This window comes from Poecile atricapillus, chromosome 3, assembly GCF_030490865.1.
Source record: "Poecile atricapillus isolate bPoeAtr1 chromosome 3, bPoeAtr1.hap1, whole genome shotgun sequence".
Classification (NCBI taxonomy): domain Eukaryota; kingdom Metazoa; phylum Chordata; class Aves; order Passeriformes; family Paridae; genus Poecile; species Poecile atricapillus.
Window position 1 is genome coordinate 32,836,347 of NC_081251.1, and position 64,483 is coordinate 32,900,829.

The 64,483-nt window shown below is 38.5% G+C and overlaps 1 protein-coding gene and 1 pseudogene across 2 annotated transcripts; both read left to right on the plus strand.

Moving 5' to 3' along the window:
• The first annotated feature begins 24,327 nt into the window (after positions 1-24,327).
• On the plus strand, positions 24,328-25,220 carry LOC131577652 (nucleoporin NUP42-like; annotated as a pseudogene).
• Positions 25,221-43,366: 18,146 nt separating this feature from the next.
• IRAK1BP1 (interleukin 1 receptor associated kinase 1 binding protein 1) lies at positions 43,367-55,427 on the plus strand. 2 transcript variants are annotated; one of them, XM_058836819.1, is made up of 4 exons: positions 43,367-43,663; positions 49,953-50,018; positions 53,855-53,985; positions 54,981-55,427. In XM_058836819.1, exons 1-4 carry the CDS (start codon positions 43,397-43,399, stop codon positions 55,249-55,251), a joined length of 735 nt encoding a protein of 244 aa, XP_058692802.1. In that variant the 5' UTR covers positions 43,367-43,396; the 3' UTR covers positions 55,252-55,427. The 2 variants fall into 2 exon arrangements, with proteins under 2 accessions (XP_058692802.1, XP_058692803.1); XM_058836820.1 differs by having other exon boundaries at positions 54,940-55,206.
• The last annotated feature ends 9,056 nt before the right edge of the window (positions 55,428-64,483 follow it).

Genomic DNA, 64,483 nt, shown 5'->3' on the forward strand with positions numbered 1-64,483 from the left:
GTCTGGGCCACCCACAGCCTTAGCAAGAGACAACAGGCCCTCACAGGCAGATAGGAACCCAGCAGACAGAATCAATCAGTGAGACAGACAACAGCATCCACATGCCAGTGGCACATCATCATCAAGTCTTTGCAGGAATTAGAGACACAGAAGGATATTTTAAGGCAAGATCCAAGTGGGGGGAACGATAAAGCTGTTTTGCACATATTTACATAAGTTACTTTGCAGTGCATTGGGCAGCATGAGCTTTTTTGGTGAACTCCTGAAAAGAGATGAGCAAGTAATATTGATTTTCAGGTACCAGGGGCAGCAACCAACACCTTAAGAATGGATGAGGGCTGCCAAGCTGGTTCATATGACTGATTAACTGTTTGCACTTTTTAGCCACTGTGGGTACCTTGTTTTATGCCTTAACACATCATTTCACCTTAAAGGTTGTACGAAGGTGGGTTTTTCAGGATAGATGTAGTATTATTGTCCTTTGTCCATATTACTTCTATCTGGAGCTTGTAGTACAAATTTTTTTTCTGTGCAGCAGTGAAAAACTTTCTACTGTAAATTGGGGATAATAATTCCTTTTTTTGTGTCTTACTTATTCAAAGGCAAGTTCTGGGAGACAGGGGCTGCCTTTTAATTTCCATTTGTGCAATTCCGGTACAATAGATCTGGACAAGGGCCCCTAGAAACTCCTTCAGTACAAGTAGCAAAAACAGTAACAAGGTAATCTTAACCTCTCAAAATATCTTCAAAGAGTCAACACAAACTTTAATGTTTTAAGTCATGTCAGGAAGAGCCTAATGGCAGTTTACCCACAAGAACCTGATGTTCCTCACTATTGGCAGCCAGAGGCATCTAATGGCATGTTAGAGGCAGCACAACAAGAAAAGATCAATGTGACACAAAAAGAAAAAAAACACCAGCCCAGTGGTGTGTGGAGAAAGCATTGTGAGGCTCAGGGGAAGCAGCTGCTTTGTCATCTGTAAGGCTCTATAAAATACCACAATCTGAATAGAATAGAAGAATTTTAAAAATAGTACTCCATTTTCCCTACTTTAAAAATTTGTCACCCCCATCATCTTCTCTTCTGCAAAGTTCTGCTCTCTCTCAAAGCCTTTTAACTTCAGTATTAAAGTGACATATCACTTTTTTCCTCTTTCCTTTTATTGGGGGGGGGGGGGAGGATTTGAATGTTTTCCTTTGTTGGATTTATTTTTTCCAGTCTAAAGCTGGTTTTGAAATTCTAAGCAGGGTTGGAAGCTTTGGTAGAAATTCAACAACCTTCTGTTTATTAAAAAAAAATAAAATCTGTGATTTAAATCTCTGTCACACTGAAAGGGCATCTTTTCCACTGTTTCATTGAAAGTCTTTCAGCAGGTAAAGCAGGACTAGGCACAAGAGAAACATCACCTTCAAAGGTGTTGGGTCTGGTTGTCTCTCAGATACATTCCCCCCAGCACAGACTGCCAACCTCAGTTCGGTAGAAGGATACAAAGTCTTTCTCCTTCCAGCTGTCACTTCGAGTTTGGGTGAGTCTGGAAGTCAACACTAACCATTACCTCTTAAACAGGTACTGGATAAACACTGTGGTTGATATGAGCCATGTCTTAACCATTCTACCAGGGGTGGAAATGGTAATAGGTGGGTTCACATCTGAAGTAAATCACTGCTAGAGCAGCAAGAGTCCTCACCCAGAAACCAGGAAGAATTCTCCTGATGCAATCAGCAGAGGAAAGGACTCGGGGAGCAAACTGTCCCCACTGGCAAACAGCAAACAAATGGCCTACCAAGGAATACTTTTATTAGAGGCAGAGAAACAAAATGTCTTTACCAGGCAGAGAAACAGGGCAACAATAAGTCATTCTCAAAGCACAACTGGAATTTATAGGTTTTTTTTCCAGAAAGAGAGCAGCCATGGCAGCTGGATGCCTTTCTCTTTTTCTGCCAGCGTTCACCGACCATGCAAGATTTTACAGCCTTTCAAGGCCTGTCTCAGCTGAGCAGGTCGGCGGTGGGTGGTCCTGGGCTCTGCTCCATCACCCACCACCTCCCATCACCCCTCCTCCACAGCCATGCCCTTGTGTTACCCACACAGCACAGGGACAGCTCCAACCTTCCTGCAGTCAGTTCTGCCTGCTGCTTTCTGACCAGCCCATAAAAGAAAGCAGATGTCACCCACCTCTGAGACCAAAGACAGATTGCAAGTTGCCCAGGAAGCATGGGGACATGCTGATAGCTTTCCCATTCCTCAAGAAAAGTCACTTCTGGGTGTGGGTAAGGAGGAAACAGGCAGGGATGAGGGGAGGAAGGGTGTGTGGGAGCATGTTGGTCCCCTGACAGAAGTGCAAAGAGGTCCAGCTGCTTAAGCACAGTCACGATGCTGAAACTTGAAAGGAAACAAGAAAACGGAATTAGTGCAATGCAGTTTTTTTTCTGCAGGTCTGGGTGCTCTCAGGGAGTAAAAATGTAGTCCACACAAAGCCTAAAAACCATTGTGCTCTATCAAGGGCAGAACAAAAAAAATAATTTAAGGCTTCCTTGTTTGCAATGGGAAAATCATTCCTCTCTTGTATTGCAAGTACATCTTGAAAAAAGTGATGCCACTGAAAAAGCTCATGCAAAATTTTGGGGGAATGATTCCCAAGATCCTTAAATATTTACTTTATAGGACTCAGTTAACATCTTTGATGCAGAGATACACAAGGTTGATGGAGAGAAGACCAGCAAGTTCTGAACCAGCCCTTGTAAAAGTAGAATTCTCTAGAGCGAACAGCGTAATTATCCATAAAAATGACATTTCATTTATTGTAAGTTTTGTAAGAATGCCTACTCTGTTCACAGAAATCTGCTGTTGGTTAGAAAAGCCACTTTTCAAAGGAGTGACAGAAATTACCTGCCCTTCTCGGTGTCTAGCATTTACTTTTCTACCTTCATTTAGCTGCCTTGATAGCAACACTAATTTAACTAAATTACTGCAGTCTGCTCAGGCAGAGACAGTTACATCAATAAAGAAGTGTTAATATATACATATATATATATATGTGTGGTATCAGCTAATACATCAACATGGTGATTATACGGATTTAATGTATTTTTTTTTCTCCTCCAATAACTGAGTAAAGTCTTCAGAATAGCTATAGTAAGCACATACAGTAGTTGGTAAACTTTCATATCAGTTTGATATGATTGATAAAATTGAAATTAAAAAATTTCCTCTGGCCTACTGACAGCCAGAAAAGTTTTTAAGGTATAAGATGTTATTTTACTGGTGGATTTATTTCAGCTCTAAAGTTAGACAGATTTCAGACAGTGCACACTGACAAAATGACACATTCAGTGGTTCCACTTTGACTGTGACCATTACAATATTGCTTGATCCTGTCACTCTTACTCCAGAGATAATTCCTTTTACTTTTTCCAGAGAGAACAAAAGAAAAGTGTGAGCCTGCCTTTTTATTCCACCTTCAGGCAGCACTAGGACAGGGCAAGTTGGCTCATGATGATGTGAAATAACCATTAAGTAGATGGATACATGGCAGCAGAACTGGCAATTATCAGTTGACAATGGAACTGTCAAGGGGTATGTAAGAAGGAAACATGTCTGGCTATGCAGAGTCCTTAGTAATCCATAACTTTTTATTGCCTCATCTCCAAATAGTTTAACTAGTGCTCAGTATCATATAAAACTAAGTTCACAATAGAGAAGCCATGAGTCAAAGCATTATTCAAAAATTTGGTATTGAAATTTTTATAATATCTTGATAAATGATGCAGTTAATTTGGTTGTTTTTTCTTAAAAGTGACAGCACTGGCTGTTTGAAGTTCTGAGCATGCAGTAGCCATTCTCACAAAGAGGATAGGAGGAGCAGAGAGCACAACTCCTCCATTTCAGAGAATGCTGTTCACAGATGCAATCAAAGCCATCTAAGACTCCTTTGTGGAGCAGGAGAGAAATTTTTCAATTAACGATTCCCATGTTAACTTACTAAAAATTGTTGTTAGGTTTTATTTGAGGAAAAAAGTTAAAATACCTGTGTTCAAAGTATTTTGTTTTCAAATTTAAGCTAAACCATTGTACGCTTTTATCTGAGCTTGTGCTCTAAAGATTTTTAATCCAAATAATTTTTGAGATATTAATTTTGCATTGTGACCAAAAGAAACATTTTTAAGACTTGAATATACTCCCACTTACGGCTCATGGCTTTTTTTTTTTTCCTCTGACAGCTGAGTTTTGAATAGTTTGGTCTAATGGACATAGGAGTCACAGGGGGAGACAGCTTGCAGTGTGATATTTTGACATAGCGCCCTCTTTCTGCAAAATAAATAAAATTCAAAAATTCAGGGAAAAACCTCCAGCTATTTTTTTCTTACCAGCTTCCACCAGTGTTATTCATCCTTCCTTCCACTAACATATGCCCTGTTTCCTACCTCTATTTTGATCTCTTGAAGTTTGCTAAAAAAGGTTATCTACAAAAATACTTCATGAGAGAAGACAAACATCTGAGTAAAAGATAAACTCAGCTCATTAGTAAGTTGTGCAGAAGAAGCCACCCTTCTCTTGCTGAATCACTGCCATGTGCTACAAACTTACAGTGAATACCTTGAGACAGAAGAAAATAATTACTGTAGCATTTTAAAGCCTCAATACTTTATGAAAATTTTAGGTATTAGATGTTATTAGTCCTACCAAGTCTGACACCATGGAAAATGAAAGTTTGTCCATTGAGAACCAAAGAAATATGTCCCCATAACTCTGATACAGTAAAGCTTTACTGCCACCTTTTTCCAAAGCACAAGTTAGGGACCCTATTAAAGTAAGCATGTAAATTCATAGCTATCTTCACTTAGGCTTTAACACATCCTTCCATTTGGAAGGCACTGGCAGACAGTAGATTTTAATCTGAGTTTTCCAGAAAGATGATATCTACTCGATCTCTTTTGTTAGAGCTCTCAGTGGAAATAGACATTATGTCAACAAAATCACTTATTTTTATCTTCGAATGATGTTTTGAAAAAGATGTGATGTTAAAGGTTTATTTCTTAGCTGAGAGAAAACGTAAGAAGGAATGGGACTATTATTCCATAGCCAATTTGAGTCTATATAATTTTACCTTCCTCTCTGGGTTATGAATTTCATTTCTGCTGCCAATAAATTTCAGGTTTATTGTGGTTGGTGTTGGGTACCTCAGCCCTGTTGTGGCTGGTTATCTCATTCTCACAATCCATTTGATACAACCTAATCCATTAGTAGTCATTTTCCCTCTTAAGAGCACAGCCATTATTTCCTCTCTGATACTTGAACAGACATAAAAATAGCAGGGAAAAATCAGGTGACAGACTCCACATTGTAGATGCCATAGTCAGAAGTTTTCTATGCAATAAGCAGCATCAACAAAACCTAAATTAATCATAACTGACAGTTCAATAAATATATAAATAAGTGAACAATTAAATAAATAAAATACTCAAATGCACCAATGACACACTGGGAGTAAAGAAGAACAGTTCAAAGTTTCTCGCAGGAAAGACAAATCCCTTGCTATGTAAGCAGCAGAGATGATGAAACATGTCTCTGCTCTGTCTCTGAACTATCTGATGTCTAAGTAACGTGATTTCTCATCAGCTTCCCCCATGATGGGGGATGAACCCTCTGTCTCCTCTACCAGCTATTTTCATATAGAGGTTTATTATTTTCATTGTGGGTTTATTGTTTTTTTTTCTTTACATTTCTGGCAAACTTTGATGAAATCAACTCATGTGTCAAAATGTTTGGGGCCAGTGTTGGCAGGACTACGGACAACTGATCACCAGCATGTTTTCATATTTGCTCAGAAAAAAAAAAAAAGCTCACATCCCATGGAAGTGGCAAGTGTAAGAAAAAGCCCCCACTTTAACTGCATGATTGCTGCGGTGACAAAAAAGGTACTCATAAATCCTTCCTTCAGCAGAATGAGCAGACATAGGTTAAGGTATAAAAGGCTAGATGTGGGTCCAAGTGGATCTCCTGTCTTTGTCCACAGAAAGGAAGGAACATGTTACTTGTAATTCATGTCCTCAGTGACAGGTAGGCACCTGCCTTATACCATCCTCAGAAAGTTATGTAGATATTTACCTGTAAAACTCTGATCCCTAAATCTGTACAGATGAGATCCTGCATATGAGATTAAAAAAACAAACCCTATTTAAAAGAAACAAACCAATTTTAAAAGAAATTCCTACCTGTCCCATCCATCTCTAACTAAAATTTATTAACTTGACATAAAAGTCAAATTTTTATCAGGGATTTGAAGACTGAACTAAATCAACTTTTCTTCTTGAGACACAATCCTATAAGAACAGTGCCACTGGGTTCTGTGCAGCATACATGTAATCTGAAAAGGTTTTTACAGACCTAAGAATTCAGGCTTAGCAGAATGGTGTTTTCCTTCCTGAAGTACTTAAAAGCTTTGCCATGGATCCAGGCTTGCTGATTTGCTGCAGGACTCGCACCACTTCAGCCCTCTGCTTGTCAGGGCTGGCAGCACCAACCTCCTCAGGTCACTCCCATGACTGCAGCCTGCCTCATGTTATCCTGAAAAACATTCCAAGAACATGCTGAGCAGGGGAATTATACTGCATGGCCATGACTCATCTATGCACAACAGTTCTCCAGAAAACATGAGGCAACTATTGGAAGAGTGAGCCCTTATGGGGTTGTGTACATGGCAAATCTCTCAAGCTTTACTTTCATCCCACTCTCAGTGCTGTGGGTCTCTGAACTTCATCAGAAAAAAAAAATGCTTATTAATGATTCAGCTCTGGGAACTCCAACAGATGTAAAGGAGAAAATGTACCCTTTGAAAAAGATCTGAAAGAAATCTTCTCTTTCAAATCTCTCCTCAAGACCTATCTCTGCTGTGCCATCTATCAGCCAGGTAATGATCCTCACATGTTAACAGCAGTCAGGGACAACCCACACCTCTTATTAAAGGTGTTTTGCAATGACTCATAAACACCGTGCTGAGCCTACAGATAATTTATATCATCTTGTGGTTTCATTCCCACTTTCTTTCCTCCCTTATTTTCTCCTTCCTCTTTAAACTTATTTGTTATATTCTTTACAAGGCCCTGTTCTATATGTATGTGTGTTTATTTATGTATGTATAGTATATATATATGTATATGTGTGTGTATGTATATACATACTTGCCTTGCACTTCCACACATAACCTCTCCATTCTCAGAAAAATTACCTGGACCTTTGTCAAAGGGTGACTTTACTTTTAAGATGGTTTTGGGAGCTAAGGAAGTTGAAGCTGCTGGTGGCTGATGGGAGTCTTTTCTCCTGACCAATTATCGGTCATTTCTAAGAATTGACAGCAGTTTTGACCATTAAGAAGTGAAATCAACTTGTGAACACCACCTTAAGATGTAAAGCCAGAGTTTTCTTGCTCTCTTTGTGTTTCCCGCTTCTGAAAAGGTAACCAGGCTCTGTCTCGGCCTCCTCTCCCCCCTCCAGGCCGGACAAGGCCCCAGAGGGCGGGGGAGGGGGGAGAAATGGAGCCGGCCGGCCTGGCTTGGTTTGTAGTTTCTGCTGCTGGACTGAAACCTGACACCATGAACACTTGCAGCTTTTCCAAGACTTTAATTCTTTTACTACCTGGATAAAACGTACAGATTACTCCTTTTTCCCAGAGAAACAGAGAGAGAGAGACAATCAACATGAAGAAGACAGTGAAGAAAAGAGTTAAGTTTTAGATGGGGAAGAGAGAATAAGGAGATGCTTTATAAGCTGAAATATTTTTCTGTTAAAGCTATGGAGATGGACAATAGTGTTCTGAAAAAACTCCTTTAATTCATGACAGAGTATATTGGGAGGAATGGAGTGCTCAAAGTGTGGATTTTGAGCAAAAAGTAGAGTAATTGTGATACAGTGAGGTGCTGGAACAGAGTGAAGCAAAGATTTGAGGCCTTGAGGGCAATGAGAAAACTGTTTCCAGGGAGACAAACGAAGAGAACTTTTGCCTTTGAATAACTCATCCTTAAAAAATGACATCCCTAGACTCATTGACCCATACACATCTCAGAGTGATGTGAAATGGGAGGAGTGAACTGATGACAGATTTCTGGGCAGCTGGCATCAGAGAAATAGAAAACTATAACAGAAATAGTTTTCTCGTGAGAAACTCCATAGATTAGCAGAAGAAGACTTCTGTTTGTCTACAAAGGCTGATGAAAAGACTCTAGTGGGAATTAGGACTGTTTTAAACACCAAAGTTCCAAAGTTTTTTGTCTCTATGTTGTCATGTGAACAAGGGAATGGTGGGTAGTGAGGGATAAAAAGGTTTTCTGGAGGTTTATTCTGGTGTTCTTATTCTTGTAGTTTTATTAATAAACTTTCTTTATTCCTTTTAAGTTTTAAGCGTGTTTTGCTCTTGTTCTAATCCATATCTCACAGCAAGAAATAAGTAAGTTTTCTAGTAATCTTCTAGTTACTGCTTTAAAACCACGACAACCTTCCTACAACAGAGCTTCCATGCACAACGATTCACACTTTACATTTTTAAGCCTTAGAAATCAAAAGTAAACAAGGAAAAATAACCTTAAGACATTTTTTAGTATCTGATGAGGGGAATATTTTGGTTTTAAGTAATTTTAATTAGTTCCCTTAAATATATAGAATTACATTATTTGAAAAATGAAATAGGAGGATCAAATAAGATCTTACATCTGTCAGAGAAACTCTCTTTAAGGAAAATGTTCAAACACAAAATTCTTAATGATTTTTCCCCCCCTTGGAAGTCACACAAAATAAAATTTAGAATAATATGTCATCATTCTAAGTGAATTTCAGCAGAATCACTGCTAGTTTTGCTACCTCTATATATATTGTAGAATGGCTTACAATATGAAAGATGTTTTATAATAAAGTGGTAGGTAAAGCATGACAAGATAATTGTTGTAGTCTATTAGTGCTAGGGATGGGGATAGTTTGTTGCTATGGATGAAAATTTCTTCTTTGAAGTCAGATGGAATTTTGCCACCATGACTTTGTCCAGGCCACTGTTCTGGGACACAGACCAGGGTCTCAGGCCTCAGTTTCATTATCTGGCTTGATGACTTCAATCAGTAACGCTGGTGCGTGGAAAAATTAAACATAAACAATAATGAAATACCAGCTGATTATCACATTTGGGACAGAAAACTTTCACACAAGTGGCCCCATGTGTACATAGGACTCCAGCAAAGTCACCAGTATGTTTGAGAGCAGTTCTATTGGTGACACAGCAAGCTTCTAGTTCACTCACAAGTGCACTGCACTATTGCACAGGCTACTCCCTACACGGAGCCTACTGCAGTCAAGACTACAAGCTTCTTCTTTTGGATGTCCAGCTTCCCATGCTTCCTTAGAAGGCTGTCAGTGGCTTTTCTCTAGTGCATGAACACATCACCTTTAGGACAGAGCACCATGGCCTCAGCCCCATGAAGACTTTAGGCTTGATAGACCCCTGATGGCAGTTTTGAACACAGTACTGCTTTCCTTCCCCACGTGAAAGTTTTTTAAAAGTGCCACATCCAGCTGAATGATACATCACTGGCAGTTTTTTAACAAAAGCAGCCAAGTGAAGCTGAGATGTGTACAGTCTAGGGGTTACAGTAGAGATTTAGAAAGCCTCTGGAACAGCCTTCTCCTGCCCCCATACATGTCAGAAAAGCCTCCCTGCTCACCCCTTCCAAAGCCACCCTGGTATCCATGGACTTAACCCACAAACAAGCAACCAGGAGGCAGGTAAAACAGATGCCATGCTTTCATTCTATTCAGAAGTTCCCTGAAGAGGCCTGAATTCCATCATGTCTCAAAAAAAAAAAAAAAAAAAAAAAAAAACAAACCCAAGTGAGTTTAACACTCTCCATACAGCTGGAAGCTGTCTCTAGAGGAGACACCTCTGGTCACTACTTCCCTGAGATTCCCAAATAGCATTTCCCTTATCAGATACAAGGAGTACTCTTGAAGTTCACCATTATCACAGTCCAGATGGGAGAGTATCAAGGCCAGAGACAGACAAGTTGTAAAGTTAAGGTATGCTAAAGAGAACACCATACTGTATGTTAGATTATGCTAAAACCTTTGCTGCTGGAAGGCCTCTCAACATCTTACTGTCTCAGAAGTGATCTGAAGGTGACGATTACTTGTCACATTTTGTAAACCAGGCAAATTAATCAGGTGTACACAATAAAATGGCTTTTTTATCAGAAGCCCTCAGCTGTCACTAAGACTGAGCAGCTGCTCAGAGGACATTAGTAGCTGCTGTGGCTGAGACATTGTCACTCTCAGCTCCTGTTTCAAGCTATTTGTGGTATTCTGGAAACCATAATCAAAACTGTGTGGCAGAAATCATTGCAATATACTCAAAGAAAAATTAAAAAAGGAAAGCTGCAACAAGTTGGTGATCTAAAATATATAAAAACTATAGAGATCAGGTTATTCTACTTGTTTACTTGCTTCTTGAATCATATGGTGTATTTGCAGCCAAATCTCCTGGCTAAGTTGTGGATTTTCTTTAAAATGTGTCTCATCTTCCTGACTAAAATCTGAGCTAGTACCTTGGACACCTAAGCCATAAGCCACCCAAAAGCCCCTTTCTGTCTCTAGTGACACACAGAATTTAAACCAGTAAACTATTTACTAAGTTTTCACACACACACACTAAATATTTTGCATAATAGAAGAGTTCAAATACTCTGTTATAGTATGGGAGAAAAACTCCTGACCAGAATTTAAACAAGCTCATTAAACCGCACTTGATATGCCTCCAAAACAAATCAAACCGAGAAATATTTCAAAATATGTCCTTAAAATCACTACAAACAGAAATTACTTCAAAATAACATTATCTGTACATAAAGCTATCCATCCAGACTGAATTAGGTCCCCATTAAATATAATGGCATAGACTCACCATCTTCATCCTTTCTTTGCTGGTTCCTAGAGTCTAGGGGTTTTTTTAATAATCCACAGAAAGAGACAGACATTAGTGTCCTTCTAACTAGCAGGCTTTCCATAAATCCTTATGCCCATAATTCACCTTTAGCACATCTTAAGTCTTGCTTTCATTGCCAAAAAAAACCCCAAACCAATAAACTGCCTCTGCCCTATGAACAAATTTACCTGAGTGTGTCAGCTTCCACCTTTTTATACTATCAGGAGGAGGAAGGCCATCAGACCACTTCAGAGGTGGTGAATGGCAAGCCAGGGCTGAGTTCCCCAAAGCCCCCCAAGGAAATCCCAGTCACTAATCTGGCTATCTTTTGTGCAGCTTATTTCACAAGGTATTTATTTGAGAGGGGAAAAAACATCTGTTAGTTTGCAAAAACTGAATAAAGCAATCTAAAGGAAACTGAAGCAGCCACCTAGACTACCTAAAAGAAAAAAAAAAAAAAGCAATAAACACCTACTATTTGGTGCAATGCAGTGTGTTCCGAGGGCAAGAACTTTTGTTCTTCAGAATTATTTTTATAATGTCACCTCTGCCAGGGATGATTTAAGAGCTTCTAGATAAGGAAATGAATTTCATCAGTGGCAGAAACATCACCTCAAGTCTCCCTTTAGCTTCTTGATGAATAAAACACTCTCCCCAGCCCTTTCTAGCACCTCACTGCTACATCCAGAAGCAGGACTTCAAAGCAAAAGGAAATTATTAGTGTAAAAGCCGTCTTTTAGAAATTAAGAGAGCAAACACAAGTGCAATGAGTAGAGGTGAGTTGACTGAGCTTTAAGGAGCTTTAAGACTACCTTAAACCAGGTGTATCCAATCTCTCCTTCGCATAGCTACCACTACATAGCAATGCTGTGCCTCCTGCAAGTGAGAAAAAATAGTACCTCACATTTGCAGAAAGTGAAGGCTGATGTAGCATTTCAGGTGTCTTACATGTAGGAATTGCTACTAGTCATTGCCAATCCTAATTGCCATTGTTACTTGCATGTAGGAATCCTCTCTCTTTAATTTATACCACTTCCAACAATAGATACAGCAGGGTATCATGTAAAAATATAAATAAAACTTCAATACAAATTTCCGTCTCTGCACAGGGAAGATTTCTGTTAAATCTCACCCACCGAGCCCTTCTTTTTCTTTATCTACCAGTTCTCCATAGTGAATGCCAATGACCAGGCAAAGGAATACAGGAGCTGGGAAATGATTTGCAATTCTCTCCTTCTGCCAACAAAAGTAGCTGCTGGAAGATGATGTCAGTCTTTCCCCCTTGTAATCTTTCTTCACAGCTAGAGCAAGGAAAAAGCATACTACACATTCCCAGTCATGAGTCACCCAAAACAGCACTGTGCTGGGTGGTCACAGTCTGGGCTTGCATAAGTCCCTTGGACAGGAACAAGGATGAACCTGAATTGTCCCACATAAGTTCCTTCAGTTTATCTCTGGATATTCTACCTGTCATTTATTTTGAATATTGAGGTATTCTTTCCTATTCTACCAGGAGATTTTTACTCGGAGATGCTTGATCTGGAAAGATATTTTGTACAAGTCTCCATAATCTCCACAGGATTCATAGTCATCGTGCTTCTTATGTACAGACAGTGGAGGAGCAGCATTGTTGGGTTAAGTTCTGATAAGGAAGGCCCCAGCTCACACAATATAGACATTTCCTAACAGCTAATGTTAAAGAAAGAAGCTCAGACATGTTCAGAGAATAGTATTTAGAACACTGGCAAAATGCGGATTCATCTTATAAAGGGACACTATTACAAAATTACTTATTCAGCTCAAAAAAAGAGCAAAGGTGCCACATCCAGATAGAAGGTGCAACTGTGAAGGTGCTACAAATGCTTCAAGGAGAAAACACAAGAGAAGACCTTTCCAAATTCATGTACAGTGTTGACATATGAAGAAGATGGTTACTAAGAAATGAGATTTCCAGCCATCTGGAGACTGAAGTTCTGGAACAGATTTCCAGAAAAAATGTACTAGGAACAAAACAAAAACCGCCAATCAAGGCAATTCAATCTTTTCAAGATGGGGCTGGATGTGTTTGCAGAAGAGAGTTATTTGGAATGGTTTCTCACACAAAAATCCACCTCAGCACTCTGCCTGCTGTTTCCAAGCTAGGAATAACTTACAGACATTTCTAGGGAACACAAAGGCTGTTCTAGCAAACCTTTGGTAACATCACCTTTCTATGAGGTAGAATAAAGCAGTATATGCAAGCAGTGCAACAAATGTAGTAAAAAATATATCTGAAATCTTTAGGCATGAAGAAGCAGAAAAAAATTAAAGCTTTAGATGCTCATTTAGGGAAAAGAGCTATCTACAATGCACAGCATATTGAAGGGCGAGGAATGCAATTAGTGCTTGCTGCTGTATTTCAGGAGTGCTTGATCATTTTTTCTTAGCATGTAATTTACATATTAATATTGGAATATGTCATTTGTTTGTTCCTTGCATTATCACTCTTTGATAAGCACATGTCATTATTGCACACAAATAAGAAGCTTCCACCTGTCTGACAGAAAACACAGCCAGAAGTTATTTACAAAGGAGCCCTAGTCAGTCTGTTTCATGCCAAAATGAATCACCTGTCTCATTAATGGGCAACTTTCCTTCCTCCACAGCAAGCAGGCAGAGAAAGATCCTGACAGCAGAGCTGCTCACTGCATGCCAGGAAGTAACACAAGGTATTTTGCTATGAGACCAACACACAGATGTGCTGGAATCATGCTCATGTGCCTCCTCAAGTTGCACCATGTACTTGTATTCCTTACAAAGATCAAAACTTAAAACCCCTCTTTGAAGAAAATCAAGGCTTGGGAGGGAAAAAAGAAATTCCAGGAGAGTGACAGAGCAGAAGTGCTGGGGAAGCCTGAAAGCAGGGCTCAGCTCAGCAGAGCCACAACCTCCTGCTAGTAGAAGGTTTTGAGTCACAGCAGCCACCTGAGTCCTCTGACACAGGCCAGCCTTTGATCACTCAGTCAACAGTGAAGAACAGTATTAACTCCATATGTCTGATGGAATGGCTATAACCATAAATATTTTAAGACACTTGGGTCAAACTAAAGGTCCATTCATTCCTGTAGCCAGACTCTGGCTGTGGCTATCAGCAGATGCTCCTGCCAGGAAACATGGCACGCAGAGAGCCCTGCTGACCACAGCTGATATCCCCAGCAAGCAGGTGTTTGAGGCTGCTCTGTGCCAGAGTTTGTTCTCAGTGGCCTTCATTCTCCAGATCCATCCAATCTGCATTTCTACTTTTGCATCTGACACATCATGTAGCAGTGAGCTCCTGAGCTCTATTACAGGCTGTCTGGAAAAGTACTTCCTCTTGTTTGTTTTAGGCCAGATGTCTAATAGCGCCATTACACTGTCCATACTGCACAGGCTGGGAGAGATAGGGAATGATCATGTCCAGCTGAACTGCACCACATACATCTCAGCAGTCTCTTTCCCAGGCTAAAAACCATAACTTATTTAATCTCCCCATGTGCAGAAGCCATTTCAAATTTCTGCTTAACCTTATTGTCCTTCTCTATCTTTTCTCTTTCTACTACATCACCCTGAGACTAAGGGATCAGAAATGAGCTCTCTATTCAACACTCCATATATGTAACAGTGACCAAGAGATACTTATCTTCTATTCCATTCCTTATAACTTCTAATATCCCATTTGCTTTCCAGTTATCAATAATAATTATATTGATTGGGGGTTTTTTTCAGAAAATTATGTATAATAACTTCAAATTCACATAGCTAATAGGGAAATTAAAATTTCATACATATACTTGAGACTAGTTTTCCCAGGTGCATTATTTAAAATATCTGGGCCCTAGACTTCATCGGCCATTTCTGTTTTACAGTCAGTTAATAAAAATAAATCCTTCTAATGCTCTTTGCAGTAGGTCTGACTTTTGGTTATCCTGAAATATTTTGTCTGATCAAGCAGCAGTCACCACATCACTTATCCCCTTTCTCAGATCATTAATGAATACACTAAACAGAACAGAGGCTGGAGCTGTGCATACTCCTCTCTATTGTGAAATAGAGATAATTTACTCCTACCCTGTGGCTTCTTTCATTTAACCAATTATTAATCTGTGACGTCTTAATATCATCAAGACTCTGGTTAAAAATATCATTGAAAGCCTTTTTTTAAAAAAAAAAATTATTAACTGCATCACCCTTACGCACATATTCTTCACAGAGCTAGAATTACAAGAATAGATTTGTGAAGGATGACTTCAGTCTATGAAATCTGCTTTGACCCTTCTCCTCTGTGTTGTATTTTACCTCTCTACTCTTCTCTGTCATTTGTTACAGCTTCTACCAATTTGTCCAACACAAAAGTCAGAGGTACTGTTCTGTAGTTCCTTGAATTCTCTCTGCAACCCTTTGATAAAAGCTAGTGTTACATTTGCCACTCCTGAACCATCCAAAAGAAAAAGTAGTTTTAAACAATAAGGTAGAACCTACAACTAATTGTTCAACAAATAACCCTGAGTTCAACAGGTATACGCTTGGCTCACACTGCCTGATACCATCAGTTTGATTCTTCCTTTTCCACTGAATTTTCTAAAATTCTTCTGCTGTCTTTTTATATTGAGGCAGTTCCTCAGATTTACCTCCTATAAAGGAAGGCTTTATGGTTGGGCATATTCCCCAATGAATGCCAGTGAAAAGAATTTATTTTAAACTTAGTTCCCTGCTTTCTCTGGGCTCCCTGTAATTCTCTCCTGCTGAATTTGAGATGTCAGTATCTTCATTCAATATCAGTTACTCTAGTTCATACCTCTTCATTTTAGACTTTTATTACTGGTAGAAAAGTATTCATATTCATATGAGTTTTTACAGTATATATGAACTTGATTGAGTTTTCTGTCTCATGCTTTATGAGATTTTTATTTTTAATATTGAGCAGTGAAAAAAGGGACCTTGTTTGCCTACACATGATCAGTTATACAGCCTTATGTTTTATAGCATCCTATGCCTAAGCCACCTCAAAGATAACAGGAGAAATTAAAATTCAAGACAGTTAGCTCTTTTGCTCTTCTGTAAATTAGTTGTTCCCTCTCCCTCCCCTCAAAAATAAAACCAAAAAAATCACCCTCTGTATTTAACTTAGAAGATGAGACTATATTATTTAGGTATAGTCTTAAATGAAGAAGGAAGATTTATGTTTCTGCTCTGTGTTTATCATGGGTCTCTGAACAACCAGTAAATGTTTAATGTCATATTTATACTGCCACATGCTGTTATTTTTCCTGCCTGAGAGATTTCATGGCATATGCCCTCTGCTCATCTGCAGTTGTGAAAATATTTTGGCTGCCATTTGTAGAGTGGACCAATAGAAAGGAATGAAAACACTAAAGAATCCTTTTGTAACTACACAAAATATCCTGGATGAATTTACCACCACCATTTCAGTGCTTACTCACAAAAACAGAAACACAGCATTATCTCTCTCCAATGATACTTTTTGCTTCAGCAGATATCAACACTGGATATTTCTTTGATAATGAAGCTGACAAACTATTTCTATTCACAATTTATCATCGCCAAATATTTTTATATAAATACCAGGATTTGCAACCGTTTAGTTTTAAGTACATACTTTCTAGCAGTGTTATGTCTTGACCTATCAACTCTAAAGGCCATTTTATCCAGGCCTCTTTAAAAATAAGATAATGATAATTTCAGACATATTTATCTATTGAGAAACTTATGGCTTTAAACAGGCCTACATTGATATTTTTATTTGATATGTTGTTGTATAATACAAAGCATTTTTTGTTGGGGCCCCCCTCAAGAAGTCCACATGGGGTTGTGCCCATCCTGGGCTGCCTGAGTCACAAAACCACCAAGCTGATGAATCCTCTGGGTCACCACTCAGGCATCTACAACTCAAAATTACAGCTCTTACTTCTTACCCTAAGCATACCCAAGTATCTGACAAATAGCAATGGACGGAAGAACATATATATAGACGCACAAATATATACATAATATATAGGGAAACCAAAACACAAAGTTCAGCAAGGAGTGCATGCACTGGCTATAGTTCACCAGGTACAAACTGCCTGCCCACCTTAGAAGCAGGAACACTGAGGAAGGTGTGTCTATCACTACAAGGGAGCCCTGAAACTAAGGACAGAGTGACATCAAGGTGTTGCAGTCGTGCTCTGTTTAAATCAATGCACATATGAAACAAAGGATGGAGCAGCAAGCAGTTATGCTCTGTTGAAAACAATGCAGCTAAGAGGAACTAAGCTAAAGGAATTATCCAGATGGTAATCCAAAGTTGAATTTTGCTTTATTAACTTAAGTATATATATTACTTTTCATGGCCTGCATAAGCTAATGAGTAAAGTCACTCAAACACTACCTACACTACCTAAACATGAAACTGTAACTTCACATTTTCTCCTCCTGCAATGAAAATAATATAAATATAGATTAACTAGGGGGAAGGTTAGATAAGACTCCATTGTAACTTCTGGGATCCATCGATGGGCTGAACCTGTCTTGTCCCCATAGGGTTCCCAGGTGGGTATGAGCCTTATTTTATGTTCACCAAGTGATTATGCTGAGCAAGCTTTCATTGGTGATTAGAGATTGTCTGGATATTGCTTCAGATTCATTTTTGCAGTCAGTATACTACTGATGGCAATCTCTGAACCTTAACCTGTCACAGTCTTCTATTACCAGTGTGCTTGATAATACAGTGTGCTATTCCATAAAGTGTGAGTTTGAGTCCTTCAAGGGTGCTGGCAGCTTCTGGCAGTGGATTACATGCTTGACAAAACTGATAATAATCCGACAAAGAGTGGGGACACTGTCAGTGTGTGACCCTGAATTATTGGTCAAACCACCCTTTGACACAGTGGCTGTTTATTGGGGTCCCCATAACAGAGGCCTGACAGACTAGTCATGCACAAGGGTCTCATCCTCCCTGGGGGCACTGATAGATTGCTCAAATATAAAGGGTTCAAGGAAACATCTCCCTTTCACTTGACAGTACATCACTCTTACAACCCAACAACTAGCATGCTGCTTGCAGGTTTGGTTTTAGATAAAACCCTGAGGAAGATTTTCACAATTAATACAGAGAAAAGCTATATTGAAAGCAAGTAGAGTCTGGTCACCACTAATAACTAGTGTGTACCTGCAAGCTTCTAAGGCAGCTCACAGGAAAACCACAAAACCGACATGAGTGTCAGTGAATTTATAGGGTGCACATACTTGGCATCACAGGAACACACATTTAAGTGCTCACTTCCTTGGGTCAGAGGTGGGTCAGAGGCATATCGCAGGCTGCATGCACTGAGAGGGTAGCTGTGCTACTCAGCAGCTGGTATTTAGGATGGGGAATCCCATTTCCTTAATGAAGAACATTGGCTGAGATAAGCCTTCAGAGAAAGGCCAAAGGTGGGCAGAAGGGCCTCCATTCTCGGTATCTCATCCTTAAGCAGCATGAGCAGACAACAACTGAGCTTGGAAAATTCTGGGGGTTCACAGAGCTACCAGCACTGAGGGAGCAGCACTGAGATGTCTCACCTAAGTAAGTGCTCCTGCAGATTTGGGCACCTTTTTGTGACTCACCTCAGCACAAAAGCCTGCAGCTGCCAAAACATGATTCTATCTCACTACTAACCTAAATGGGGCTACCCACACAATTCAGTAGTAATTGCTTGAGAAGGGATTGCTTGATGAGGTTCTTAGTCGTGTGGGTTTGTGGTCAAGTCCTCAATGGATGCAAAATAGCACAGCTTCAAAGAAATTAAGTGATGCTGAAAGTGTGGCTTCCACTATTTGTGTGTTTTAGAGGGAAGGCAATGGAGACAAAGCAATTCTGCATAAGAAAATTATGTCTACAACATACTAGTAATATATAAAATAGGTTGGTACAGTATAATTTATTTGGATTTTCATTATGTTATTTTTAAGACTGTTAGGCAAACAAATTAGTCATGGGTTAAATGTCAAATCCTCTGGGTGGGATTTGAAACTGATTAAAAGATACAAAGGTAGAGAATTTAGGCACATAAATGGTAAGAATTTAAAGGTAGCTGTAGAGGGCCAGTTCTATTTAGTATATTTAAGTTATTAGTAATCAGGAGATGATTGTGTGGGAGTCTGGAAGACAAAAATGTTGAGACACATCAAATCTGAAGGACGTTTGAGGAATTAAAAAGGATATAAGTACACAAGCAGATAGTTATCATCTCTAAGACAAAGTGATACTGGAACATACATCTCTTAGAAAGAGTGAGCACTGTCACTAGGAGTCCTGTCCTTAAAAGCAGCTCGAGCAATTTAAAACAAGCCTCAGCTGATAAGTAGGAGGAGCCCATTTCCTTCCACAGAAAACCTCAGTTTACTGGTCATTGCTAAAGCACAAATCAAAAATGGAGCATCTCTCCTATGAGGAAAAGCTAGCAGAATTTGGGTTGTTCAATCTGGGCAAGAGAAGGCTCCAGAGAAACCTTTCAGTACTTAAGGGGCTTATAAGAAAGACAAAGATTTTTCAGTAGAGCCTGTAGTGATAGGGCAATGGGGAATGGGTTTAAACTGAAAGAGAGTAGGATTGGATTTGATATTAGGAAGAAATTCTTTATGGTGAGGGTGGTGAGGCACTGGAACAGGTGGCCCAGAGAAGATGGGGATGCCTTGTCCCTGGAGATGTTAAAGGTTAAGTTGTAGGTGACTCTGAGAAACCTGGTCTAGTGAAAGGTGTCCCTGAATATGGCAGGAGAGTTGGAATGGGGTGGTTTTTAAGGTCCCTTCCAAACCAAGCCTTTCTATTATTCCCTACCTTTCCTTTCCCTTCCTCTCTCTACTTCCCTCTACTATAAAATCTCTGTGGGCTGAACCACAACCATTTTACACCTGAAATTCTTTGCAGCTGTGTCATTCTGGGAGAAGCAGCTGAGTATACAGGCAAACAGTACTTATTTCAGCAAATTTTCTCATGGCCATTTCACACTTCAGGCACAACAGCTTCAGAAGATGAAGGATTCTTGCATGCCAGCATTCATACAAAAACTTTTGTTCCCCACTGACCCTGAGTCTTGTATATCTGTGGGAGATGTATAGTATATAATAACAGCAGTGCTGGGGGAAGTTCAGTCAGTCACAGCTTACGCACACAGGTAAATGCATTTTATTAACTGAAAGCTTTCATTTTCTCTTGTGGGCTCACAGGAGCCCCTTATGGCATTTTTGTAAGGAGAAAATGGAACTGAATAATCTTTCAAGAAAAAGAAAACATAAAACTTACAATTAATGCAGCTCTATAAAATGCTGAGCATGGGTTCAAAAGCCAATTTAAAATCTTCAACATAAGATCAAAAAATACTACAAAAGGATGTAAGTATTTTTTAAACAGGAAGGTTCTCTTCAGGAGTCAAACCACTTCACAAGTTAACAAATTTCTGTGCTCTTAACCAGCAGCTTCCTTTTGAAGTAACTTTCACATTGAGATCTGATGGAATAACTCAACGTTACAAAACAGGAAAATGCTATAAATTATGCTTATTATTTTGAGAGCTACAAAAATAAAGTCACAGATAAAAATCTCAAGATGTGCACAGCCTAAAAAACTTACTACTCCCTGCCTTACAGAGATTCTATACATATTCTGACATATAAGTCAACAAAAGTATACAGGAAAACAATGCAATAAGAAAAATTAAACCCATTAATTAGCAGCCTATTTTGTGATGTCATAGATGAAGAAATAGCAGGTCAAACAAGTATTTGTAACAGTTTCCCCTTAAACCAAATTATGGTTACATTTGGGCATATTTGAAATAAAACACATGTGCTATCAGTGCCTGCCAAATGCAGTCATCATCATCTGAGAACAGCACAAGATAGAGAAGGAAGTAAAATTCCAAATTTAATCAATGTTGTCTATGAAAAAAATCATTAAGTCAAATGGCTGAACCATATGGGAATAAACATACATTCAGAGAGTGATAGATATCCACAGATGAAAATTCCCAGCATTTTAACATTCCTGTAATATAGCATGCAGTAGGTATATTAATTTAGCTAAACTTAAAATTGCAAATACACAGTAAACACAAAGTTCAAGTTCTCTGTAATAACAGACAAAAAGTGGTGTTTAGGCTTCTCATAGGCTTCTACACAGTGGTGAATTTTATATACAAAATTTGTATCATATCCATATATCCATTTCTCTTGCAGGTTTATACCCACTGCAGAGAACATTGTAAATGATAAAGCTTCCCAAGAATAATAAGTTTGTTGCAGCTAACTTACAAAATACATTCCTAAGTTTGTGCAGAATGTGTGCTGAAATAGTGGTGTTATTTCTTTGTCATTAGTTCACAACTCTCTGGAGCAAAACACAGTTATGGTAGCGGATGACACCTGTCATACCACTAAGCTCTGCCCTGTGGATAAATCAAAGGCATGAAGTTATCAAAAGACCCATAGCAGCTATTTAAACATTAAATAAGAAAATTTTTCTACTAGTTCATTAAAAATATAAAGACAAAAATATAAAGTAATAAAAAAAATTAAAGCAACTGTTGTGAATTCTACTTTTGTCTCTAGGACCTCTTTATTTTCACATTGGACCTGCAAAATTTATTTTTTTTATGAAAGTATGCTGTTGCATCGGGAAAAAAAAAAAAATTGATTATCTGGGGCTATTTCCGTGACTCCTAGAATTTGCCTTATGGGATTAGCTGCCCACAAATGACACTGGAAATATGGGTCCTGAAAAAGAGAGGATACTTTTATCTAGGTCCAACAGCATGAAATATTTTCTGCTTGGAAAGAAGGATTTGTCCAGTGAGGCTATTGCATCTGATTATGTGACACTGCATGGTACCAGGAATAAACAGACATCAAAGACAGCTCTGTGAATGGAAGAACAGCTAAAAGCTTTAGCAGTGACACTGAAAACACAGGGAGAAAGGACACGGGAGAGACCTAACGAGCATGTATTTTCAAGTAAGGTGTGCCAGAAAAATGGAATGACTGTAAAAGAAGAGGTTTAAGTCTTACAATCTTTTTACTATGAGGACATGGATATGTTTCAAAAGTTTTCACTTAATTTGGGCAGATGAAACTACAGTGTAAAAGAACTTTGCCTTTCATGCAGAAGTGTGACTCCTGGCTGGCTGGCCCCAGGCTGGACAAGTTGTTTTGCTTTCAATGGACCCTTATCCTACAGAAATACCTTAAAAATTAAGTTGGTCCCATTCAATTTTAGGTAACACTTAAAACAATGTATCTAGCAGACCTTTTCCTTCTCTTTCTCTCCCTTCTCTTTCCTTTAACATCAGCCAGAGCATCTATACCTTGCTGACTGGGACATTCACCTAGGTGGCAGAAGGTGACTGGAATTATTTCAGGCGGAGAAGGGAATGGAATTATATCCCATATATTCTGCCCACTCAGAATTACATTCAATAGATTACATGTAAGGAAGTCATTGATACTTCCTCTGGTTATGTCTTATAGATGACTACTATTCCACTTCTAAAGAAAATTTCAAGGACAATTTCTACTTAATTTCTACAAAAAAATTGTAGAACTTTTGTGTCTAGAAGGAAGAACCCTTCAGGAGGCACAGGTAGGATGACTTTGAGTCCATGCAAGGATGAGGATGGGATGGAAGCTTATTACCATAGCTCCTCAAAGTGATTTGAGACAACTTTCCCCTCCAAGGGCTGACTGTGAATTCCTTATTAGACATAAAATCTTTGGTGGGGCAGAGAGGACAGGCATTGTAAGGTTGTCAATTCCTGTATGGCAACAGGAACCTTAAAGCTGGACTATACACAGAGACACACAGTTTTCCAGCACCCAAATGTGTTGGTGGACCCAAAGCAATGCTCACTTCACTGTGCAGTGCCTCCTGGAGAGCCCCTGAGGTTGACACTGACACACTACGACTAGAACATACAGAAATCTACATTGCTGCAGATGCCACATGGGAATTGAAAAGATTTCTGTCACCACTGGGACCAGGAAGCTTAACATTCTTTGTTAGCTCTGTGTTTTCTTTCTTTAAAAATGTTAGAATACTGACATTTAATGCTGCCTGATTTGCATACAACTAAATATGGTATGGTATTTTTTGCTTTGTTTTTTTCACATTATTTCTATTGTTGTCACAGTCTTTTGAGATTTGCCATTTATGCCCTAAGCACTAAACAACACACTAGGATGCCACTTACCTTAATCTCTTTTGGGCATTTTTCATATACAACGTTCCTTGCACAGTGACAGGTTCAATACTGTTAAAAAAACAGCAGGAGAAAAACCCAATTAAACTTGCAATTTTCCACCAAGCAAGGCACATACACAGTGTGCCCACCAGATGACCTGCTCTGTCCTTGCCTGTACAGGACATATCTACAGGAGGATTTTCCCCTGTGGGCACAGCATGTCTCATTTTCTAAAACTGCTACCTTTCTGCAGAAGATAAATATGAATAAAACATAACCATAATGGCTTTCTTCGTCTCAAATATATATACTGAATTTACATGAAGCGCTAATATTTCAGAAGGCTCTCCAGATCTCTGAAAGCTGCCTGGGCTTTTGGTTGCAGCTTCACTGTATGCACCAGAATTGCATCCCATGTTGTTCAGGCTATTTTGGTGCACAGTACCATACAATCATTTAATTTTCACATATGCAGGAGGAAGACTGGACAGCTTTATGTTCACAGAACTGGACTCCTCCTTTGACATCCCATCTACTCTTTAAAATCAATCACATTAAGGTGCTCCTGGTGTGATTCACAGGGAACCCAAACCCTGATTTATAGCAAACTTAGGATGCAATTTGCCTCCCACCACTTAATCTGTCCTCAAGCTCAACAATTTTGGCAAACAAGTCTTCTCCATTTCCTCCATACTCAAAAGAGCATTTTTTGATGTAGGTATCTTTCTGCTCAGTGATTCATTAGCATATCCCATTTCAGGATGGGCTGAGTCAATTTGTTTCTGTCCAGTAATTAAAAGCCTAGATCACTTTCTTACTCAACAATTAACTCCAAAGCAATTAACATTAAAAGAATTGGATCTTACCCCCTAGTTGAATCATTGTTCTTCAGTTACTATTTTTATGTCAGGAATGATGACACTGTGACATAAATCCCAGAGAACTTGGGTAAAGTAACACTTCTCTGAGAGTGTCCTGGTTATGGCTGTGATAGAGTTCATTTTCTTTGTAGTTTATTTAGTGCTGTGGTTTGGGATTTAGTATGAGAATAATATTGATAACACACTGATGTTTTGGTTGTTGCTAACTAGTTCTTCCCCTAGGTCAAGGACTTTTTGCAGAACAGATTTTCTGCATTTATGAACAAATATTACGAACAAAGTCAAAATATTGCTGATGGCTATAAAGATGAAGAGACTTCTTAACTGTGTAGTGAAAGACATGGAAATTTGGGAATCTTCACGACAATGGATAGTTTCATCTTACTCGCCATTGAAAGAAAAGCTGAATGTCTCAGGCTTCTCAGATTTCTTGCCAGAGAAGTTCCATCTGGAGCATTATGACTGCAGAGCAAACAGTAACATTCAGAACTCTACATAAATTCTGTCCAGCAGAATGGACAATGGAAAAATCAGCTGCCTCAGTTGAAAGCTTTAACTGCATTGACAAAAGAAACTGTGCCATCTGAACTAAAAAACACAATCACTCAACCCTTGCCTTCTTTTGGATCTGGAGGACTGCAAACATCAAGCTTTGGACTGCCAAGCTTTCTAATGAAGAGCAATAGTAACAGTGCTACCAGTTTCTTCTTTACAGTGATTTCCAGTCTTACCAGTGCATCATCATCTGGAAACTGATCTTTTTGAGAGCACTTCTGCTGGTTGTAATCCTCCTGCTTTTGAGGCTACATCCTTGCCTAGCAATTCTTCTGCTGTGAACTCCTCAAGCACCACTGTGCTTACAGCCTTTAGAACATTTAATGCAGCAGTAGCAACTTCTGCCTCACAGTCCAGCAGTATTTTATCTGGATAGACTGCCAGTGTCTCTGGACATAATATCACATCAGCAGTTTCTGCACTCACAAACCAGAATACATGAAAAAAGTTATTTACACCAAACAGCAGCTGAAAAATTGAAAAAAACTGAAACAAAAAAGATTGCAATGGAAAAAAATCCTCTTAAGCCACCTCTGCTAGAACTTTTAAATGCTTAGGACTTTCTAAGTTTATTTTGAAATAATATGTTTTTGTAACTTCCCTGATAGCCCAACAATTTTGTGTTTGAGTAATGAAACAAAATGTTTCCATTTCAGTTCATTTTTTGTTTTATCTTCTGCAATAATAATCTCTCGGGTTAAAAAAAAAAAAAATAACAAGGCCAGTTTAAATGGGGCTTTAAGCAACCTGGTCTAGTGAAAGGTGTTCCTGCCCATGGCAGGGGAGCTGGAACAAGACGATCTTTAAGGTCCCTTTCAACCCATCCATTCTATGATTGTGTCTTTTCACTTCCCATGCTGTGTCAGTGAGCAGGTGCACAAGAAGCCAAGAGGCAGCAAGGCCAGGACAGCTGATCTGAACTGTCCAAGGGGATATTCCATACCACAGAATATCATGCTCAGAATCTAAACTGGAGAGAATTGGCCAGGAGGGGGAAGTCAGTGCTTGGGAATGGGGTGGGCAGCAGTCATGGGTGGAGAGCGATTGTGTTGGGCATCACTTTTTTCTATTGGGTTTTATTTATATCTCTTTCTCCTTTTCCATAAATAATTGTTGTTGTTGTTGTTGTTATGCTTATTATTAGTCATCTTATTATATTTTACTGCATTTGAAGTCTTAAACTGTTCTTATCTCAACCCATGGGTTTTACCTGTTTTGCTGATTCTCTTCCCCAACACACCAGGAGTGCATGGGGGAGTGAGAGAGCACTTGTGTGGTTGATGCCTGGGGTTAAACCAGAACAGAGTCAAGAGTCCAAGAGTCCTAGGTAATAATCTCTATTCCAACAGTATTTATGCACCTATAACTAGAAAGCAATGAGATAAAATGCAAGAGTAGTGATAGAAGTGACACCTTTCTGCCAAACTGTGGCTCTTACTATTACCCAAACTGCGTCAGGTCCCTTTTTCCTGCGTCCCTGGAAGCTTACACTCCTGGATATCCAGTGGTCTGTCTGACATGGGACAACTGCAGAGAGCATTTTCTTAGAGTGGTTACTGGCCCAGCAGAAGGGAGCTTTCCATTTTGCCTGGCTGAGAGCTGAATTTTGACAAAAAGGAAAAGCACCTCTATTCCTCCCCAACAAGCACATATGTTTCTTATCCAACTCATTAATAGTTCTAGGACACAAATCCCACTCCTACCCCAGCATCAAGAGGGTGGTGAGACAGTTCAATTTCCACAGGTTGTTTCAATGTCTCTCTGTGGGCTGTCTATTGCTAATACCAATCCTACATACCCAAGGGTCCCTATTAAATTCAGAACAAAATTAAGTACATAGCATGAGCTCAAGAATTATATTTCCAGGACAGGTATTTAACACTGGGTTCATTGTAAAACATGATACAGGATTTGGGTGCCCAGCCTGTTCATGAACTGCTGAATATCACTTCCCTGGGAGTCTGGAGACACCTTGTGTGGAGACCACAGATAGGTACTGTGTTTTACAGACAGTAAGTGCAAAATCCATGAAAGAAGCCATAGCAACCACGCTTTCAATGGATTGACTTTCATACTTAAGACAGAACATTTATTTAAATGCATTATTGTGTTGACAACTTACTGATGCTTGGATTTTCAAACAGGAATTTCCTTCAGCCATTCTAAAAAGCAAAAGAATAAGCATACAAATTAAGATGGACATGTTACCCAATTATCAACCTAGCCTGGTCACTGGGAGCAGTGAGATCATATTAGCATTACCATAGCCTAGATATGCTGCTCCTCAGCAAGGATAGCTCCCACATCATCTTAGCCATTCTGTCCAGGAAACTGCAGCCCTTCACCTGGGCTATCTGGCACAAAATGGCTTTGTGCCCTGTGCACAGACCTTAAGTGTTATGAGAAGTAGAGTCATAAGGAGAGGGAAAACAATGCCATCCCAGACCAAGCTTGCAGCCCACCACAAACTCACCCAATAGCAGAAAATAAGCGATCCTAAAAAAATGTACACATCAGGGGAAATCTTCCTGGAGGTACCTCTTTGTTGAGCAAGGACAGAATCATCCAGGATCGCTTGATCTAAATGACAGTCCCTTACCAAGTTCTCCTTGTTTGAACTTTCTCTTGCTCCTGGAAACTTGATATAACACTACTTTAATTAAACCAGGGCACAGCAAAGGAATAGCTGAAATTTAGCAGCTACATTGGTATCAAGAAATGCCCACAGAGGAGCACTCCTCAGCCTGCAGTCTAAAGGTAAAATATATATCACCAAAGACAAAGGGACACTTTTCTTATTATGCATTCAAAAGATGAAAATTGCATTTCAAAGTCCTGAATGTGCTCCTAGAAGGGAACACAGAAGGGAAAACAGCTTCTTTCACCTTCAGGAAGTGAAGCGGTCATTTATGCCAAAACCTTCCAGCTGGGAAGCTACTGCTGGAATTATATCAAACATATGACTAAAGACAACAAAAGTACATGAAGCCCCATTCAATATTTGGGAGAGCAAACAATGTTTGCTCGTGCAAATTATATCTGCCATACTCACTCCCAGCTTTTACAAACACTAACAAAATTTGTGGTTCATGGAGTTTATAACTTTAATATTCAGATACCTTGTTTTGTGACTTGTACTCTAAATTGTTATCTCTTATGAACCAGGGTTATTTGTACCAGTATGAAATCCAAAACCAAGCTAGCAGAGTCAGTCTTCTATCCCCCTCATCAGAACATTGCACTTGCATTAAAATAATGGCTCAGCATGAGAGCCTAAAATTCTGAATAGATCAAAATTATATGTATAATAGGGTTTTTTTATGAATTCCTGTTTAATAGCTTAGTTCATCTACTGAGACTAATGAACAGAACAATTTATCTAATGTTCCCTGAGCTACTGAAGTTTACAAAGCCATCTGGAATCAGTTTTACTTTCTGTGTTCACATTATTAATAAACTATTTAACTGCATTTTTCTCTGTGCAGGAGATATGTGCCAGGTTTATGTTTAAATCAAATGTTTGTATTTGTCATCCAAATCCAGCAAGAGAGAGACAACCACAGTCTGCAAAAACTCTTTAAATTTTCTCACTGAACATGGCATGGACTATATGCTCCAGCTTTACCAAAGGTAAAGTGAGGCAAATCAACACAGGAATGGCCATAACTCTTTTACACAAGAATATTTCTAGCTTCCAGATCAAACCCAAGGAGGAAAATATGTATGTAATTTTCAGAGTTAATTTTGTAAATTATGGTCTTCTTTGCTCTGTATTTCTCTCTTTCAGAAACCATGGATTACAGGGAAGAGTGTGATTGCCAGGGAGAATTGTTAGCACTTTTTCAAGACTTAGCCTCAAAACCAACTTCAGAGAGAAAGCAAAATATTGTTTCTTCTTGATAAAATATGAGAAAGGATTTTAATATTCCTCTGGCCTTCCTGCTTTTGGCTGATTCATTGTTGTCGACAGACAGGTTTATAAGCAATGAAGTGCAATGTTAAGTTTATTCAGAGCTGAGTTTATTAGCCAGACTAATCCTGAAGCTTTGGAGGAATTAATGCAGGGATTCAGAAAGGATATTAAAAGACTCTTTTTATGAGCACCGATCAAAATATTTCTGAAGACCAGAAATCTAGGCATTTTCTTAAGACAATGAAACGGATAAAGCAAAACTTACCTTCATAGATTTTAACACAGAGGCTTTCCCAGAAATGCTTAAAATTCTGGCTAACCCAGAAGTGAATTGCACTGAGAAGAAACTAACTTAATTTCATGTTTGGCAAATGTTTTTACTAATAATTATTTTAATTAATTATAATAATATTCTAAAATATTTTAAAATACACTTCTGTTTTAAATTTTATATATTTTGCTTCCATATTTCGAAGACAGCTCATATTAACTTCAGGAAGAAGCATGTCTTCACAATCATACTAAATGTCTTATTCTATTTTTTGGTGTATCCATCGGTTCAGAATCAAACAATGAACATGTAACTAAAAATAAAAGTAGTATTTCTATTTGTTCCAGAGCCAACCTTTTCTTAATAGATAACATAGGTAGGATTGCTACAAAAACAGTGACTTTAAATTACATATCTGATTCTGGAGAATCTGGGTCCATATATGTTTTAGCAATTGTCAATTTCAAAATACATATGGTCCCACCACATTGTTCACTGTACTTCATGAGCAGATCCATTTTAATTGCAGTTATTTTTTCTCTTTTCTTGCCTTGCTCTAACAAACACTTTGTTCTCTCTCTTTCAGTGGTTAAAAAGAAATGGGAAGAAAGTAGAGAAACCAAAGTCTATATCTCAAGTGACGATCATTTCCAAAGCAGCTCATGAGTGTCTTATAAGAAATTCCTCCATTTGCACTAACAATTTCCTGAAGATATTTGTTGGCAATGAACCAATATGTAACACCTGAATGAAGAATTATGGTCCACTTAAAAAAACAGTATTTTTAATCATAAAACTTTCTTTTAAAACTGAGTACAAAATCATAAATTGACCAAATATATAAATCTAAATTTTCAAAAAGAATATAAAATTCAACTCCCTTAATAGCCTAAATAAATTTTTAATTAAATTTAGATGCTTAAATGTCATTGACTATGAATTACCAAATATTTTAGTCCTTAAAAAGCAATATGAGGTAAAAAAACCTGCTGTGGAGCAACACATATTTTTTGAACCCAAATACCTTTAAGAATCAAGCTACTTGTAAAACACGTCCTTTCAAAATGTGAAAAAAGTGAACTCAGCCCAACCCAGTAAACAAATGGTCTGAAGAAATTAAGTGTCAGTTTTTCTCCTCTACAGCATTAAACACGAGATACACTTTGTTTTGAAGTGCTTTCTTTCTCTGTGAAGGACACAGCTATACTCTGTTCTATATAACAATATGAGGAAAGAAACAAAATTATTTCTGCATGTAATCCAGATAAATGTTGGTCCAGATTTGTAAAGACATACATTAAATACAAAGTCAACTGACTGAGTCTTTGATTTCAACAAGAATGTATTACCTGGACCCTGCCTCTAGTGTAGTAGTTAGAGCAGCAGCTGGGATATAGGAAAACCTTATTTAAATTCATGCTAATGTATTTAATCTCTTGTTAGAAGAGATGGAATTAATAATAGGGGATATTTATACTGTTTAGGAAGAAAACAGAAGTGCAGTTGAATCTTGAGCTCTACTCTCACTTTAAGTAATCTAAGAAGTTTATTCAATTGTAATTATTACTCTTGAACTGGAAAAATCCTGATTTTCAGAGAAAGGAAAACTTACTTCAGGTCAAATTATAAGATGTCTGTTTCCTAGCTGAGATTTTTGTAGAGGAAAGCATAGTCTCCAGACATACCAGAGGTTCAGGAGGGTGCCTTTTCAAGCCAGAAGGCCTACCTGTAATACTGTCTTAATAGCTAGGAGGAAGCAAAGGAGAGAGAAAAAGAGATACTTTCACAGATTCCTTTGACAGGAATTTTCTAACTTTATTACCTAAAAGTCAGCTCCCTAAATGTCAGCTAGTCCTCCGGGCTCCTTTATAGCTGAAGGAGAGAAAGAGGCATCTCTAGGAGGCAATTCATCTCAACCTAAAGTAGATATCTAAGACAGGTTCGATGAATCACTAGCTCATTTCTTTCTTATCCTATGGCTATGAAGAAAATATGACAAGTAACTTTTCGACGTCTGACTTTGTCAAGATGAATTCTGACTTAGTGTCATTTTTCACTCCACTCTGAAATGTCACTTGTGGATTTTCTATGCCTTTGTGGTCTTTGTGACCTGGTTCCCTTTCTTGCCAAGCTTTGTGATGCCTGACCTGACCTCACTCACTGACATGAGCCAAAGCCCACTGGAAGATCCTCTTTTCTGTGAACGATCTTTGGATCAGACCTTAAGGGAAAATCAATATGAGGGCAAAGGCACTTATCAAGATTATGACAGAACAGCAAAACGTTTTAGTGCAGTCATTGCAGGAAAAGTTCTCCCTTGAATCTTTAAGACAGGGCCAATGTATTGCTTATCCCATTTCAGCAGTTTTCTAGCAGTTTTTGACTTCATATCTTGTGCTGCCATGCATAACCTGATAAACTGCATCAAAATTGCTCCATATGGTTGTCATTCACTTCTGGCCAGTAGAAAGGCCAAAGAAATGTGCAAGACTCACTCAGAATCCTGTATTGCAAGAGTTTTTCTGCAATAGTCTGATGAAAAATGAACTTTCAACCTGAATTCTAGAATTTCTTCTATTCTGGAATTCATCAGAAGTTAATAGATTTGGGTAATACATTAAAATGTTGCTGTTAACAGGTGTTCATGTTTGTCACTGAGGTGAAATCACATGACTAATTTGGTGATTTTTTGCCCTCTTCTGACAAGAGGACCAGTTCACCACAGTCAGCTATTTCCAGTATCATACAGCAGTACACAAAAAAAGCAATCATCCTGAGGCTGCATTCAGTGACAATGTATGAAAACTCAAATTTTCCACTGCAAGAGCAATGGCAAGGATTTCTTACTGAAATCAGAAATAGTTTGTGTTGTGCTTCAAAATATCTTGTATCATTCAAAATTATGGGGAAGAGAAGTGAGAGGCTAAAATGATCTTGAAAACATGTCATTAGCAGAAAGAAGCTGTCAATCATGGTAATGTATTGAAAGACAAAAATTACAAAAAAAAAAGAAATATCTTGACTTGAGAGCATCCATTCTCTCCTCACATATGATAAAACGTTGTCATACAGATAACTTTCTGATTTCCATATATTAACAGAATTCTAACTGGAAGACAGTTCTTATCAAAATACAAACCTGAAATATGGAAACATCTTTGTTATTGGGTAAAGATGGGTAAGCAATTAAATCCTAAAAAGCCATGGAAGCCTACCTGAGAGCTTCCAATTCTGCGGATTCAAAAGGGTAAGAATAAGAAGCAGCATTGCACTTGAATTTTCAAAAATCTACCATGTTAACAATAACAGCAATTTTGTGAAGAAAAACCTATTCACAATTTAAAATCATTTCTATGCATATTGAAGGAAAACAATTCACACTTTTAGTTCAGGTATGTTTACCAATGCAAATGGCTCCTATGAATCCATGTGAGTTAAACACAAAAATGTGAACTTCAGTAGCCCAAACTTCAATGTTTTTTACACAATTGAGTCAAAACTAAGGGACTTTATCATTAATTCTTATTAGAATTAACTGGCTAAAGATGCCGTAAAAGGTACCATTACTGTAATTTCATTATTTTGAATTTATTATAATTATAATTATAATTATTATAATCATTATAATGAAGGAGGATTTTAACACCAAACAAAATTATTAACAAAAAGAAAGAAAGAACTACATTACTTCTAAAACTACTCTGTCTTTCTTACAAATTTGGAGTAAATGGATGATTTTAACTTCAAGCTGTACTTCATTTATCCTACTAGTTCTCTTTTAATGAACACAAAGGTTTTAAATGGTGCACCCAGTTCTGCAGTGCAGAGAATCTCCTATGCCACATGTAATCAAACACTGTCCTGAAAAGACATATAACAGAATGTCCACTTGACCTTCCTGGAACATCATTATTAAAAAAGAATGCTGAATAAAATCAATTGAGTTTTGCTTTTTATTTCCTCAAATGCTGAAATCTTCATTGGAAGTGATTGGGTACATGTGAACTGTGGTGAAAGATGAAAATATTCATTCCTGTAATCCATCTCCTGGCTTACAGACCAAGGCCTTCAGGGAGCACAACAAATCCACATCAACTTTCTAAATGTCAGTTTTTTGCTTTAACCTCTGGCTTAGCTATCAGATAAACATCAAGCATAACCACATAACTCCCCAGCAATTACATTAAAACAGATGCTGAAAAAGAATAATTTTGTTGAGGAAAAGTCATAATGAACTTAGACAAACATAAAAGTCTCTTCCACATCTACCTTTCCCCAGTTAATCAGAGCTTAGGTAATACCTTGCCAGTCACTGTAGAAGACATGTATTGCTCATTGTTGCTTGATGTTAATTTTACTTTGATCACATAAAGCCCTTTCTGATCAGAGGTATGTACACTTTTAAGTCACTTACAGATCTAAGGACAAAAAGCACTAGCTAAAAATGCTATCATCATCACCACTGGAAAGGATTCAGAAAATGTAAATCTTTCTGTTTGAGAGGAACTTAAAGTATGCACTGGGGCTGCAGAACAAAGCTTTATATACTAATGTAAAACTGTTACTGAAAGTTTCAACACAGACCTAATGAAATTATTAGCACTGAGAAATCACACACCTATAATTTTGCAAATAATCCATACATTTTCTATCTTAGTAATTCTTAAATCAGAAAAATCTTACAGGAATCAGTCTCCAGAAATAAAGCTCACAATTTTTCATATAGGTATCACAGGCAGTATTTATTTATGCATTCGAAAGTCATTTCTCTAGCCAAGAGAAGGTAGTTTTGCACCTCCAAATTATAGCCCTGGACTGGAAAGTTATGAGATGACCCTAGAGCCTTGGTGTCATGAGAACCCCTAACAAAACTGCCCACAGGGCTCACCAGCTCCACTCTCCTGGGGTTTGACTACAGCTGCCAGCACAAGCCAGGGTCCACAGTAGCCTGTTCTCCTCGCTAGAGTTCAGCAGTGGATAAACTTAACAGCCCCTTGTCCATATTGCTGCCTAGCAAGGCTGTAAAGATGCATGTGCATTACTGACGTGGTTGTTTCGCCCTACTCTGTTTCTATCAGCACATGATACCATCTTTAATACAATGCTAAATTTGGAGTGATTTTCATACAGCACAGATTAAAAAATATGAGCAGTGAATTTCAAGCACTTCCACACAAATGGGAATGCAGTGTGAAAAACTATTCCGTTTTCTCACAGCCAGATAAACTGGAGATTTTCCTCTGAGGAGAAGAAAAATGGAAAAAGAAAGCTAGAAAACAATGTCCCAAAGGAACCCAGAAACCCCCATTTATCATCAGTTATACAATCATCCTTATTTCAAGGCAGTAGGTTGATTCACTGGAATATGTGAAACCACTGTATCTTGCAAGCTCTTACTGCCATCTTATGCCATTTTTTGTCATTGCACAACCCATGCCATACTAAAAATTGGCAAAAAAAAATGCTTTTTTACATATAGCGCTGCCTTTCACAAGTGTTTGTGATCCTATCAGCACATTATCATCTAGCCCTCATCTCTGCTCACCCTGTTCTGCAAGAAAATATTGAACACTGAATTGTCCTTGAAGTTGATGAGAACTGAGAATCCCCAGTACCTTTGAGGATGGCACTAGAAAGGTTAATAAAAAAGGTCTTCCCTTCAAAACTATTTATTCAGTAGATCATTGCTATTCAGATACAGGGCTTGACTCATTTTCACTGATTGACTCCATGGTTCCCAGTACTGCTCAGAAACTATGAAATCAATGAAGAAAGGAGTGTAGTTTTCCTTCTGTTAAAAAAAAAAGGGGGGGGAGGGGGAAGAGATGCCTTACAGTTGGTGAAAACAGATTCATGGTATAGATCATTGGCACAAAAATAATTTATTTAAGTTGCTGATCTAAACAGCACTAAATGACAGAATACCAAAATGAGTCAGGCACAAGGAAAAATAATGGTCTATAATGAGCAATCATATTTTATGCCACATAAACTCCATTTTTGTTACATGCATTGACTTCAACTGTTCCTACTTATTGCAATCCCATAGCACAGTTTTGCAAGACAACTAACATTTGTACTTATTTTTCAGTATGTGATACAATAACTCCTTTTTAACACACTTCAGTGATCACCTTCAAGGACAGTACAGTCAAATGAGAGCTGCAAAATATTTCAATATTTGGCTTTCCCTAAAAATGTAGCAATTACCGTATCTCAGTAATACATACACAGGAGAGTTATTTAATGTAGTAGGATCCTACTATTTAAAAGTAAAATTACCTTCTTCCATGCTCAGTTTCCTGAGAGACAATTATTACCCAAAAAAAGGACGAATTTATGTGATATTCTCCATTTTGGATTACACATCCAGCTCTGCTCTCCCCAACATAGGAAGGACACTGACCTGTTGGAGAAAGACCAGAGGAGGGCTGTAGGGATAATCAGAGGGACAGAACACCTCTTCTGTGAAGAAAGGCTGAGATAATTTGCATTGCTCAGCCTGGAAAAGCCAAGGCTCCTGAAAGACCTCTTATGGGGGTCTGTTGGAAAGCTGGAGTGGAACTTTTTACAAGGGTCTGTAAAGATTGGACAAGCGATAATGGCTTTAAACTGAGTAGGTTTGCATTGGATATTACGAAGAAATTTTTTACTGTGAGGATGGTGAGGCACCAGAACAGAGAAGTCTCTTGAAAATATTCCATCTCTAGAAGAGCTCAAGGCCAGGTTGGATGGGGCCCTGAAAAAACTGGCTTAGTGGAAAGTGGCAGTGGGCTTGGACTACACAATATTTAAGGCCCCTTCAAACCCAGGCCATTGTATGATTCCATGACTGGGGCCCTGATATGACCCTCTGTTCTGGGGTACACTACAGTGTGGTGAAATCTGAAGTTAAAGGTTGCTGCATTCTGCTTACTTGCAAGGATAAAAAGTAAAGAATCTAACCTTAAAATTCCCAAAACATGCCAGATTTGTATAAACAGAAGCATATGGTTGATCTTGCAATTATCTGTTTTCCTTAGTGTTTGTATGTCTCTCTGTGGTCTGTCTTTTTAAAGTTCTAATTCATCATTTCAGGTGCAAAATAGGGTCCCTCCTGTAAAATACAAATATTACAGTCATACATACTCAAGGTCATTCAAAATATTGGAGCTTTTATTTTTTCTCCACAGATCTGAACCTAATTAATCAAACACCTTATTAAAGAGGAAGAGTAAATATAGAGACAAATGGCATGCATTAACTTTTCTGAGAAAACAGGGTTAGGGTTTCCAGGGAAACATTTTCTGAGGAAGGACATAAATAAGAGGGTGGTAACACAGTGAATTTAGTCCTTGAGGGAACTCCAGAACAGTGAGTGAAATCTGTAAAAGGTAGAGAAGAAGATGAAAAACATGTCAGTTGGATTGAGTAGAGAGAGCAGGGAAATGGAGGGAAGCAAAACCCAGAGGACACAGACAAAATTCAGAGTCTTCAAAAGTGAGAATTTGAACTCTCACCAAAGAGAATCTGAGGGGTAACTAATGAACGTTTGCCAAAAACAGAGAAAGAATTTTTGTTGCCTTTTCCAGTAACTTGTAATGTGTGGGGAAAAAAAGTGTTGGCCCAAAAGTTAGGAAGACATTCATAACACCATTCTATTTACTCTTTTAAGGCTGTCACTGTGTCACTACCCATTCTCTTTCTAACTTTCATCTACCTGAGTACATAAAAGCAAATGCAGCCTTTTGCTGCCAGTTGCCCTGGTCGGTCTGAGCTTCCTATCTCTGCTTCCACATTGCACCCAAACTCCTGCACACCATATTTCAACTAATTTCTGAATTGTCACACTTCCCAAAGCAATTCTCACATCTGTTTCTTTCATCATCTACAGCTTGATCTTTGGATGTGTATATTTGAAAGAAGTATCTGTCACGTGCAACTCTGCAGGTTTATTGTTTATTAATTATTTCAGATCAATAGGCATAATTAACAGTAATCTTAAAGTCATTATGAAGATCCATAAAAAACCAAAGTTACATCTTATTGCAAATATTTAAAAGATGTGAGGCCATGTACTGTTTTGTTTTTTTCTTTCAGAAAAGGTGAAGATCACCCAATGACTGGCCTAGATTTAAAGCCATTAGCTCTTTACCTCTTCCTCCACCAACTGTGAAATAGCAAGATCTCTTCTGAATTGATACCTTGGACTAAGACTAAGGAAAGGAAATCTTCAGTCTGTGTGCAGTCAAAATATGGATTTCTTCAATTCAGGAGATTCAAAATTTGGGGTAGTACCTGGGTAATTTAATTAAAGTCAACATTTGTTGCATCCCATAATCAATCTTGTGCTTCGAGACATGAAACTAACTTTCCCTGCAGAAAAAGAAGCTGTTTTTTCTCTGTGATACGGTAATGTGACAGTGGGATAGGCTCAGTATAGTTCATTAAATAATATATAAGGAAAGAACGATTCTTAATTTTTTTTAAAAAGTATTTCCTAATTCAAGCTTGAATAAACAAATCTAAGTATTGATTTTTAAAAGTTACCTATTTTCTATTCTGTCATTTGCATTACATTAAAAGGCTTGTGAATGAGCAGACAAATTCCGCAAATAGGACTGATAAAAGCTGACCTGGGGAAAAAACAGCTCTGGGCCCAGACCATTCAAACTTTAAGGCTTGTTGGCAAATCAGACTATATCTATCAGCAAAGAACAGGGCCTAGGAAGTGAGTGCCAGAAAGAAATCTATAAAAACTCCTTCCCTTTGCATTTCAAAGCTGGGACCAAGGTCTCTGCAACTGGTTGTGAGAGAGGGAAGTCACAGAAATGGTGCAGAAGGAATTTTGCTTGATATTAAGGACCTCTGCTTGTGCAGAGGGAGACTGTGAACTACAGTGTCTCTTCCTTAATGCCGATTATAATTGTGCTGAATCAGTGCATTCCTTGAATCAAAAAGACGTGTGCAAACATGAGATGGTGAGGACAGATAAAGATGTGGAAAAAAATCTGTAATATCAGAGGTTCTTTTTAGAAGTGGGTAGCCTAAAATCTGCCAAGGGCTGCTTGGAAAAGAATAGATTTGTTAATTCCCAACCTCTTCTAGCCTGCATTTTCTGTTTATACAGGTGGTGTATAATTTTATCCTCTTTTATCAATCAGAATAATTAATCAATAAAGATCTGCCCAAGAAAATCAAGAGGCACTCCATAACATGAAATCTTTCCATCAAGACAGCAGAGTCCTCAAAAGGTTTGGTAAATTTACTTCTAAACTTTTGAAAGCTGTGTGACCTTTTACCAAGGTCAGAACACAGGAATTTTGCTCTTAAAATCCAACATTGCATAATTCTCCCCAATTGTATGGCTGCCTCCACAAAGCTTCTTTAATGTGTTCCTGCTGAACATATAATTGCTGTAACTGTCAGGTTCTCGGTGGTGAAATTACCAAGATGTATTGCCTTGCTAAAAAGGAGTATTTGTGGAAAATTAATACCCAGATGTTTAGCAGCGCTTTTATATGAGAAGCATACATGTCTGTTTATTCACAGTTATCATGAGCTTCTAAGAAAATATAAATTTATAGACTGGAGAAAATATATGTTCTTTTCTTTAAAACTTACAACAGCTAAGATAACATTTTAAATAAATTGTATTAAAATTATTAGGCATGTAAGTTTTAATTTACTATAAAAGAGTTTACTATAAGCCAGTATCTTAAAATTACATTTTAATTACTACGTTCTGTAAGACTGTCTTCAAGTTATGATTTTATTTATAATCTATTTTAAAATATTATTTTTATTATTATTATAATTATATATTTTTTTTAAATATTGCACACAAATTTTTAGCAAATTTTTATCACTTACAGAGAATAATTCCTACAAATGCAATGCTGAAGACGACTCCAAGGAGCCACTTAGTCTTTCTGTAGTGTTCATACCCTTGAACAGAGACTGTGACTTTTCACAACTTTAGCTGCTGCTGAGCACAGAACATAAGACATTTCAGTGATGTCTACCAGAGACAAAACATTTAAATCTTAGTTCTACTAGTCTCAAACCTAACTTTCCCTCTGACAGCAGTATAAATATCAGTATGTTCCATGATTTAGGGCTTCATTCAGTCATGACTGAAGACAACAAGTCTCTTAACTGATTTTAGAAGCAATTGTATTAAGTCCTTTACAGTTTTGCAGAAATGAACAAGAATGATGTAATTATTTCTTTTTTGTACTGTGGGCTTTCAATCGGTAGATTAAATCAACACCAACAGCTAACTACAATCATAGGACAAGAAAACTGCTCACATGGTATGTTAAAGTTCACTTTGAAAAGCAGAGTAAAGAAATCTCTACTTGTTTTTATAAGACAAATTTAAAACAAGAAAAAAAGTCAAATTACATCTGCACTCAGCCTGAGACAGTAGCTTTGCATAGAGTTACGTCCAAAACAAATTATCTTGTCAAACTACTACTTAGGAGGAAGACTGTTTAAAGTAAAGTAAAAATGTGATGAATCTGTTCATATTTTCCAGTAATACTGGAAAATTTTCCAGATACTTCCTCTATTCTGCAAATTCTAGAGCGTATCTTCCAGCAAGTGACATCCAGAGCAGAGACACACTGACTGACATCCTGAGCTACAGTAATCATTTACAGCCCTTGGAAATTCTGGAGGCAGAGACAAAGTGAGAGGACTGCAGGCATTTCCCTTTCTCTGTAAACCTCTGTATGTTGCAAAGGGAAAAACCTTCTCCCCAGCCTCAACTCCTGTGAGCCCTAGGATGTTCCTCTCAATCCTTGGCAAATGTGTTTTTCTTATTAGTCCATGAGGTGAAAAAAGCCCTCTGAGGAAACACATTTCCTTAATACAGGAGATTTTACAGAAATTATCTAAGTTCTACATTGGCTCCATCTTATCCAGTTAATGTTGATCTTGAAAATAAAACACCAACAGGGACAGAACTACTAGCATTGGTCTAATTTTCTTCCATGTTTCTTCTTAAAAGATAAAAGATACTCAAGGAAAAGTTTACAGCTCCCTGGTGTTTGTTATTTAGAATTCAGTAATTTAGAATTCCGACAAAAAAATTTTAAATTTTGAAGCAGTATTTTCCATTTGTTTGGATCTTACCTTCTCAATTTTGAGTTTCATATGATTCTGAAAAGGTAACAAAACAGGCTTACGGGGGATATTTATTTGCCCTACAAATAGGGCATGTCAGTGCCATGTAAGAAGTGAGTGATAGACTGATTTTGCAAAAAAACATGGCAAGGAATAACCAAGTATACATATATATGGCACAGAGCCTCTGCTCATTAAATGTTTTGCAGCACACTAAGTCAGGAGCTGAGACACATGACAACAGAAAGACATCAGTCAACATCGCTACTGCAAATTGTCCTTTCACAAAAACAGCATTTGGCAGCAGCTGTAACAGAGATTTCCTCATCACATACACTCCAAACCTTAAAAGTCTTACCTCACTAAACAAATCCAGATCCACTGCTAAAAGTCATAAGCAATGTAGCACTTCACTGCTACCATACAGAAATAGATCCAAACATAAAACCATCTGTTTCCAAAGGAAAAAAATAAATCCCACACACAATTTAGCATGTCTCTATTTCTTCAGTCTGTGGTTAAGTTTTCAATTTCTTAATTCAATGATAAGTTAGAAGAATGATATCCACAATTAAATTAGCTTTTCCAACTCTAAAACAACGGGTTAATCCATCATATTCAAAAGATGCCTCCTACTCAAAATGTAAGTCAGGAAAAGCTTATTATCTGTAGATTTGGCTCTATATTCAAATTCTGAGTGACAGACTCTCAATACACTTAAACTTGAGCTTTGCAATATGTCTTTAAAGAGTGCAAAGCAAAAATGTGGCTATAGTAATTAAACAATCCCTGGTGTATGATGTTCTTATAGTGCATACTAACCACTCAGTCACATTTGACCTTGTTTCACAGAAAGGTCTTTTTCCATAGATTAGTTTGCATTTCAGGTAATTTTGTATCTGGCCTTAGAAAGATGTTCTGGGATTCAGCCAATTAAGCTCTTAAATATGGTACCTTTATGTAATATTTCTACAAGACACACTGTGTTCCTCAAAATTTAAAAATCACACAGCACAGAATTTTAAAGTGTGTAATACCTATGAGATTTCATTGCATATCTATATTCATTGCAATATTATCTAATATGGAGCATAAATACTGCAACAGATTTTGTTTGCTATGGGCTGTCTCATAAAAAGGCAAATCACTTTTAATCAATGGTTGAATCAGAATTATCTTGAACATGGAAAAAAAAAATTGAGAGTACACAATTTGGCTTCATTACATTATCCAAGAGTTCTTTAAAAGCTTTATTAATGATTACTTGATAAGCACGATTCAATACTTAGAGTACGTCGATTGATACTGTTACATATTTAAGTAATTCCTCTACAAACATCTTGTCTAAACAAAAAAAAAAAAAAAAAAAGTAACTACAAGTGTGACAGACTACTTACAAACGCATTTAACTCTGTTTAATGAAAGAATTTATTTCTGAGGAATATACATTTATAATTTTCTCTGTACTCATTTTCCTTTTTGAATTTTGTTTCTTAAGGCCAGCAGTGCCCAGAATTTATTCATGCAAGCTCTCAAATTGATTTATCTTAAGTGACTAGGCAATGATATTTTTGGATTCTGTTACAAGACTTCTTCATCTTGTCATGTAACTTTGATCAAAGTCAGTTGCACTCAAAGTTTTAGGAGTCTCTGCTTCTGGTTGCTCCTGCTGAGAAACATGAAGTGTCATCTCCAGAGGTAATGAATACCTAAGAGGTTCAATCTGTTTCATTTGAAGCTTTAAGTGTTCAGCAAATATGGAGAGAAAACCAGATTCAAAGGCAGAAGACTCCAGAACTCATGAAGCAGGCAGAAGTCACTGACACCTCTTAAGGCAGATGTGATATTAATGATGAGAAAGGAAATTTGTAGAAGAAGCTCTCTAATGACAGGACATGAAGCACACACCGAGCAGAGTAATGAAGGGGAAAAAAGATAGAGATTCAACTCCTTCAATATTTCTGCTTCCTGACACCTCCAAGGAATCTTCATTTGAGTGTTAAAATCAGATCTTGAGGTCTTTGCATGTCATGTTTTTATCTAGGAGGAGAGTATAACAGTATTTATCTGTATCATGTAACGTAGACTTTCCAACATTTGCAATATGAATTTTGAAGGCTGCAAGACCTTGTATAAACATACAGTACCATTCCAGCCTCTGTGCTAGACTACAGATTTCAGGTAATCAAAACACAAGGTACCACAAATGTAAACAGCGATGACATATTCTGAGTCCTTCCCAAAAATCCTCATACAAACAAGACCAGACACACAGAGCTCATCACTGAGCTACTCATTTCAGACACTCTGACCGGCTGAAGAACTAAGCTGAGAAACATCTCATGAAGTTCAGCAAGGGGAAACACCAAAACCTACATCTGGGGAGGAACAATGCTGTGCACCAGTGCACATTGGGGCTTCACTGGCTGGAAAGCAGAAAAGGACAACAGGCAGATCATGGACCCCCCACGACAAAAAAGCAGGCCAGCTGCACCCTGCTCTGGATTAGGGGAAGCATTTCCAGCAGGTCAAGGGAAGTGATCTTTCCCCCTTGCTCAGCACTGGTGAGGCACACCTGGACTGTTTTCTGGATTCCCCAAAACAAGGAAGATATAGACATACTAAAAAAAGTGCAGCAAAAGGCCATGAACATGATGAAGGGACTGGTGCACCTCTCTTACTAGGAAGGGCTGACAGAGATGGAATTACAGCCTAGAGAAAGAGCAGGGAGCTCTCAGAAGTCTGTACAAAGATGCCTGATAGATGGAAGACAAGAAGCCAGGCTGCCTTCAGTGTTGCCCTGTGGCAGGGCACAGTGGACACAGATTAAAACACACGACACCCCAGGTGAACATAAAAACCCTCTCTTTTTACTCTGAGTATGGTCAGACCTGAGTTGCTCAGAGAGGTTCTGGAGTTTCCATCCTTTGAAATATTAAAAATTCAACTGGACATGGACCTAGGCAACCTGCTCTGGCTGACCCTGCTTGGGCCAGGGCATGAATCTTGTCCTCTTGTCCTGTGCTTAGCCACTTCCACGGCTGGGTGCCACCCTCGGACACTGCCGTGGCAGTGTCCCCTCAGCGAGCGGCAGAGGGACTTCCCAGGAAACAGGATAGGAGGACAAAGTTTTAAACTGCAGCAGGGAGGTTTAGGTTGGACATTAGGAAGAACTTCTTCACAGAAAGGGTGATTATAAATCAGAAGGGAGTGTCCAGAGAGATGGGGGAGTCACCGTCCTGGGAGTTGTTTTAGGAAAGACTCTGTGCCATGGTTTAGTTGACATGGTGGTGTCCAGTCACAGGTTGCACTCGATGAACCCAGAGCTCTTTTCCAACCTTAAGGACGCCTGACGATGCCGGCCCCGGCGGGAGCGGCGGGCTCCGGGCCCGCGCGGCGGCGGCCGGGAGCGGGCGGGCGCTGTGACGTGGCGCCCCAGGGTTGCCATGGTGCCGTGAGGGGCCGCCATAGCCGCGGCCATGGCGCCGCCCGCGCCGGCCCCCTCACGCGTCTTCGCCGAGCTCGACCTGGCCCCGTCCCCGGTCCCGGAGGGACGCGTCGGGACCCCTGTGCTGCCCGGGCGGGAGGTGCATGTGAGCGGCAGCGCGGAGCTGAGCGCCCGCCCGGACCGGGCACGGGTGTCGATGCGGCTCGGCAGCCGCAAGGAGGCGGCCGCGGAGGCGCGGAGCAGCGTGTCCCGCCGGCTGCAGTACATCGCCCACAGCGCCCGCCTGCGCGGCATCCCGGTGAGCTCCGCCGCCCGTGGCCCGCTGAGACGCCGAGGCGTTCCCCGGGGGAAGGCGAGGGGGGCAGCGGGCGGGGCAGTTCCCGGTTCCCGGGGCAGTTCCCGGGGCAGTTCCCGGTCCCGCTCGGCAGCCGGCCGGGTGCGGTGCTGTCCCGCCGGAGCGGCCCTGAGGAAAGGCGCCCGCGGAGGGCCTTGGTGCCGGAGGGAAGCAGGGAAGTGACGGGTTTGGAGCTCTCGGTCCTCTGCCTCGGGAACCGCGGGGCACTGCTGGGAAAGCCCGCCTGTCTATGGAAAGCTGCAGCCATCCAGTCCCAGCGGAAAAGGTGGAATGTCGCTACCCGGGCTTTCCAACAAGTTGCTTGTTTAGCATGCGAAAGCCATCCTGCTTCGGCTCCCACGGCGGTGGAATCGCCGTCCCTGGAGGCGTTTAAGGCTGGACGTGGCTCGCAGTGGCATGGTCTAGTCGGCACGGTGGTGTTCGGTCAGAGGCTGCGCTCGATGATACCAGGGGTCTTTTCCAGCCTAATTCTGTGATTTGTTTGTGTAATACAGCATTCGCCCGTGCATGCAGTTGAAACTGATAAAGTTATATACAGCAGCATACTGTGTGCGTCAGACTGTGTAATTAGCAGAGCTTAGCAACAAATACAGAGCTCTTTCGTCTTTCTCTTTATTGTTCTGCTTAAGCAAAGATGTTCTGAAAAACACAAGATATGATCAAGATAGCTGAAGTGACAGAAGCCCCTTGTGGACCCAAAAAGTTCCTTTATCACAGTGAGTTTTTTAGCCTCTGGAAGTAATTTTGCAACAATGAAAAAAGCACAGTCTTGCCTTTAAGTTTTGGCCAAACAGTACATCCTCCATAAAGGATCTATTTGTCCTAACAATTGTGTTGATGATGTTTTTGGATTTCACATAAGAGTTTTGGAGAGTGTTCCACACATAGGGCTCTTAAAAACAGAAAAAAGCTGATCTTTTATGGAATATGCAATTTTTCAAAAGTTACTTCTTATTGAAGTTCCCTAGGAAGTTTGTGCCTTTTGAGTTGTTTTAACAGATAAACTGGGGGAAAAGGGAGATGCTAGAGTTTACTATGAGCACCAGATTATTCGATGGAGTAAAAAGGAATTGCAGGAGGGTTTCCTGATGCTGCAGGATGTTACAGGGCCAGTCAGAATTAGTAAATGTAAAGTAAGAGAGTAAGTTACTGAGCCTAAACAGTGATGTGCCCATAGTAAAATTGCATGCCTACATTTCAGATGCTGTTTGGTTTTGAAGATAAGTACTGGCTCCAACTTTTCATTTCCCAAACAAAATAGGATTACCTGTTTGGGTTTTTTTAACTGTTAGGTGGTCGCTGTAGCATCTATACAAATTGTTCAGGAATAAAGAAGGCAATAAAGAAGACCACTTAGGCCCTGAAGAAGCTCATATTGCAGCTCTGGGACTAGATGGCAAGGGGACATGGAGGCTGCTTTAGGCTAGGTATTGATCATAGCTGGGTGCATGTCTGTCACGGGCAGCACTTGTCATGGGTTCCATTGCCATCAGGATGACTCATTCAGCAAAAACTGGTGCATTTTTAGAAGGGATTACAAGTTAAATGCCTTCAGTTTCTGTTAAGTGAGTTCGCAGGAATTTAAAGTGGTGGATTTTAAGAGGAATGAGAGACAAAACAATTCAGCATACATTCATTCTTATTAATAGAGAAAATACTAAGCTTTGTACCCACCACCATGGTGAGCTGTCCGATTATGGGGCATTTTCATCCTGACTGTAATTAAATAGCTCTTCAGAGCTTGGCCAGATTAGAAAAGTTAGTTGCAGGTATTTACCCTACAGTGAATCTGAAAATCTGAATTCCCATTTTGATTTGAGACAAAATTTTTGACTGAACTGGGATAGCATGGAGCATCCAACATGTGGTGGCTGGCACACAACAGGATGTTAAATAGTTGTGTGTGCTTTCGAAGGGCTGTGTGTACTACTCCAGGCTAGACAAAAGGATTGTAAACTGAAGCACAACTTGGACAAACAAATGGTTTTATTTGGGTTTATAACTGTCAGGTTCAGAAATATAATGTGAACAGGCAAGCAGGGTTGAGAGTGGGCTGTTTTTACAATGTGAGAGCATTCAGTGTCTTATTATAGTTATAATAATTTCACAGCAATCTTTTTCTGTTTTTGAGATGCTGTTTGTTGGAAAATGGAAGCGTTCTTTCCACTTAGTTGAGAGACTGTGAAATGATGGTTGAGTTGTGGGTTTCTCAGTGTTAGCAAAGTGTTAGCTCTAGGGAACTCTGAGAAAAACAACATGAAGTTATTTTTTTTTCAGAGTAGTTCCCCACAGTATAATTTTTAGTGCTTTGTTCCATCCAGTTTTAAATCACTCTGCTGCTGGAGCTTTTATTTGCCTTGCAGCTTTTCCACTAACAACTCTCACTGCTGGCAATTTGTTCTTAACTGCGTTTGCTAACTTCACTTGCAGCTAATACCATTCTAGACAACTGTAAAATTAATCTCTCTTCACAATCTCCATATGGTTCTAGTTGTTGCAAGCTTATCTAAGGCCTCTTTAGAAATCATCTAACTATGCTATATATTTATTTTTAATTAATCCACTGAACAATTTCCTTAACCATTATTGTTGCTATAGTAGGAAGTCTCTGAGATCAGAAGTGCATAACCTTTGCAGCAGCAGGAGCTTGCATTAGCAGCTTCTCAGGATGCCTGGGGGCAGCACCTGATTTCCATATACATTTACACAGTATTTTAATCAGAAATAGATGCACATAGTGGCATTTATTTATAGAGTGCTGTAAGTATATGCAACACTTCAGAGCACAGAATGTGGTTTCCCCATTGATTTTACTTTCCCTGCAGCCTTCAAAGCAATCTCCCTTAATCAGCCCAGCTGCTCAAAAGTAACATTTTCTTCTCTTTCTCTAAAAGCAAACAGATTTTATATTTGCCACATATGATTTATTTGGGGAGTGGTGTGGAGATGACACTTGTTTTCTTTAATGGCTATATCTAACAGCAGGCATTGGCACCTTGTTTAAAATCACAGTGATAATATTTCTTGTACCTGTCAGAGTGTTATTGGACAAAGCAAACCATCTAGCAAACTATATCTGGTAGGCTCTGGGTTAGAGATTGTGTGAACTGGGATACCTCCCTTGGATTTATGTGCAGTATTCTCCATATTTCAAAACTGATTCAGGAGTCACAGTTATGGGTGCACATCCATACAATCAGTTAAAAAAGGTTTTAAAGTTTGCTCACTCAGTTGCAAAGTCTTCCAATGTCAATATATCCCTGAATAAAGGTAAAAACCTGTGTAAGGCATCACTTTTTTTATATTGCCACATATTTAAAGAAATAGTCTACCCAGAGTACCCTTCATTTGCTGAGTACAAATGTGCTTTTTGTCTTTTCTTGTAATAACTGTTACATATACTTCTGTTGTTTCTTCATTAAGCAGCAGAAACCTTTTCACTGTAGATTTTTGGGTTATCATTCTGTCATCTCATGCCAAGCAGGCCAGACAGAGTTAGGGAATAAGAGGCTGGAGCACAGCTACCCAATCCCAGAAGGTGTTCACTATCCTTAACTATCTGGAGATGATGCTTGAGTGACTGTGAGGAGACAGGAGTATATCTCAAGGCTCTCATTAACCATTTTCATAGTGCCAAGAACAAAAATGCCATGAACAGAGGGAAGAAGATAACTCTTTGATTGTTTAGATATCTTTATTTTTCATACTGTAGAGTTATACTGGATATATCAGTTCAAATATACAAGTAGATTTTAAGAGACATTTTCAAGTGTCTCCAGATATTTTTTATTTACAGTTACACGTATCAGAATACGTTACCCAACGGGCATTAGCGCACATTCCAAACTATAAACGCTTTCCCTTGCTCAGGCTTGGCTTGTATGTCATAAAAAGATCTCATAGTTTTGGTAAGTCATTAGCCAGGAGCAGAACACATAATTTTATGTGCAGATGGGCTGTTCTCTTAGTGTGTTGTTACATACTTGTCTCCCTGAAGTGTGCTTTTGCTAACTTACTCATTTATTTTTTTACGTGTTTTTTCTGGGGAAAAAAGCAGTCATTCCTATAAACAGCTGGTGTCATGTGGGTGGGCACAATGGCCCCGTGATGAAGACATTGTTCAGAAGTAGCAGATAGGAGGAAAAGTTGTGTTCAGTTGAAAAGAGTAAAAATATAAAGCAAAGCATATTTCTAGACTTGATATGTTTGATAGGGTATTGCCTATCTTTTTCATCTTTGTTTATTTTAGATTGCCTGCAGCGGTGATGTGATGCCACATAAAAAATGGGCTTTATAAGCAAAATTCAAGTGTGATTCTGTTAAGAGTTGTTCAGTGGCTTCTGAGGTTATAGAGATACCAATATTGTTATATTAGTTTAACTTTTTTCTGTGATTCTTGGCCCACAGATTTAGAAAATGGTGAAAGTTATTCCAGATGTCCAGAACACCTGAAGTGCAGCTTTCCTTAAGTCACAGTGAAGAGTATTTCTTCTGTGGCTGTTGCAATCAAATGGGTATTTCCTTAGCCAAAATATGAGTAGGAGACATAAACAGTAGGGAAGAAAAAATTTTGCTTTTGAATTAGTCTCAGTCTTGATTCCAATTTAAAATTCTGTTGTCTTCTACCTATCTTTTTCATATCTTTGCGTGAACACAGTCACAAATGGAAGTAAAGTATCTAACAGAGAATGTATCACAGAAGGCCACCTTGTTATGACGTCAACAATTATTTCTTCCATTTATCTTCAGTAGCACATACAGCTACTGTCAAATTTGGTGGCATTAAAATTAGCTCTGAAGGAAATTTTGTAATACATGGTGCAAAATGATCTTTCACTCCATAATATCGATCTTGCTTGGTGCCACAGGATGGCAGTGTCCTTAAATACACAGGAACCTTGGGAGGGCACAGCCAAATTCCAAGGCTTGGATTTGCTCAGCAGGAAAGAGAACCTGTTTTTAAAAAGGATTAAGGAGAGGGGACAGGGGAAAGCAAATGCATTTTTTTGTGTTTACAGTTGTGTTGCAGCACAGCTGTTTCTGTAAGATACAAGTTGTAGAAGTTTGTGTTTTCTGCGTGGTAATTTCTATAAGATGTGTGAAACCTCTGGGGAAAAAAAATCTTTCTTGGCAATTGTAATTGGATTCTATCATAAATAGTAAGATTTGCCCCATTTTTTAAATTAAATGACCTGTTGGTGCTAGACTCTCTTGGTCACTCTTTAGCAAGCCCCAGCCAGCCACATGAAAGAAAAAATACAGCTTTTATGGACTACTGGCCCTTGTTAATCCTTGCCCTTACTAGAGATTTTCTCAAAATATCTAAAAATAGGATTGTCATGCTTGAATTTGAGCACTACCAATCAATCACAATACAAATTTTGAAATTTCAATGCAAATGAATTTAGTAAACAAAACTTTTTTAGTAACTGGAAGGCTGGGTATCTGCTTTACTACCGTTCATGCAAAGCTGCAATTAAAGTGTAGGCTGTGATTTTTTTTGCTTTGCTAGAGTAATTACACAATAAATTGGTCGTTCAAACTGTTTACTGCGGAGTGAAGTGGGTGAAAGATACATGACTGCTAGACCAGTAGCAAGCTGGTCAAATAGTCACATGTAACTGCAGTTATTCTGTATCTTCCTGAGTTCAGTATCTTATTTTTACGTCCTACAGGATTTGCTAGTGCTCTGTGCAGCCACTATGTTGACCAGTGTAGCTGCTGTTGATGCCGAGGTATCACTGGTGGAACAGCCTTTTTCAAGGGTTACCATTATGCCAGAATAATAGCTGTTCAGTTTTTGTTCATATGACCTTGCTACAAGCTGCTGCTGCTGCTAAAATGTCTTAAAATAGGGGTCTGAAAAGCACTTCTCACATACTAACTTTCTGAAAGCACTTGAAGCTTCTAGATTTCTTGTACCAGGTGAATTTACAGCTACATTCTAATACACACAGCTTCTACCTAGCAGCCACTTTTTATGACCTAATTGTTCTCTTCAAGGGAATAGCAGCAAAATCGCATTATAGCACTACTGTATAATTGACTTAAAATAATGCAAGAAGTCTTTAGCATCCAACTAATTTTTAACTGAAGATATTTGCTTGGAAAATTCAAAATTTCTGTTGCAAAGTCATATGCCAAAACAGTTCAGCATTCATAGGACACCATGTACATACAGCAGATGCTTAATTTCTGTCTTTTAAGGTTATATTCCTCTACTTTGTTTTAGGAAGAAAATATGACTGTAACAGAAGATTTTAGCAGAGTAGAAAATACTTACCAAATGGAAGCAGAGGTATGTATTCAACCTAACCAAAAATAAAAGAAGCGTGTCACTGACCTGTAAAAATTTGCAGACTATCTTTTCCCAGACCAAGGAGCATAATGGCAGCATAGTCCAGAAAAACTATTTAAGGGCTGCAGTTTATAGCAGAGTTCAGCTGCAGTCCTCTGTTGTGTGCAGAACTTGTTTTCTTCTCAGATGAATGTGTGCATTTTAAATGTTATCTGATGCTACAGACTGACGTATTTGGTTCTGGGGCAGTGTGAGCAAACCAACAATTCTTAACTCTCCTTCACCCATAGCCCTTCCTGCCCTCTGCTTCTTGCAAGGAGTTGGTGAGTTCAGAAAGCTGCTTCAGTTAATAACCCTTTTTTTTTTCCCCCAGCTCAGCTTTCTTTTTTTTTTTTTTTTTCATTATTTTACCTCCTTGAACTGGGAGCAAATGCAAGATCTGCTTAGACCACAGGTACACAGCACCTGGATTTTGGCCTTTTCTATACAACTCTGCCATCAGCTTGCTCTAAGTAAAGTAAAGCTAATTGTTTCTGGGTAATTGGCTCAGAATTTTGTAGGTAAAAAGTGCTCTGTGAAATGCAGATATTATGGGAATAATCCCATTTACTTCAGTATCTGCTAAAGGAAGTATATATTTGCACATTCATGCCATAGTAGGGAAATAAATGCTATTCTTGAAACATTCAGAGGGAAATTATGTGTGTTCAGCTAATGTATTTTTGTAGATCATAAAACTTTAATCACTACCCAGCAAGTTTAGAGATTCTTACAAAGTAAACCTAGAAGCCTGCAATAAAATGATAGCTGCTTTATAGAGCTGTGGTTTACAGTCCTCTTAAACAAGTTCAGTCTCCTTAGTTTGCTTGCTTTAAGGCATATTGTCATCTAAATAACACAAATAAATACAGAAATGACTGAGAATTTGAAGAAGAAAATTTGGATTTAGATACTTAAATGGTGTGCTTCAGTGTCATGTTCTGAATGACTTTAGCTTTCTCATGGAGACACCTACTACCTTGAGAGCTTAAATCACCATGTTTTTTAGATGACCTGTGCTTAAAAATTAATAAAACTCTATTATTAATTACTATATGAATTATTGTTTAGGCTACAGACAGGCTTAGGCTTACAACTTCAGTCTAAAATGGTAACTTAACCAATTATGCACCTTCTGCTATTAGTTTTTATACAACAAGGATTATATGTGGAAAGCTAATTGCTTGGATTTAGTGTTGATTTGTAAGCAGCTTGGACCAGCTGTAATTGCTGTTGCAGCGTTGTGTGGTTGCCTGGGACCTGGGACTTGGAACTGGAAGAATCCAGCCACAGTGCTGCTATTTTGGCTGCCTTGCTCACTGAGGTAGCAGTGTGGCCACTCTTAATGCAGAGATTAGTCCCTCCTTGCTTCTCCCTTTATGTGTATCCTTGTTTCATTAGTACAGCTTCATAAACCAATGAAGTTCTGTTGGCCAACATGTTTGCCTACTTTAGCAATATAAATGAATTTAAAACTGACTTCCACTCACTTCTCTATTAAAGAGTTTGCCATTATATCTATGTTACATGTAAGTAAAAAGTCTTGGAAATCCTGTGTTACTTCATTCTACAAACTCTATACCATTTGTCTCCTGTAAAAAAATTTTAGAAGACTGAAAAATTCCCAGACAAATAGCTATTTAAAAGTATAATGAAGAATTGAAGATTCTCTTTCAACTGTAAGGAGATAATTTTAATTCATGCTATAACAAAGGAAAATATGCAGAAAAATGAAGTTGCATATAAGATCACAAAGCTCTGTAATATCTTTATCATAATAGTTCATTTATTGCATGATGTTCTCATGGGAGGAAGATTATGTTGGTTTTATGAATTTCTTAATACACTTGCCTCCTCATAAACCATAACTTCTTGTCATTTACAGCCTTATCGAAACCTTGGAATTTTTCTAATAATTTTGCATAGCCTCATGTTACTTTCTGAGACTTTTTAACCTTAATAACTGATGAAGTTAAAACACTTCTTTGCATTTTAATGTTCAAGTATTCTCTGTAATTGTAAATGTAATTTATTAGATGTAAATCTAAATTAAAATTGTGATTTTTTGTAGGAGGGGGAACAGCTAAAGTAGCTATTGCTCAGTTGTTTTGTGCCCCTGAGGGTACCTGATCAAGTGCTTCTTTTTCAAAAGTGAAGTTCTTGAGTGCCCAAAAGTGCCCCAGTCTGACCAATTTATCTCCTGCTTAAGACCCATAGTTCTTATGTTTCATCGTTCTTTTGTTTCATCCCCTAGAAGGAACAGATCTTGTAAATGCTGATGGCAATCTGGAAAACACAATGACAGTCCTCATAGTGACTCTTTCCACAAAATACAGCTATGACAGTTTTCTGGCAAAACATCACAGGGGGATGTATGCTTTTTATATGTATGGCAAGTACTCCCACTGAAGAAAAAACTGTAGGTGTAGATTCATCTTCAGTTTCTGTTCAATTGACACTGCACCTCTCAGAGCCACTGAAGAGGTGGCAGTGCCAGTGCAAGGATCCAAGCTAGGATCAGGTACTGCACCAAAGGGCAACGAGAGCATTAATTACTTTGTGATAATTGCCAATAAATACATTTTAGCTTACTCTGTATGTGAAGTATCTCCCTCCTCACTCACTGAGAGACTCAGCTTCCTTGAATTATCTCATTCTCCACAAGGTAAATCTCTGGTATTCACACAGAAAGCTGCTGCAGTGCACCTGACATGCTGTTACTTGGATTTCTGTGTCATATCCTTTCACTGGGGTAGAGTGATCCATAGACTGCAGCAGCCACGGGGATAACTGTATGTCACAGGTGTTAGCAGTAGAATTTTCTTTACTGTAGGATTTTTCTTTGGCTTTTGTGGAAGCTGTATTAGTATGCAAAAAGAAGGGAGTTGGGGATAAGAGGGAAAGTGAACCTGACTCATGGTGAGAACACTGTACTTGAAGTTGAGGTTTTAGTTTTTCTGAAAGTAGAGTTAGGGATCCAGGATTTCTGATTGCTGAATGCTGTATCAGCTTAGTGTCATTGCTTCAGTCTTGGCAGCTGTGCTTTGCCACAGAGAAAAGCTGGTTCCTACCTGGAAAGTTGCTGCTTGGCTGGAGTTTCCACCAGGAAAACTACTAGGCTCTGGATCCAGGGCTGATAGTGATTCCTGCTTCATAGCATTTGGGAAGGAACTGAATTCCTAATGCATCTTTATTTAATGCTTCTTAAAGCCAGAGACAACTAGGTGTTTAAATTTTTTAATCCAAATGTGAAGTGCCCAGTTCCCTCTCAGCACTGCAGTGAGTCTGTTCAGACAACAAAGGATTTGGAGCCCACTGCAAGCTGAACTGGGCTTGGTTTAGCTTAATCTCATAGCTGAGGTTTCTTTAACCTAATGCTTGGAATTAAAATGTAGTTTTCCTTTGTGCACAGTTTTCCACATCATTTTTCTTGAGCACTTCTGCATAATTAGTGTCTAGCAATCTAAGAAGTGATGAACCAGGATCTGTACAGTCATGTGCACCGAAGAGCACATTCATTCTTCAGGTTGCCTGCATACCAAGAATGCTGTATTTCCTCATAAAGGGATTTCTTAATCCTCAGTTTTAAACCATTTAATGAACTTCTTTCTGTTGCAAACCTAATACTAGTCTCTAGGGCTATATGGAAGTCTTCTAAGTTCATAAATGTTGGAGTTGTATACAGGACTAGTATGTTTAGTTACCTTATCAATGTCTGGCCTTATACTGATTTAAATGAAAGTGCTTAATCATAGTGGAAAATATTACTCATGTGATGTCTGTTCGCTCACTCCCAGGTCTGTATCATATTCAGTGATTTTGGAAAAATGCAGAATGTTTGCAATCTACTCACTGAAAAGTTAGGAACCTCTGTTACCATCAGTCCACCTCATTTCTACCATACACCAGAAGCCATAGACACCCTTCGGTAAGTTTTCACACATGCCAAAAATCTTACAGCCTCAGTTCATACATAATTTATGTTGTTTACAATGGGAGCAAGTAGTTTCCTTCACACCTATTAATATTTATGTTAGAGATTTCAGTATTTAAGTATAACTTATAAATTAATGCTGTTCAGCCTAGAAGATAGAATTTGTTCTTGTGTCTTTGCAAAAGCAGAATGTAATAAAAATTATTTTTCCACTGGAGTATAATCTGCTGTGAATCTTAGGTCAACAGAATTTGGCCTTGATTACATCATCATGTGTAGATTTCATTTGTATTTATTCATGAGGTTGCAAGTGTGTTACCAGATATAGGTAATTTTAAGTACCCTTGCCAACTCCCATTACTGTTAGCTGCTGACATGATCTGGAAAGAACTATGTGTGGCACTTCTTCAGCATCAAAACATCCTGCCCTGAAGCTCACAATCTTGATCTGTTTTTTAAGTATTGACTATTCACAGTCCAGGCTGCTCCCAACTGAGTGGGAGGGACAGCAGGAAGTTAAGTCTTGGTTGGGGTTTTGCCTCTTTTAAGTCTAGAACTGCCTGGTCCAAGAAGCAAGCTTAATTAGCTGCTGTTAAAGGTTCCAGAGATGCCAAAAGTGAATGACAGAGTTATCTACAGGAGATCAGGAAATATGGCCAGTGAGGTTAAGCAGGTGTCAGTATGCCTTGCAGCTGAGCCACTGAAATGCCTGGAGCAAGGGTTGAACTCTTGCTCTGCACGACTCAGCGTGGATGCCGGCAGCATACAAGCGTTAGAAATGCTTGATCTCATCGGAACTAGTGAGGATGCTGACATTTCCTCCACACACTCTCCCCTCACCCAAGCTGTGGCCCAGAAGCTGGGGGAAGGTGGTGTGCCTTAGCATCTCTGCAGTTACAAAACCCGCCGTGTACCAGTGTTCCTGCCAGGCTTTTTTTTTAACATCAGTTGGACCTGCTTGTTATTGTGCTGCTGCTTCTACCTCTCAGCCGTCAAGTGTGTGTCACTGCCGTTGGAAACACGCGCCGGAAAGCCCAGGAAGTATGTCGACTATTTGGCCAGGCATTGGGAAAGCCTTTATTGATAAAAGAAGAAGAAACAAAAGAATGGGGAGGCCACATAGACAGTCACCTGTCACACTCTGCTGATTCACAGACTCTGCAGGAAAGAATCCAGAATGCTACTGCTTATGCTTCTTGTAGAGTGTTTGCTGTGTTCGAGATAAAGGGAAAAGAAAACAGGAGAAGCAAGTTGCTCTAGAAACCTTCAAATCCTATGCATTTCCTTAATAAAATTTTTATGCTTTCTTGTGCTTTTTGATGTTTTTTACTTCATACTTACGTTAAGTCCATACCTTAAAATTAAGGTTACAGTTAATTCTCAAAGTACGGTTCTTATACAGCTGCTTATTTTTGTCCCCTGCTCCCTGTAAAACAGCGAGATATTTGATGTGCCAAACATTTGGCACCCCTGGTTGAACCTGCATTACATTTATACCTTTCCTTCCAAAACTGGAAGGAAATTAATCTCCATTGCTGAGTCATGGCAAACTGAACATGCAACGTGTTCACTTCTGACAAAATTGAGTGTTCAACATAAAACCTGCTTAGGAATGTTTTATTTAATCATAGGAAAAAATACACATTTTATCCTGCTGTCTGTTTGCTCAAGTTTAAAAAGGACATCTGTCATCTGGATGTACATTACATGTACAGGCTCTGAAGTGCTCAGTCATGAGGGTAGAGTTTTTTCAACCATGGCTGCATAATGTATTTTGATCCATCGTATCCACTGAAGTAGGTTTCCATATCAGAGTGATACACCTGAGAAAAAAATATTTCAAGTTGAAGAAGCATCAGAATTGGCAATAAGTATAAACTGATACTTAAACGAATTATTGAAGTTAACTACACTGTTTGAAAACTCCTGATGAGTTCTTAATGCACACAGAGGTACTTCCAATGGCACTTTCTGTGTACCATAACCAAATTTCTGTCATCAGAATAGCAGCTCTCTCCAAATACTTTACAAATGTTGAACAGATCTCATGAGATGTTACATGCTAGATTTACACCAGCATCAGTGCTTAAAATCAGCACTGTTTCTTGCTGAAGTAGTTCCCACTCATGTTGCTGTTAGAGGTATTTGGTATTTCTTTTAGCTGGATCAGTTTTCTAATCTGAAAGAGGCAGCAGGAACAGTAAAGAAGCAGTGGGGGAAATGGTGAAGACAGACCCAGGTGATGGCCATAGGCTCAACATGGAGATGCAAACCCACCAAGTACAGTACAAGCCTTGTCTTGAAGCAGGAAGCCCACAGGGAACGGCTCAGAACTGTCAGCTGGGAAAGGGTCATGACAAGTCTAGAGCATTTTCTGATCTCTCAACTCTTCAAGAAATTACTGTGTCTATTAGGCTGTACAAAAGGCTGAGTGAGGACAATCTTCAGACCTTTTGAACTTGAGGCATGACTCACCATCTGTTATTAATCTCAGCTAGACAACTTTGAAAGACCTGGTTTTGTGAGCTTGTTACCAGCAGTTTCTCTAATAATCTCTGTGGAGAATTAACCTGCCACGCAGGTGAATAAAGCAATTCGATACCTTAAAAGCTAATTCCACAAGGTAAATATTTAAGATGAAGTATCTGTTTCTCTCCATGGAATATAAAGGAGACTGAAGGTAGCCAGCTAACTGGCATAGTGAAAGGTGCATTTTTTAGACAACGTGGACAGAATCCAGCTTTAATTATTTATGATACTCATCTGGAACAGCATAGGCTGTGCTCCTAAATTCAGGCATGTTGGCATAGTCTATATTACAGTTGGTGGCTTAAACAGAATGGACTGAACTAAGGCTTCTTCCAAATAAAAGAGGTGATTGTGTCACACTGTGGTTGAGAGGTGTCCTTTATGTGCAACAGCACAGTTTTGAGAGAGAGCATGGAGAGTCTTCAGGCCAGTCTGACTTACACAATTCCTTTGGGAAGTTTTCCCAAAAGGCAGAAGATCCCAATCTGAATCTGCTCTGTTCGACTAGACCAAGCATCTCCTCTTAGATGAAAAGTTCACCTACTTGCTGTTATTTTAAATATACACCCTGCCACTATCCACAAAGAAGGCATCCACAGCAGCATAGGGGTCCCTTGCAAAAAGCCACATGTAAGTGGCAGGCATGCCTGAAGGCTGTTTTCTGGATCAGAGTCTCAGACTAGTTTAAAAATCAGTGTGCCTTGCATAAGCTGGGAATCAAAAGCTACTTCAACCCTGATACACAAAACAGAGTTTTTGGCTCCCAAAGAGTTTTGCAGTTAAGAAAAGAGACATTCTTCAGTCTGGGCAGCAGCTGAGGAGGAGCTGTTTGACATGCAGGTTTTTCAGAGCAGAACTGAGAAACCAACATGCTCTGGATGCCCAGAAATCGCAAAACAAAAGTCTATGTCTGCAACAGCCTATACATAATGGGAATCAAATTACTCAAACACTACAAACCTCAGCAGTTGGATACTTTAAAGTGGTATTACCCGAGTTTGTTCATTTTTCAGCTTCCAAAAACCTATGCTTGAAAGTACAGCAGTAATTTGTTTATCTGCTTTCTCTATTCATTTTCACTAACTTCGCATCCTAGCTAGTATCTATTAAGCCAAAGGTCAGCAAACTTTTAAACATACAGGGTAACAATCAAGTTGCAACTGAATAAAAATAAATACTACCTCTAATCCCATAATAACTGTTATCTCTTCCTCAGGAACATAAGCTGTAGATTTGCTAAATCCATTTGCTTTGTTAATTAGAATTCGATAGTGAGGAGTATCTTTTAGATCCTGCAAAAATAGAAAGAAAATAAATAGCCTCAAAGAGAGAAGATGACTAAAGATTACATATTATAATCAGTTAACTTTCAGTGGGCTTACAGAACCTAAATCCACTCGAAATACATGTATATATATGTGTGTGTGTGTGTATATATATATGTGTGTGTGTATATACAACCAGTTCTTTTTTATGTTTTTACCAATGTCAGAATTAAATATAAAGCAATTAGAACTGCAACACAAAGTTCTTGGCATACCTAAAACATTTTTTAAGAGGCAAGAGTTTAATTAACCTTTTTTTTCCCACAGACCTTGCAAGAAACAAGACTTACAATATCCTTGCTTTTTGTACATAGGCCCCATGGCCATCTGCTACCACCCTTCTTCCTTCACAAGTGACAACTGAACTCCAGAGAGGAAGAGACAAGTTCAGAACATAATACCACCTCCAACAACCATGGTCCCAATCCTGGAGAGAGCTAAGGCAACTTATATATATATATGAATCTTCCAACAGAGAAGTGCCTATGAAAACAAACCCTAGGCCAGGGATATTCGCTGCTATCCATAAATATTCCTGCCCAAAGTAACCCACAATCTAAACACAAAAAAGTGATGGATGAATACAGATGGAGTTTATGAAGCAATCAGTATTGATCAATGAACAGGCAGTGGCCTCTGCTCAGTGATTTCATAAAGATCTGGAAGTCAGAGGAAGGCAAGGAAAAGTTGGGCTCAAAACTTGGCTGATGTTTTGAGGGATTTACAAGGACCAAGCTTAGTAAAGTGCTATCTAGATGTCAGAAGGCATTTTGCAAGGTGCTTATGACATATTAAGCAAGGGCAGTTAAAACCCCAAAACCAACAAAAGACACTAAAACACTTGTCATTGCTCTTGAAATTAAAACAATAAAGATGAACACAAAGCCACTGGGACAGCAGAACAATGTAAGGTACATAAAAAGAATCTGTGTCTGCTGGGAAGTTCTTGGAGGTTCAGCTGGTGATAACACTACTGAGAGGAGGAAAGCAAGCAAGGATGCAGGTGTTTTAGAAGCCAAAGATAAGCAACAATTTGTTAAAGTTACATCAAGGAAGGAACTAAATGCACAAAATGGGACTGAATGTCAGTTCCCAGCTGAACATGAATTTTCTGCTATAGGTGAAGATTTTCATGTTTTCCTCATTTTCAGTCCTGTGACTTAATGATTAGTGTCTTTCTGCTGCTTAAGCAGCCTGTTAGTGGTATGCAGAGTATGCAGCACTGCATTATCAGATTAGAACTGTCAACAAAGATTTAGCATCTGATTTTCAAATACAAGGACTTAAGCAAGAGAAATTCAAAGGCTTTAGAGAATTCTAACAAAAATGTGTTTCTAAATAGATTTACAGTCTAAGTAACCAGATCCTCAAAAACATTGCTTTCTCACTGAAACTCATTAAACACACAGGATTACTTGCATTTCTTAGGTGCAGTGAAGATGCCACCAATTATGGCTAACCAGATAAAGGACTTAACAGCTTCTCAACTTAAGTAACACAGCAGGAGAAATCCATTTAGACATCACAGATGTCTGAAGTACCAGACATTGGTACTTTAAATACAACACTGTGTATAAAAAGCGAGTAGTTTTAATTTGAGGTATGTCCACTACAGCCCTGAGCAGCAAAGCTTAGCCACTCAGTGGTATAAAAGCCCAGCTGTACTGGGACCACAAAGTACCACTCAGCTGCACAGGTGATAGAGAACTCTGGAGTATTTCCCACTAGGATAGCAGAAAGTTGGTCTGTAAAAGGTTTCTGAGAGTATTTTAACCTGAGTTATTCTGTATATATATTTATAAAGCAAGAGCTTAGTACATTCAAACCTGTTTCACTGGAGGATATCTGGGTTGTAGTTGTTCTTTGGGAGCGTTAGCTTTTGCATCCCATCCGACAATGACTCCTGAGTAACCAAATCTTCTGTGAATTATTACCTGGCCCACACGGAACTTAACATATTCAGGTTTTGGACTGTGAACATGCGTCGATTCTAATTTAACAAAGAAAGAGATTTAGCAAGGATAAAAGTTTGATCAGTTATAGTAAACATTTTAACAGACATTATTCTGACTTCTACCTGAAGAGAAATGACAGTTAGATCAGTAGGGGAAGTAAAGAAGAACAGGTTTTTTACCCCCAGAATATTAATTAGGATATTTTACAAAGGAACATCTACTAAGAAAGACACTTATCTATTTCTATGCATTTAATATTACATAGGGATCTTAACAGAGTTTTAGAAAGCGTTAACATGTGTATGCATTGACAATTACTTGTTAATTACTTACATACAGTAATTTACAGTGCTTACATATGGTAACTTATTGTGACATTTTTTGCCAGTTTAGGTCACAAAATTCTTCTGTTCAGTCTGATTAGGTACTTTTTTCTAGGAACAAAGTGGTCAACTATTTATTTTTCCTTTTATGAAATTTATCTAAATCAGTTCATTTGAATCAAGTGAAAGTTGTACCAGTGTTTCATAGATCAATACAAAATACATGCACATAATTACATTATGTTAATACTTATTAATTAATTACACAACACAGGGGAAAGGCCTTAAATTTTATCTCTTCTGTTTTGTTTACTGAATATTATAAATCATGCTTAGAGAGATGAAAAAAAGAAACAGTCTGCCATTTATAAATTAAATATAGAAATCCACTATAGAATCCTTATAGACTACATCATGAGTAAAATACCAAAGGATTGCAAAAACTTCAATACCTGCAAAATAAGAATGGGGTTTTGCTTCATCGTCACCACTTTTAGTTTTGTTCTCTCCATAGTACCAATTCCTAAAATATAACATTAATAACTCAACATATAAAATACTTCTTTAGAAGTCAAGTTTTAGTAAAAATCATAAGGTTAATTATCTTAAGCAGAATACTGCAAAGCCTTTGATACAAACTTCTCTACAATTTGAAGCCTGCATGAGTTTTACATTAAAAGCACTTTCAAGGAATGCACTAGAGAAAGGAATTTGTTCCAACAGGTAAAAAAAAAAAAGAGTATGAATCAAATCTCTTTGAATATGTTACTCTACAGTTGCATTAGAATTTTTATATCAGAGGAAACCCACTAATTTTATAGAGGTAAGCAAACACTATTCTGTACTCTAATAGCATGATTCTTCAATATCTTTTGTAAAGTCTTTAAAAATTGGTTTATACTGGTATGGACAATGAGTCTCTGCCTAAGGCTGCAGTACGTGTAGCTTTTCCTTCTGCACTAGACTGAATTTCATCTGAATTTAAAAGGTGGGGGCAGAGTAGGGGATGTATTTAGAGAGGGGAAATGGCTAATGTTTTTCATTGCTATAGTGAAAAAGTGAAAGTGTAAAGAAACAATGAGAAAATGGAACATTTCCTTCTGCTGGCAAGGTAACAGCAGCCGTCTATGAACAGAGGTGTTTGGGTAACATCCTCCATCCCTACTAGCCAGGAAATCACTGGTGCCAAAGAACTACAGGTTGTCCAAGTCTCCTTCCTCTTTGATGGTGTCTTTCAGTCTTAACTCCCTTCACCCTGCCTGGAAGAAAGTGAGAGCAGGTTCCTGTGCAAACAATGCTTTTTACCAAAGTTTTGGTTTAGCTCAAGTGTGTAAAAGGACTTTAAGCTGACAAATACCTAACAAAAAGAGGAATGGGAAAAATCTTAACGTCCAACTGCTTAGTTAAAAACAGCAGCTAATATGGAAGGTCTCAAATGACATTATTTTTAGGATAACCAATTCTTCATAAAATATTCAGAAGACACAAACAGCTCCAACTATATACAAATAATCAGTGGATCATGTGATCTTTGTAGGCTTTATCTTTAGATATGCATGGAGCTTTCCACAAAGTTGAAAAGCAATTTATGGTGAACCTAAGAAGAGCACAGTTGCTAATTCCATTCACAGACCATTCCCCTAGGTTTTGCTGGGAGTGAAACTACATCAGGATCCTCCACAGTTCAGAGGCCTGGACACCCTTGATTATTGTACATACATGGAGAGTAAAGAACCTCTGAAGGTCCATACAAAGTAAAACCTTTGGGGTATTTCTACTCTATAAGAATTAAATCTCACAAACAAGCCCTTCAATGAACCAAAAGAAATCCATGAACAGTCTTCTTAAATTAAAATTGTATGTATGCATAAACGGATATAATTTTACTTTTTCTAGACCAATCATTGTTACATGGCCAAATATCAAAATTTCACTTCTTCTTAGCCCACAGATTTCTGTCTGTGATTCCTAATTCAGATTTTCTTGAACTACAATGTACAGCATAAGATACCCATCCAGGGCTTTAGCATCTGATCCTACGAACATGTAGTTGCTTACAGTCATTAATTTGGCTAATTGTTCTGCCTTCAGATAAGTTTCAAGGATAACATGTACAGGATTACTGCCATGACATGAGTTACGTTTAGTTTCACATGGAGTTCAGTTTTGATATTTGTGTTAAATAAAAGCACAAGGTTTTCTTCAAACTGGTAGAAAGTTCTAGATCAGTCTCAAGAAGCAAATGAGAGATACTTCCTGTTTGTTACTTACTCTCCCCATCACCAACACGCCTTCCTGCTCAGAACAGACCATGTCTGAAACCTCTTTAAGTGCAGACGGTAACACCCTACCTTGTCTTTGAGAGCCACTGCTTTAAATGATCTGCCCATTCATCCAGAGCCAAGTAAGGTCTTGTTGAGATGCTCCAAGAGGCACTTACCCTTTGGGAGTAAAAATCATCATCATAATTGTTTTTAAAACCTTCTCTAGTATTCTTATACAGATTTTTAATATTGAAACTTTGAAGTTTCACTTCTGTAGCAAAAAGGAAGAAAGGGTCAGTGACCATGAACGATTTCTCCTCAAGATTAATATCAACACTGCAAATTAATATTCTTTCAGTCATCACTTGTATCAGTAAACCGTATGTAAATTTTGGAAAATACCATTTTTCATTACAAGATTGCTTTCTTCCTGTACTCAGACCACAGGAATTGTTAAATTACATTCAGATTCTGCAGCTTCAACTGCTATTTGAGACTAGTGAGCATGAGATATTTTAAAAATGGTGTACATAATCAAAAGACTATTAAAAAAAAGCCTACAGGTTTTTGCATAAATCTAAATAATATGTGGTTGGCTCATGCTATGAGGCCTGAAAATTATTTCACTCTGGGTCTTTATGCATAAGCCAAGCTTAGTTCTCTTTTCATCAGGCCAATCTTTTGCTCTTCCTGCTTCATGTATTTGAGTTCCACAGATGAACCACACAGCGAGTGCACTGCACAGGCCACATGTACAACTGAGTCTGTCTTTGCATGGTTCATTTTCAAGCTGCCAATGTTTGCCAATGGACAATGCTATCAAAAATTTGCATCTGATGCAATAGTCTCCACTTTTTATTTGGAGATACATGTGGGATTCTATCAATACACAGCTTCTTAATTCATAGACAGAATGGCACGCCTTACTTAACTCTTATCATTGTCACTGCCTTAAGTAATTTACTGTGGATTTTGTTGGTTAAGAGTCTGTACTGAGTCTACTATGCAAGAAAATATTTTTTAACAGTAAGTGTCAAATGTGACAGGAAATTAGAACTAATGTTACTTAATCAATGCTTAATTTTCACCTTTCAAAAGGGACATAACCTTTAGTAACGTATATTGGAATGTCCAAAAAAAGAATGAGATTAAGGCGCTCATGCAGATTATTAAGATTTTTATGTGAAGAAAACAATTGCAGTTTGAATTTTGAAACTAAATACAGTCATATTAAACCACAAAAATGCCTAAGATATGATTTAAATGTTGGTTTTGTATAGGAACAGCCAATCCACCCAGCTTTCCAGGACAAGGTGTCACTGGGGATGAGAAAAGAACTCTCTTACAAATAAATGCAGTAGGGAAGGTGAGTCTTACGACCTTTCTGTTATTTGGATGCGCTCGGCAGAATCCGTTCCATACCACTGACATATGAAATACTGTGCAGGAAGAGCAAAGAGCAGCATGGAAATCTGCAGAGCAGCAGCTGCGTTGATGTGAGGCATTCCAACAGGAAGTTTTCGTCAAAGACACTTCACTGCTCCCTACTCTGAAAAGAGGAAGAGAAAAATTTAAAAAAGAGACAGAATAGGTAGCTGTGAGCTTTGCTAGGTGTGTAGTACTTAATAGTTTCCTTCGGGCTGCTTTGCTGGTTTATAACATAATGTACAATCTGTACTCAGGCATTTTGGTTACAGCTAGAGCACACTTAATTTAGGCCACTTTAACTGCATTAAATTTGATGGTACTTATAAAAGCTAATAGAAGACTAAAGTAGACTGCCTCACAAGACAAAGCAAAAACCTGCTTTTAAGATTTGTATAGGCATCTTTGTCTGTAAACAGAGAGAAAAAAAAGAAAAAGGAACTGGGAATTTGTATGGTTGTCCAATTTGCAGTAAAAAACTGCTGTCCATGAACCAAATTTGTTGTGCTGCTTCGTCAACTGATTCAGTGTGTTAAACGCGTCTGGAATACCAGATTGACGGCCTCAAAAATATTCTGTTTGGATTCAGTAATAACTGCACATCTGACAGAACTAAGGGGTTTTTCTTTCAGGTTGAAGGCACTTACAGTATTGTAGCATGTTGATAATGT

Bases quoted from the DNA above. Each gene is read 5' to 3' on its own strand.
- IRAK1BP1 (XM_058836819.1), top strand. From the start codon at position 43,397: ATGGCGCCGCCCGCGCCGGCCCCCTCACGCGTCTTCGCCGAGCTCGAC. The intron at 50,019-53,854 runs GTATGTATTCAA...GCTCACTCCCAG, and splicing joins CTTACCAAATGGAAGCAGAG to GTCTGTATCATATTCAGTGA. The intron at 53,986-54,980 runs GTAAGTTTTCAC...TCTACCTCTCAG, and splicing joins GAAGCCATAGACACCCTTCG to CCGTCAAGTGTGTGTCACTG.